Raw genomic sequence first — 72,089 nt, 5'->3', positions numbered from 1 at the left:
TGAAAAGAAGGACTCTTGGTGCTAATACTTCCTTTTTATTAAGGACTAAAAGTTATGGTTGTTTTGTAATTCATTATGGTGGAATTTGTATATGAGTATGTTTATTTTTGTTGACCTTGTATAATTTAATAATAGAAGCTGGTTTTCATGATGGGTTATGTATCTTTGATTTTTTTGTCCCACCTGGGGATTGGCAGCCGTATTTTGAACATAGCATTGGGCTAATCACGTCCGTGGGTCTTAAGAATCATTTTGCACATGTTGATTTCTCCGTATCTCCAGCTGGTGTCTCTCTATGTGATTGTCCTGGGGCACCCAACTTTTGAATGGCTGACAGAAGAACTGCACTTTGGGCCAGGAATCAGAATATGTTCCCTGAAAGGAGAAAGTTTCTTTAATATGAGAGTGTGTGAGTTGGGGGGAAGCAAGCCTTATTTAGGGAATCAGAGTTTTGAAAGTCTCTCAATATATGTATTTTTTATATTTATTAATAAGTCCCAAATAAGGAATAAATAAGGTGAGAATCACTTTCAGCGTCCTGTCTGGAGTCGGGCCCCCCTCTCCTCCCGGAAACCCTAGGCAGGGTACCGGAGGTGGGCACCCCCCACACACCGTGGAAGATATGGCCACCACCAGCTGTCCCACCAGGACTTCCAGTTCCTTGGCCCTACCCTGTGGTTCCCCTACGAGTGAGGCTCAAGCAAGCAGCCCAAAGCGAAACACCTGCACCCTGGATGGGGATTTTGACAGTGTCCTGTTCCTTTAAGGAGGCTTGGAACTGTCAGGGATTGAGTTATCCTTGACTACAGGTGGTACATTGTCATCAGGTGTTGCTTGCTAAGCTTGTATGATGCAACCCTGTGAACTACTTAGCCAGTCTGTACTATGATTGGCTAAGGCCACTAGAAATATAGTAGCCAGCTACCAGTTTGCTATGGGTTAGGAAAAGAACGATACTGGCACGATATACTGTTTGGATGAATATTGGATAGATGCCTTTGGACCATGTAATGACTATTCTCTTAGATTCTGTATATGGATCTCTGCCTGGCTATACTTGTCCTGTAAGTGTATGATTTTTGGACTGCCTACTGACTCTGTTACCTGCCTGAAACAATATAGATTGTTTAACCAGTTTGGTGAGCCAGTTTGGTGTAGTGGTTAAGTGTGCGGACTCTTATCTGGGAGAACCGGGTTTGATTCCCCACTCCTCCACTTGCACCTGCTAGCATGGCCTTGGGTCAGCCATAGCTCTGGCAGAGGTTGTCCTTGAAAGGGCAGCTGCTGTGAGAGCCCTCTCCAGCCCCACCCACCTCACAGGGTGTCTGTTGTGGGGAAGGAAGGTAAAGGAGATTGTGAGCCGCTCTGAGACTCTTCGGAGTGGAGGGCGGGATATAAATCCAATATCTTCTTCTTCTAACCTGTTGTCTGTTTGAAGTGTCTTCCTTGGGACTGCTACCTGTGACTGGTGGTCCCAGTGGTCACTACCTTTACATCTTTGACATTGGTTATGGGCCCAGAATGATCTATCTGGCCAGTCCGGTGCGTCAGTGTTCTGAGATGTACCCGTGAGCAAGACTGCAGCAACTGTGGCTGGTGGCAGTTTGTCCTTGTCTGTTTACACCATGGAGTTAAGTGTGAATGCTTCTGGTTTCCTGATAACCAAGCTCAATGGAAGCAACTATAGTACATGGGCAGAGAAGGTTGCTATGCCATTGAAATTCCAGGGCCTGCTGGGAGTAAAAGGACGATCAAAGCATACAGATGTACGTTTCTTCAATGTAAAACAATGTATATCTGATGGGCTCATTCAGTTGGAATATTGTGACTCGAATGCGAATTTAGCTGATACACTCACTAAAGTGCATGCTGTAACAAAACATAAGGAGAACTGTTTATCACTTGGGCTTAAATGAATGTTTGATCATGTACTCAAGGATTCTCAATGGGGGAGAATGACAGTGTCCTGTTCCTTTAAGGAGGCTTGGAACTGTCAGGGATTGAGTTATCCTTGACTACAGGTGGTACATTGTCGTCAGGTGTTGCTTGCTAAGCTTGTATGATGCAACCCTGTGAACTACTTAGCCAGTCTGTACTATGATTGGCTAAGGCCACTAGAAATATAGTAGCCAGCTACCAGTTCGCTATGGGTTAGGAAAAGAACGATACTGGCACGATATACTGTTTGGATGAATATTGGATAGATGCCTTTGGACCATGTAATGACTATTCTCTTAGATTCTGTATATGGATCTCTGCCTGGCTATACTTGTCTGTAAGTGTATGATTTTTGGACTGCCTACTGACTCTGTTACCTGCCTGAACCAATATAGATTGTTTAACCTGTTGTCTGTTTGAAGTGACTTCCTTGGGACTGCTACCTGTGACTGGTGGTCCCAGTGGTCACTGACGTTACATCTTTGACAGATTTAGCCACGGGTTACAGGGGCAGCCAGGGAGGACGTGCCCAGAGTTTACCACGAGGCAGCTACTCAGAGAGAGGGAGAGAAGAGAGGAGGCAGCAAAGGACAATGGGTGAAGCCAATTCCCTTTCCGCCCTCCATTCTGAGGCTGCACCAAACCTAGTGGAAGCAGTACCGGATTAAACCCTGTAGAGGCCCCTTGGCAGTTGAAATCTTGGAGGGCCCCTCGCAAATTATCTCAGAGTCTGAGCACCTGTCTCACCGCCCATAGCTCCCACTGCAGCCTGCAGGCACCTTCTTAAAAGCCCCTTTTACTAAGCTGCGGGGGAGAGGCAGAGAGAGGAAAACTTGGCGACAATATCAGCAGCAAGCACACCAGGCAAGTCAGGCAAAGCGCAGCTCAGTCACTGACTACACATGTAGGCTAGGAGGGCTGCAAGCAGGGGGAAAACTGGGGGGGGGGAGCCAGCTCAGGACCCCTAAAGGTGTGGGGGCCCATAGGCAGTTGCCTACTTGGCTTAATTGTTAATCCAGCTCTGAGTGTCGGATTCCCCGCCCTGAAACTGGCACCCCCGCCTCCAGCCAGTGCAGACTCCTGCACACTGAACAACTTGGTGACCCATACAGGGGAGCTTTCAAGCCTGACCCCACGTCACCGCCCAGCAGGTGGATGCTTCGATGCTCTGTCTTAGCACCCACTTGACTCCGGCTTCCCCGGCCTGTACAGACATCAACAACAATGATGTTGGACCCCTTCTGTCTTAGACCCGTGCCAGTCTGGCTTCCGACCGGGCCACGGGACGGAGACGGTCCTGGTCGCCTTGGTGGATGACCTCCAACGGCAACTGGACCGAGGCGGTGCGGCAATACTGATGTTATTAGATCTGTTGGCTGCATTCGATACAGTCGACCATCGGTTGCTGATTCACAGCCTCGCCGACATAGGGGTAGAGGGGCTGGCCCTACAATGGCTTTCCTCCTTCCTCATGGGTCGGGGACAGAGGGTGGCGATTGGGGGTGAGCAATCCCAGAGGCGCACATTAGACTGTGGGGTGCCCCAGGGAGCAGTTCTCTCCCCGATGTTATTTAACATCTATATACGCCCCCTCGCCCAGATTGCTCGGAGATTTGGGCTGGGTTGCCATCAATATGCAGATGACACCCAGCTCTATCTACTAATGGATGGCCGGCCCGCCTCCGCCCCGGGGAACCTGGACTGGGCTTTGCAGGCTGTTGCAACGTGGCTCAGACTGAACGGGCTGAAGTTGAATCCAGCGAAGACAGAGGTTCTCCACATGGGTCGTGGCACTCTGGGGAAGGAAATATCTCTCCCGGCCTTTGACGGGGCGCCACTGAAGACGGCGCAACGGGTAAAGAGCCTGGGTGTTTTACTGGAGCCTTCATTATCAATGGAGGCCCAGATAACAGCCACTGCCAAGTCAGCTTTCTTTCATCTGAGGTGGGCGAGGCAGTTGGCCCCTTTCCTAGAGCGGCAGGACCTAGCAATGGTGATCCATGCGACGGTCACCTCAAGACTGGACTACTGTAACGCTCTCTACATGGGGCTGCCTCTGTACCGAACCTGGGAGCTGCAGCTAGTGCAGAATGCGGCAGCCAGGCTGTTACTTGGTCTTCCAAGATGGGAGCATATACGGCCGGGGCTGCGCGGACTGCACTGGCTGCTGATTGTATACCGAATCCAGTACAAAGTGCTGGTCATAACCTTTAAAGCCCTATATGGCCAAGGACCGACCTACCTGAGGGACCGTCTCTCCCTATATGAGCCCCAGAGAGCACTGAGGTCAGTAGGCAAAAACAGACTGAATATCCCTGGGCTAAAAGAAGTAAAACTGCAAAGCACTCGCACTCGGGCCTTTTCCATTGCAGCCCCACAACTCTGGAACCAGCTACCAGAGGAGGTGCGGGCCCTGCGGAACTTAGACCAGTTCCGCAGGGCCTGCAAGACCGCCCTCTTCAGACAGGCGTTTACTAATGATTGTACTAATGTTTACAGCTAGATTAATAATACTTACCGCCACTGTTAGTTTAGGAATGTTTTAATTACTGATTGGTTTTAATGTGATTTTAATGTTTTATTATTGTATTGTTCATTTTTAATGTTGTAAGCCGCCCTGAGCCTGCTTTGGCGGGGGAGGGCGGGATATAAATAAAATTTTACATTACATTACATTACACCCCACCGCCAACACAGCCTTTCGATGTGACCCAGTTCACGCATTGGCTTGCGGAGCAGCAGGACAAGATGATGCATGATTGGATGCAGCAGCAGGAGGCCCAAGCTGGCCTCATCTGCGACATGGTGAAAGCATGAACTGACGCCCACCCTAAGGTGGAACCCAGCTTCGCCATGCGACCGCCAGCCCGCCCTTCTGGCCAAACTAACACCAGAGGATGATATTGAGGTGTACTTGGAAACATTTGAGAGGACAGCAGAATGGCCCAATGGCCCAAATAACAATAGACATGTATACTCAGTCCGTGCCTGACTGGTGGAGCCCCAGCAGCCGTAAGGGCCATTCCTCGAGCCCAGATGAAGGACTATGCATTTGTGAAAGCGGCATCCTTGACTGTTTTGAAATAACCAAGGAGACCTTTCGACAGACGTTCCAGGCTCAGAGGTGGAAGCTGGAGGACCGCCCCCCCTCCTGGCCACGGAACTGGGTGAGCTCACTGCTCAGTGGCTCAACCCTAAGAGCCCCATCATAAATGAGGCGGTGGAGAAGTTGGTGGCCGAGCAGATGGGGCTCATACTCCCAAAAGAGGTGCAAATGTGGGTCATGCGCAGTCGCCCTGCCGCATTGAAGGACCTTGTAACCCTGTTAGAGAACTACATCATGGTTGACCCTAGCGGGGGGCCCCTAGAGAGCCCCAAGGGCCCAGGAGAGGCGCCAACACCCTCCCCTACCACCCGCTGTCCAGCCACAGTGACCATTCCCAAAGAGGGGTGGGGCCAGGGTGTTTTCTTGGGTATGTCCAGCAGAAACAGTGGTGCCAGGAGGAAATAGTGTAAGGACGTGGTGGCACCCACTGCAGCTGGCCAAGGGTGCCAACGGGGAAGACCCGGGAAGGGAGTGCCGACCACTCCAGTGCCCAGTCCCCCGGTAAACATAGGCCCCTGTTCGGCGTTGGACCCAGGGGCCTTGCGTTACCCAGAACCCCCACCCCCCGGCGTACCAAAGACATGTGGTAGCTCCTGATTCCCCAACAATATTGCAGGGAGGTCCTAGTCAGGGTCCAAGTTCATCTGTGGGCCGGGCACCAAGGCCCGGCCTGCACATTGGCCTGGATCCTACAACAGTTCTACTGGCCCTCGGTGTGTGCAGACACTAAGGCCTTCTGCGTATCCTGTGACGCCTGCCAGCGGGTTGCCCAGAGGTTGCCGCCAAGGGTGCCCCTCCAACCCTTGCCCATCCAGCACTGGCCCTTCCAGCGGATAGCCTTCATTGGGCCCCTAGAGCATACCCCCAGCAGGTACTGGTTTATCCTGGTGACAACATGATACGAACAAACAAAACGAACAAGACTAAAATTAACAGTGTGACTACCGAGCATCAATTAGAGTCTTTAACTCACAAGACAACGGAGGCGACGGCTCTTAATTCTCGCAGAGAGAGGACTGGGATTACCGCCGCTGGCCGGGCCGATGCTGATGCGGAAGCGGGGCGCGGCCGCGGACTGGCGTGTGGGAAGAGTCCAAATGACGCCGGGGAGAGAAGTGCAGTGCAGTGCAACGAGAACGCGGGTGGCGATCGTGCTATGGGGTGTGGCCGGAGGCTGTGGCAGACAGAGGCCAGGGAACTTACTGGAGTGCTGTGAGTGGATGGAGTGGTGGACTGGTCCTGGGGCATACGTCTTGGTGGGCACCCTCCAACTCTTGTCTCTCGCCCCTCATCTTTTTACCCTGTGGACGCTACCCAGGCACAGCTGGGCCGGCAGCTGGGAGTTCCCCAACTGGGAAGCCCTGTATGGGGCTCGAGTGACGCAGGGAGTGTGCGGAGCTACAGAGCGATTGGCGGTAGCGACGGAGCTGTGACTGTGCAGGGACGTAGCTGAACAGTTGGGAGGACACAGGGAGGGCCTCACCCCCCCACCCTGGGTCGCCTGAGCTGTGAATGTTAGTAGCCCCTAAGAAAGCCACATCCATATGAACTGCACCCACACTTTGAGAACATTCATGAATATCTGGGCACTGACACTTTAAAAACAGCACTTTAAAAACTGCACTTTACTATCTTCCTCCCTAACTTGGGATCCTGGACTCCCATTCCACTGAAGAATAGATTTTTACTGACCACTATTTTGTTTGGAAATTATTATTAATTAATTAATTAGATATTAGTCAATTGATTGGTACTACGGATTTAATATTATATATTTATATATTTATACATATTTATATATTTATACTTTAGCAGATTAATTGGGGGGAGTGGAATCGAGGGGGACTTTCTTATTAAAATGCTAAGAATGAAATTAATTAATTTTGACTAATCAGAGGGGAATATTAGGGTGGGCTTTATATTAATTAATTATAGATTAAATAAATAGTGAGTCTGATAATTAGGAGATTGAAGTGGATGGTGGGGTGGGAACCTAAACTGTGAGTTTCAGATAATCCAGGTGGGAAGGGGGAAGTCGTCCTAATTATCAGTAAGACCATACCTGGCACAGGTGTGGATGCTTGGCCAGAAGATTCCAGTGCTCCTGGGGAGGGGAAGGTATGACGGTGGAAATAGACAAAATTATAAGGGAAGGAGGCAGAGACAAAACAGTGCTTGACCTCCTTCCAGTCTACTTCCCATCCCAACGGTGACAAGTAGTGGGGCCAAGAGGAATTGCCCATCTCCGTCATTGGTGTTATGCAATGCCAAGTCCGTAAATAACAAGACCTCGATCCTTTGGGAGTTCCTGCTCCGGCAGGATATGGACCTGGCTTGCGTGACTGAGACCTGGGTGCAAGATGGGGAGACGGTGGCTCTCACCCAGATGACCCCCCCCCCGGGCTACTCAGTCTTTCACCAATCACGGACTAGCGGGCGGGGGGGAGGGGTGGCGCTATTAATATGCTATTCCATCAATATGCAGGTGACACCCAGCTCTGTCTGCTAATGGACGGCCGGCCTGACTGCGTCGCAACCTGGCATTGCAGGCTGTGGCAGGTTGGCTTAGGCTGACTGGGTTGAAGCTGAATCCGATGAAGACAGAGGCCCTTTGCTTGGGTCGCGGCGCTCTGGGAGGAGAAATTCCTCTCCCAGTCTTTGACGGTCAGGAGCTTGGGAGTTCTACTGGAGCCTTCATTATCAATGGAGGCCCAGATAGCAGCCACTGCCAAGTTGGCGTTTTTTCATCTGAAGCGGGCAAGGCAGTTGGCCCTCTTCCTAGAGCGTTGGGACCTAGCAACAGTGATCCATGCAACAGTCACCTCAAGGTTGGATTACTGTAATGCCCTCTACATAAGGCTGCCTCTGTGCCGAACCCGGAAGCTGCAGCTGGTGTAGAACGCGGTGGCTAGGCTGTTATTAGGTCTCCCGAAATGGGAGCACATACAGCCAGGGCTACGCGGTCTGCACTGGCTGCCAGTTGTATACTGGGTTCGCTACAAAGTGCTGGTTATTACCTTTAAAGCCCTATATGTTCGAGGACCTGCCTACCTGAAGGACTGTCTCTCCCCATATGAACCCCAGAGAGCACTGAGGTCAATGGGGAAGAACCAACTGACTATCCCCAGGCCGAAGGAGGCAAAATTAAAGAATACCCATACACGGGCCTTCTCCATTGCAGCTCCACACCTATGAAACCAGCTTCCGGAAGAAGTGCGGGCCCTGCGGAGCCTTGAACAGTTCCGCAAGGCCTGCAAGACCTTCCTCTTTAGGATGGCCTTTACATGACTGAATGATTGATGGACTCGTCTTAAGTGATTCCGCCATCATACACACTTGCATCTAATAGAATAGCACCAGAAAGGTTAATTTTAAATTGGAATGTTTTAAGTTGAATGTTGATTTTAAAATTTGTTGTATAACTTATTGTACAGATTGATTATGTTGTTCGCCGCCCTGAGCCTGCTTCGGCGGGGAGGGTGGGATATAAATAAAATGTTGTTGTTGTTGTTGTTGTTGTTATTATTATTATTATTATTATTATTATTATTGACTATGCCATCCGGTAACCGAGGCCATCCCGTTATGTATGCTGCAGGCCATGGGAGTGGCTAGGGCCCTCCTTCAGCTAATATCGATTAATAACGACTTAAGACTGGGGGATCATGGCCTAAGCAATAGTCCCTGTTAAAATCATAATGGATCCACTGCTGCTAATGTTCTACCTTAGTTGCTTCCCTTCCCCCCTTTTCTTATTTTGATTTGTAACTGGTGTGGAGGAACTAGTCGGCGCCTTCTCAGGGCCTGAGGTGGGATAAAGCCTTGCATAACAATTCAAGGGCATTGGCTAGCTATTGCCTGAGAAAGTATTGACATTTTGCTAAGAATCAACTTTGAAGCTTAACCACCCTGGCCACTTTGTAGCGAAATGGCTGAAAAGATATCAGAAGGCGGTGAGCTTCCTGAGGCCGAAGAAGGGTCGTCCATTCCCTGGCATGTCCTGGATGCCCGGAGAGTAGCGGCATCTCCACAGTTCCAGCAGCTGCTCGTCACCCCGAGGCAGTGGCAGCCCCGGACCTCCACCAGCACCATGGATGAGGCCCCGGCTAGACGCGAAGGCATCCTGAGCCGACACATGAGAAGGGTGCAAATGGCAAACGCGGAAGGGCCCAATCCGGGACCCATGGAGCCGGAGGAGATGGACACTATCGTGGTGGTCCCGTTACACAAGGAGTGCCCGGAACTGTCAGGTGGGGGTTCATTGAAGCTCACAATTAAGCAGACTTGGTAGTTGAAACAAAGTTGAGTTTATTGGATACCTTAGAGTTACTCCAGCTTGGTGGACATTGGAACTGATGGAGATCAGTTCGAATCATTGGCATTTAACATTCTACTTCAAAGCGTTTTCCTCTACCCCCCAATTCCCAAAACAAAGGGTTACTTTGCATGTGAGAATTTTCTCAACATTCCCCCCTTATCTCTTCAGTTGGTGGTTATATTTTCCCGGAGGCAATGTCCTTGTGGCCTCTAGGGAGGAGGTGAGAATCTGGCACATACTTCTTACTTCAAAGAAGCCTTGGCAACCTTTCATATTCTTGGGAAGCTACTCTCTACTTTCCCCCCCCCCTCCCTCTCTACTACTGCGGCCCCTGTATTAGTAAGCATTATAGGCATTGATCCATATAGTTAGTAATCAGTATTTAGCAACAGTATTAATGAACACAGCCTGACATACTGCCCCCCCCTAAGCTCTTGCTCGGGGTTTGTCTGGGTGCAGTAGGTAAAATTGCTTAAGCAGTTGCAGAGCATTAAGATCAGAGGCTTTGACCCACTCGTCGCAGCTGGGTGGGAAGTAGCGCCAGCACAGCAAGTAGTAGAGCACCCCCCTTTAGATTTTAGAGTCCAGGATTTCCTTGACTTCGTGGTGCTTCTGCCCCTTCACCAAGATGGGCTTGAGCTCCGGACCACGAGGGTGCCACCTCGACCCACCCGGATCTCGACGCAAAAGGCTGCAATGGAAAACAGGGTGCACTTTACTGAAAAGTTTGGGCAAGTCCATTTCTACAGTCACTTGGTTGATCACCCTTTTTATTTTGAAGGGTCCCAAGAACTTGTAGGCTAGTTTTTTGGAGGTTTGTGGCAATAGCAAGTTTTTGGTTGAGAGGAACACTGTCTCCCCCACTTTGAAGTCCCAACTGGGAGTATGCTTTTTGTCAAACTGGGCTTTGTAATCTCTCTTGGCCACTTCTAGGTTCTCCTGTATTACTTTCCAAGTTTTCTCCAGGTGGCCCCACCATTGCTGACAGTCTGTGGACTTGGAATCGTCTGCCCCCCCTGGCAGCGAAGGGAACGGCTTTCCCTCATAGCCATTCACCGCCTGAAAAGGAGTCATTTTGGTGGAGCTATGGAGGCTGTTGTTACACCCGTACTCTGCGAACGGCAGTAGTTCCACCAAGTTAGACTGCTGGAAATTTATATAGCGTCTTAGGTACTGTTCTAAAAGCCCGTTCACCTGTTCACTTTGTCCGTCAGTTTGCGGGTGGTAGGCTGAGCTCAGTCCTTGTTCCATTCCCACCAACTTACAAAACTCCTGCCAGAAGTTGGCAACGAACTGTGGCCCGCGGTCGCTAATGACCTTATCAGGGAGCGAGTGGATCCGGACCACGTGCAGGAAGAATAGATAGGCTAATTCCTTGGCCGTAGGTAATTTTCGGCATGGCACAAAGTGGGCTTGCTTAGAAAAAGTGTCCACCAGGACAAGGATCACTATCCGCCCTTGTGAGGGGGGTAGTTCTACAATAAAGTCCATTGACACCACCGACCAGGGCCTCTTGGCTGTGGGGAGGGGCTGTAACTGGCCTGGAACTTTGCCCCCCCCTCCTCTTGGCCATGAGGCACGTCGGGCAGGTTTGTACAAACTCGGAAATGTCCCTTTTCTTTTGGGGCCACCAGAACTGCCAGTTCACTAGGTGGAAGGTTTTTACGTAGCCGAAGTGGCCGGAGAGTTTGCTAGTGTGGCAGTGTTGTAAAATTTCTAACCACAAGCTCTTTGGGACATACAGCCTCCCTTCGTGGTACCAGAACCACCCCCTCTTCTTTTAGCAATCCGTCTGGTCGGTCCTCTCCCTCTTTCTCGCTTTCTATTATCAGTCTATTCTCCCCCCACGGGTTCGACTCTTTGGGGGTCTTTTTTTACCAGGTTTGCACTGCTCCGGCCACCGCTTCGGGGGGTACTAGGGAGTCTATTACTTCCTCCCGCTGGCTCTCATGCTGCGAAAGCCGGGGATGTGCCGCAGAGTGAAGTCGAATTTGGCAAAGAAGCCCTCCCAGCGAATCTGCTTCCCCGTTAGCTTGTGGCGCCCCGTGAGCGCTTCCAGGTTTTTATGGTCAGTCCATATTTCGAACGGCACTTGGGCCCCCTCCAACCAAGACCGCCAGGTTTTTAAGGCAAAAGTCACTGCGAATGCTTCCTTGTCCCACACTGAGCAATTGCGTTGCTCTTGGGAAAACTTTTTGGAAATATAGGCGCATGGCCGCAGCTGCCCCCCCTCGTCTTTCTGCATTAATATGGCTCCTACGGCCACATCGGAAGCGTCACATTGGACCACGAAGGGCTTAAGCTCATCGGGGTGCACTAGCACTGGCTCGCTCGTGAACAATCTTTTGAGGGTGTCAAACGCCTTTTGGCACTCCCGGGTCCATGTTAGTTTGGTGCCCAGCCTCTTTGCATCCAGCCCCCTCCCCTTAGTCTTTAGGAGGTCGGTGAGGGGTAGGGCCACCTTGGCAAACCCCTGAATGAACAACCTATAGAAATTTGCGAACCCGAGAAATGATTGTAGCTGTCTACGTGTCCTCGGGGGTTCCCAGTCTAGCACCGCTTGTATTTTCACGAGGTCCATAGCTAAGCCTTTGCAGACACTCTAAACCCTAGATAGTCCAGTTCCTCCTTGTGGAACTCGCACTTGGACAGCTTAGCATACAGCTTGTTCTGACACAAGGTGGTTAGTACCTTCCGTACGAGGTTCACATGCGAGGGGAGGTCCTTAGAATAAATAATGATGTCATCCAGGTACACCACCACCCCCTTGTACAGGTACTCCCTCAGTACATCGTTGATAAAGTTCATAAACACCCCTGGGGCCCCTTGTAATCTAAACGGCATCACTAGGTACTCCAATTGGCCCATGGGGGTATTGAAGGCTGTCTTCCACTCGTCCCCTTCCTTAATTCTCACTTGGAAGTAAGCGTCTCGCAGGTCCAGTTTGGTAAAAATGGACCCCTCTGAGACGGTGCTTAGTAAGTCTTTAATTAAGGGGATCGGGTATGCGTTGGACATAGAGATCCCGTTTATCCTGCGAAAGTCAGTACAAAGTCTAAGGCTCCCATCCTTCTTCTTTTGGAAGAGAACCGGGGCAGCGTGAGGTGCCATGGCGGGGCGGATGAAACCCCGCTTGAGGTTTTTCTCCAGGAACTTCCTTAGTTCCGCTTTCTCTGCCCACCCCATGGAGTATAGTTTCGCCTTGGGGAGAGACTGGCCGGGAATTAGTTCGATGGCACAGTCCGTGTCCCGGTGGGGGGGCAATTCATCAGCCTCAACCTCGCTAAAGGCCCCCTGTAGGTCCCGGTACTCACGAGGGATGGTGTGGACCTCTTCGACAGACACGCACAGCCTCTCGTTCTTCGGCGGGGCTTTGGGGCCCCACTGCTCCCGCCAGAGGTGAGGTTTGCAACGCCTGTCGGTGAAGTCTATGGTTTGCTCCCCCCACTAAATATCCGGTTGGTGTCTGGCCAGCCACCCTACCCCGAGCACCAAGTCGAAGGACGAGGAGAGGGTGATCACAAAAATTTCCAAGTCCCAGTGATCGTCGATCCCTATGGGGATCCTTTGGGTCTCCTCCACACAGGGCTCGCCCTTCATTATGGTCCCATCCATTTGCTCAAACTGGATCGGGCGTGGGAGGGGTTCTCGGAGCAGCTCTAGCATTTCTACCAGTCTGGGGGTGATGATCTCCCTGGTGCACCCTGAATCTATAAGGGCTCTGGCATGCACGAATCTCTTTAGTTTCACATTCAATAAAGTCAGTGGAACAAATAAAAGGGAGCCCGATATGCTCACCCTCAGTGGTGCCCATACTTCAACGACCTGCCGCCCAGCACCCATCAGTGCAGGTCGTTCCTGTTTCCCGCCGGCTCGGTTTCCCAGGGGTCCTCCTCCAGGTTTTCCAGCATTATAGAATCCTCGCCTAGCACCATCAATAGAGCGGTGCTGCTCCGAATCGGCTCCTTAGGCCTGGTTGGTTTCTTGGCTCCGGCCGGTCCCGGCTTGGGTGTAAAACGGGGACCGCGGGGAGGCGGCTCTGGGCAGTTGGCTGCCAGGTGGTTCGGGTCTCCACACCGATAGCACCTGCGGGTCGAGGGAGGGGGTTTCGCCGTTCCCCCTCCCCCCTGAGTCTTTTTTGCTTCCACCTTCGTGCTTGGCTTAGGCTCTCGCCCGGTTTTGCCCCCTTGCTGCTGCTGGCGTTGAAGGGCCACCATCTTCATGTTGGTCTTGACCTTGCCCGCTAGTTGTATCCACCCGACCAACGTGGTGGGTCTCACCTGCCCCAGGGCCCGATCTAGCAGGCTGGTGTTCAGGCCTCGTCAATACGCCGTTATTTTCATCATCTCGCTCCAGCCCCGGATCTTGGCGCAGGGGGTCTGGAACTCAGCGGTGTATTCCCGGATGGTCATGCTGCAAGTTTTGGAGCGTAGCGATGGCCCTCGTTTCCTGCAGCAGGTCCTCGTACTGGGATAGCAGTGCTTGGAGGAAGCCCCCCACGGTGTCTAGCTCAGGCCCGCTGGTTTCGTATAGGCTCACATACCATCGCTGGGCAGCCCCCTTCATCTTCAACCCCAAGTAGGCAACACGGCTGAACTCATCTGGGAAGGTGTCTCCCCAATAGTGCATGTAACTGTTCGCTTGAATTATAAAGTACTCCACTCCTTCGGGGTTCCCGTCGAACGTGGCATCTAGTTCTCGGGACTTCGCTCGCCTCCCCGGCCTGACCAGGGCCGCCGGTGTGTCCAGAACGGCTGGGGCCGCGGGGGCAGCCGGAGCCGCCAGTGCAGCCGGAGCTGCCGGTGCTGCCAGGGCGGCCGGAGGCACTGTGGGTGGCAACTGAGCCAGTCTTCTGACTCCCCCTGTCAGGGCCCGGTCGATTTGCTTCTTGCAGCATCAGGGCCATATTCTCCTTCATCTCACATCTCAGGTCTTGGGCTAGAGCGGACACCTCTCCCCGTAGCGCCGCAACGAGCTCCGGGCCCTTTGGGGGGAGCTTGTCCCCCTCATCCTCCGACTTCGATTCCTGTGGCCGGTCGTCGGGGTTGGGGAACCGCTCCCCTTTGTACGTGCCCGGTGGCGAGTTGCCACTGCTCCCCGGATTCCCCTTCGGTCCTGGTCTGTTAAGGATGGCCTCGTGCTGGATCACCGCCTCGTCCATTAGGGTGGTCGAGGTGCGGGGGTACCACGCTCTCAGTGTAAAGAAAAGTTCTTGTATATGTGTCGTCCACCCTAGCTTGGCCGGTCTCCTCTCGGTGACGTGCCGCACCAGAGACACCGGGATGTCGATTGGTTCTGAAGGCTCTCGGTTGCTGGGTGCCTTTTCAGCCATCCGCTACAAAGTTACCCGCGCTGATAAACCTTCGTAGGGATCAGTTCCAAAATGTCAGGCGGGGGTTCATTGAAGCTCACAATTAAGCAGACTTGGTAGTTGAAACAAAGTTGCGTTTATTGGGTACCTCAGAGTTACTCCAGCTTGGCGGACATTGGAACTGATGGAGATCATTGGCATTTAACATTCTACTTCAAAGCATTTTCCTCTACCCCCCATTCCCCAAACAAAGGGTTACTTTGCATGTGAGAATTTTCTCAACGTTCCCCCCTTATCTCTTCAGTTGGTGGTTACATTTTCCCGGAGGCAATGTCCTTGTGGCCTCTAGGGAGGAGGTGAGAATCTGGCACATACTTCTTACTTCAAAGAAGCCTTGGCAACCTTTCATATTCTTGGGAAGCTACTCTCTACTTTTCCCCCCTCCCTCTCTACTACTGCGGCCCCTGTATTAGTAAGCATTTATAGGCATTGATCCATGTAGTTAGTAATCAGTATTTAGCAACAGTATTAATGAACAGAGCCTGACAGGAACCAGACGAGGGAGAACTGGGGGCAACGGCTCCAAAGGATGAGGAGGACGAAACAGCCAGGGAGTTTCGAGCCATGGTCCGCAAAGAAGTGGAGAGCGTGGTCAAGGGCCTGAAGATGGAGATGCAGGCCATGACCAACCGCATGGCGGGAGAGATCACCAGACAGATCTCTCGCTCTTTAGGGCTGCCTGGGCCCAGAAGGATTCCTCACCCCCCCCCCCCAAATCCGGCAGCCACCAGCACCAGCGATTCCCGTGCCATTGGCACCGGCCGTGGCCCCAGCTCCACCCGCAGCACCCCGGCCGGTGGGCCCCCCTCCTGCTCCTCGCGACGTAGGGAGAGGAAGGGAGCTCAACACAACCTTCGACAGGGACCTGGACGAGGTTGAATATGCATTATTGTGGGAATACCTTCCTGCATGAGTTCAGCTGAGTGGATTACCTGGGATCGAAACTGAAAGGGGCGGCCAAAAGGTGGTACGTAAGCCTGTACGAAGCCATGAGCCCAGAACTGGACTATGTAGCAACATTCCTACAGCAACATTCCTACAGGCTCTGTTGGCCCAGTACAAAGACCTCCTCCAGGAGACCCGGGCGCTGGTGGCCCTACAAAGCTCAAACCCTTTGTCGTGCAATGTGACGCCTCCGATGTAGCCTTCAGGGCCATTCTCATGCAGAAGGATGAGGAAGGGAAACTGAGGCCGTGTGCTTACATCTCAAAAAAGTTTGCGGCAGAACAAAGAAATTGGTCAGTGTGGGACAAGGAGGCGTTTGCAGTAATGTTTGCCTTAAAAACATGGCGGTCTTGGTTAGAGGGGGTGAAAGTGCTGTTCGAAATATGGACTGACCACAAAAATCTTGAGGCCCTCACAGGGAAAAGGAAACTGAGTGAAAAACAAATCAGGTGGGCCGGTTTCTTCTCTAAATTCAATTTTGTGCTAAAGCACATCCCCGGCACGAAGAACTTTCTAGCAGACGCTTTATCTCGCTTGCCCCAGCACAACAGGCAAAGAGAGGAGATAGTGGACTTGTTAGTTCTGCCCACCCAAGTGGCTGCTGTTGTAACTACACGGTCACAAAAGAAGTGGCAACTACAGGGGTGGAGAACGGAAAAAATGGCAGCAGAGACCAAAAAGGAGGGGGACGAATGGCCAGGGGAAATCCAGAAACGAGAGGATGGGCTTTGGTACAAAGGAGAAAAACTATACGTTCCTAAGACCATGAGATTAGAAGTATTACAGTTTTATCACTCCAACAAACTGGCTGGGCATTTTGGGTACATCAAGACCTTACATCTGGTCAACAGGCAGTTTTGGTGGCCTTCCATGAAAAAGCATATATCTGAATTTGTGTCTACCTGCCCTATTTGCATAATGGCTAAAAGAAGGGGAGGGAAACCCCCTGGGCTAATCAAACCGCTGGAGACCGCCTCTAGACTCTGGTCAATAGTCTCCATGGACTTTATTGTAGACCTACCACCCTCTCTTGGCAAAACAGTAATATTGGTGGTAGTAGATACCTTTTCCAAACAAGCCCACTTTATTCCCTGTGCCCAACTCCCCACCGCAAAGAAGCTGGCTTATTTATTCTTCAACCATGTAGCCAAGCTACACTCAATCCCCGACAAGGTGATTAGTGACCGCGGCCCGCAATTCGTTGCCAACTTCTGGCGGGAGTTCTGTAAACTGATGGGCATGGAGCAGGGGTTGAGTTCCGCCTACCACACACAGACGGACGGACAGACTGAGCGTGTGAACGGGCTTCTAGAGCAGTACTTAAGGTGCTATATAAACCATCAACAATCCAACTGGGTGGATCTATTGCCCTTTGCAGAGTACTGCTATAACAACAGTGTCCACAGCTCCACCAAAGCCTCCCCTTTCAGGCTGTGAGTGGATATGAGGGAAAGTTCCTCCCGCTGCTACCGGGGGGGGGGGGGGAGTAAAGAAAGAGGCGAGCCCTTTTGATCAATGGTGGGGCACACTGACTAAGAGTTGGAAGGAGATACAGGAGAACTTGGAAGTAGCCAAAGAAGCTTACAAAAAGCAATATGACAAAAGCCATGTCCCTGCCTGGGATTTCAAAGTAGGAGACTCAGTTTTTGTGTCTACAAAAAACCTTCCACTCACTCAACCATCCAAAAAGTTGGCTTACAAATACCTGGGTCCTTTTAAGATCAAGAGGGTGATAAATAAAGTTACTATAGAGCTGGATTTGCCAAAGATGTTTAGTAAAGTACACCCTGTCTTTCATTGCAGTCTTCTTCGGAAAGACCCCGGTTGTTCCCCTTGGCATCCTCGGCCGGAAGCACCCCAACCTATCCAGATGGGGAGCCAGAGTCACCATGAGATCCAGGAAATCTTGGACTCAAAGCTTAAACATGGGAAGCTGTATTATCTAATTAGATGGAAATATTTCCCTCCTAGTGAAAATGAGTGGGTAGCAGAGAAAGATCTGTCAGCCCCTGACCTTATCAAGAAATTTCTATCTAAACACCCTCAGAGGCCGAGAGGGTCAGCTTAAGGGGGGCAGTATGTCAAGATCAAATAATAACGACTTAAGACTGGGGGATCATGGCCTAAGCAATAGGCCCTGTTAAAATCATAATGGATCCACTGCTGCTAATGTTCTACCTTAGTTGCTTCCCTTCCCCCCTTTTCTTATTTTGATTTGTAACTGGTGTGGAGGAACTAGTCGGTGTCTTCTCAGGGCCTGAGGTGGGAGGAAGCCCTGCATAACAATTTAAGGGCATTGGCTAGCGATCGCCTGAGAATATATCTAGTAGTTGTGTGTTAATGTTTCCTCCTGTAACCCCCCTCCCCCCATAGGAATGTTTTTGAAGTGTATCTTAAAACCCATGTATCAATGTATTGGTTTCATTCTTAGCAAGCTAGAGGCTTGCGCCAGAGTACCGGTTATCAATAAATGAAGACTTAGTATCAACCTTGACTCATTCTTGAATCCGTCGACTTGACAGTTCACCCATTTCGGACTTCCTGAGATCCTGACAGACCAGGGCTCCTCCTTCCAATCAAGTCTGATGCGGCAACTGTGGGCCCTTCTCAGCATCTGCCAACTTTTCACATCCCTGTACCACCCACAAACAGACAGCTCAGTCGAACGCTTCACTGAAAGAAGGGCTGTGCAAGATGACGCACGACCATCCCAATAGATGGGACCTGTATCTAGACCCCCTCTTCTTTGCCCCATGAGAAGCCCAGCAGGCTTCCTTGGGCTATAGCCCTTTTGAGCTGCTGTTCGGTTGCCAGCCGCGCAGCATCCTGGCTCTCATAAAAGGACAGTGGGTGGCACAACGGCCACCCCCAGCTTGCACACACACCCCCCAGGAATACATTCAACAGCTACAGACCAGGCTGCAACATGCTCATCAGGAGGCACAGCAGAACCTAGCCAGGGCCCAGGTGGTGCAGAGCCAACAATACGACCGGTACGCGCACCACAAACAGTTTCAGGTCGAGGATCAGGTTCTTGTCCACCACCGGGCGATGCCTGGCCCAGGAAGGGACACCTGGGAAGCCCCTTTCAGAGTCATATGAGTCCAGGGTCCAGTGACCTATGAAATACAATATGGGGCTCGCCCACGTGACACGAAAATATTCCACGTGAACCACCTAAAGAAATGGCACAGTTGTGACTAAGAGGACACGCTGCTAGCCCACATCCCCAAAGAACTGCAAATCCCCAGAACTCCCATAGCAATCCGACAGCCTGGGGAATGAAGAACTCTAGATGGACTCCTCATTAAAACCAGGGCAAATTCAGGAGCTCCGCGAGCTTTTGTACACCGTGCCCAGTGTCTTCTCAAAAATGCCAGGGACCACAGTGCAGATTGAATATGTGATTGAGACCAACCCAGGCCAAGTGGCTTGGGTCTCTTGGCAGCTGTTACCATGTAAGCAATGGGAAGATGTGTGCTGTGAAACCGAAGAGATGTTGTGCCTGGCATCAACGAACCCTCCCACAGTGAGAGGAGGAGTCCCATAGTACTGGTCCCAAGACATGGTTCTGCATTGATTTTAGGGAATTAAACAAGGTGTCCTGTCACCCCATGCCCTGGGCTGATGTGCTTTTAGACTAGTTAGGGGTGGCGAAGTACTTCTTGGCTGTGGACCTTGCCAAAGGCTATTGGCAGGTGTCCCTATGGATGGCGGACTGGCCCAAAACAGCTTTTGCCAAGGCCTTTTTCAGTTCACCAAGATGCCTTTTGGGCTACATGGCACTGCCGCCACGTTCCAGTGCCTCGTCGACACAGCCTTTGCGGATTGCCGAAGCTTCACCGCAACATACATTGATGATATCATCGTTTTCAGTTTGGACTGGAACACACACCTCCCCCACCTAGGGGTGATCCTGAGTGCCCTCCAACAGGCTGGCCTGTGGGCCAATCCGGCCAAAAGTTTCATAGGCTTCCAGGACCTCAAGTACTTAGGCTTTGTCATGAGGAAAGGGCTGCTATGGCCCCAGCTCCAGAAAGTGATGCGAGTCCTGCGATACTCCAAACCAGCCACCAAACGTCAGCTCAAGCGATTCCTCGGCATGGGAGGCTATTATAGTCGGTTTATACCCCATTACGCCACCCAGGCCGCCCTACTGATGGACGCCCTGTGGAAATACAGCCCCAACCAGATTGACTGGACCCCGGCATGCCTCGAGGCATTCTGTTGCCTATGGCAAGCACTCTCGGACACCACTCAGCTACACTCGCCTAATTTTGACCTGCCCTTTTGGGTCCACACCAACGCCTCGGAGATAGGCCCTGGGGCCATACTGGCCCTGGTGGTGGATGGGCAGGAGGTTCCCATATTGTTTCTGAGTCATAAATTGCAGCCCATGGAACAGAAATACTCCATGGTGGAATGGGAAGCTTTGGCCATCACGTGGGCAGTTGGAGCATTACAATATTACTTGACTAATAACCCTTTTTATCTTGTCACAGATCATGCACCCCTGCAGTGGCTGCAGCAAATGAGGGACCATAATCAGCGGGTCCTTTGATGGTACTTTTCCCTTCTACCTTTTAGATTTACTGTCTGCTACCAACTGTCTGCCCTGGCTACACGAAGAAGAACCCCCCCCCCCCCCGAGAAAACACAAAGCGGGAGGGGGTGCCTGGTATCGGGGGACCTCCTCCTCCCAGAACCATTGGGTGGGGTACCAGAGGTGGGTGCACCCCGCCGGAACTTCCAGTTCCTCAGTCCCACCCTGTGGTTCCACCACGAGTGAGGCTCAAGCAAGCAGCCCAAAGCGAAACACCTGCACCCTGCAGGGATTGGCTGGGGGCAAGGGCAGAAGTAGTGGGGATGGGGATTTAGCCACGGGTTACAGGGGCGGCTGCGGAGGATGTGCCTGGGGCTTACCATGAGGCAGCTACCCAGAGAGAGGGAGAGAAGAAAGCAGTGGTAAGTCCCAGGAGGAGGTGGCAAAGGAGTGGTAAGTCCCGGGAGGAGGGTGAAGCCGACCCCCTTTCCGGCACCCCTGCCTCCAGCCAGCGCAGACCCCTATACACCGGACACCTCCTTTCCATCTTTGAAACAGAAACTAAAAGTACACTGAGATAAAGGGGATCAGAAACAGAAAGTAAACAGGCAGTCTAAACTGAAAGCGAACTGTTATGTCAGGACTTGTTACCTAATGTTTTGTTATAGTGGCTCCTAAATAAGCATAGCTGGAGTTGTTCTCCAGGAGCCTTAGAGGAGCTTTAAGTTCCTGAACAATAGACCACCAGGATTCTGGGATCTGCCTGCTGATCGGGCATGCAGTGGCTGGCAGCCAATAGGAAGCAGGAGGGCAGTTCAAACCCTCCAATAGTTTGGTGAGTGGGAGGAGTTATTGCGAACAACCAGGCTGAAGCCTGTGTGTGTTTGTTAACTGAAAAAACTAATAGACAGAGCTACAACATTCCCAATCTGGATATCTGACCATGCTCCCATAAGTATTGAATTGGAGTTAAAATTACCCACAACAAATAGACCCTGGAGATATAACAATTTAATAATGGCGAAAGAAGAGGACAGAAAATTTATGAAAACACAGATAAACTTATATTTTAAGGAAAATAGAGGAACGGTACCCAATAATATAATATGGGATGCTGCCAAAGCGGTAATAAGGGGTCATTGCATAAAGAAAGAAAAGTGTATAAAAAGTGAATGGTACGAAAAAAGACAAACCAAATTCCAAGAACTAGAGAAGTTACAAAGGGAACAAATGGTAAAATATTGCCCTACATTACAGAGTAAAATTAAAGAGATTGAAAAGCAGTTGGAGGCACTAGATATAGCTACAATATGGAAAAAGGAAATTATGGTAAGGAACAACTTTCAGAGGAATAGTATTAACACAGCGAAAAGATTGGCGAACTATTTGAAGATCAAAAAAGCAAAACAGAAGGTTAAAAGTATAAAAATAAATAACAACTCAACACAAAGCTCCAAGGAAATCATCAAGGCTTTTGAGAACTTTTATAAAAATCTATATAAGAAAAAGACCACAATAGAGTTTCAGGAGACAACCAGTCTAGTTTTGGAGAAAGAAGGGAAAGAAATATTAGAGGGCGATATTACAGTTCAGGAAATAAGGGAAGTAATAAAATAATTTTAAAAAGGCAAATCATCAGGGCTAGATGGTTTCACAGGCGAATTTTATAAAGAAATGATGGAGATTGTTGCACCCAAAATGCAGGTAGTCTTTAACGAAGTTTTGAAAGGGAAGAATGCCCCAGATACGTGGAGGGAAACAGAAATAATATTAATCCTAAAACCTCAGAAGGATCTGGAAGAAGTAGGTTCATATAAACCTCTTAAACCAAGATTACAAGATCTTTGCAAAAATATTGGCAAACAGACTACAGAAAGTCATTCCGACAATCATAAAAAGGGATCAATATGGGTTTATTAAAGGTAGAAATATAGCATACTCCATTAGAAATATTCTCAATTTCCTTTATCATGGTCAGCAGAAGAAAATAGGATTACTAAAATTGGATGTTTATAAAGCCTTTGACACTCTTTCTCATGAGTATTTATGGCAAATACTGAAGAAAATAGGGATAAGGAAAGGGTTCTTACAGGCAACTCAGGAGATTTATAAAGGAGGAAATGCAAAAGTAAGAGTAAATAACGAACATTGGGGATATCATCTAGAATAAGGAGTGCTAAAATGATGTGGGTACCAAAATTTACGTACCTATTTCAAACGTTGCCTCTGGGAACAATGAAAAATAAAATTGAACAATGGAACAGAGCATTAAAAGAGTGGATATTTGACAGTAAAAAATGCAGGTTCCATAAGAGAATAATATATAGTCATAAAACAGAATTTGGATGGGGAATCCTGGACCTAAACAATTATTATGAAGCTTTTCAACTAAAACCATTATTAGAAATAGGCGAGGAAAAGACACAGAAGTGGGTTAACTTTGAGAATGAAACTAATAGGTAGATTTTTTTCTAAAGTTACGAATAAAGACTTAAAACTAACAATAGGCCCTAGAAGAGCATCATTAGAAGTTTGGAAGAAATGGCAACCCTATTGGTTAGGAAAAATTTCTAGATGAGCACCCCTCGAAACTGTTAACGAGGAAGTGCAAGAAATAAATTGGTGGGAAATGTTAAATCTTAAAGGTTATCACAGAGTGGGGGATATGTTTAGAAGTGGAAATCTTAAATCCTTACAGGAAGTAACAGATGATATAGGTAAACAATATTGGTTAAAAATAGCTGGTCTATATAAGGCAGTAAAAACGATTAGCGAAAATGAAGAACTTTGGATAGATGCACCAATGGAAATAATATACAAAGAAATGGCAAAGCAGAAAAAGGGTTTGGTAGGGAAAATATATAGAAAGATGATAATAAATAAGGATAAAATAACAGAATACTTACAAAGGAGATGGAGCCATGAAGGTCAGATAACGGCGAGGATGGCGGATAAAATTGCGAAAGGAATAGAAGAAATCAAAGTAACCAAATTTAAAGAACTTGAATATAAATTCTGTAGTAATGTCACACGACTCAGGGTTGAGGATCTCACACCAGTCTGTCCATGCTGTCTGTGTCAGTGGTTGCATTGTTTTATTTTATACATTATTCTTTACATAATCATTTACTAACAACGTGCACAATGGTGAGACCTTAGCTTTTCCCAAATGTGGATTCCAGGAAGGAGGTGAAAGGTCAGCACATTCCAAGACCCTCAGCATTCTTGCATAGGGCAAAGTACAGGAAGGTTTTAAGCCTCCCTTCTAAGTCTAGAGATGAAATCCAGGCAAGGGTGGTTTGCCACGCCGTTGCCTTTTCCTTCAAAATTCCTTACAAAATGGTATAAGACACCAGCACAGCTAGCTAACATGATTCCAGGATTAAGCCCGTTATGCTGGCACTGTAAACACTCTAAAGGCTGGTATGCACACATGTGGTGGGAATGTTTGGAAGTAAAGACCTTTTGGAAGGAAATTATCGAAATCGTTAGAAAAGTATGCAATATAACACTAAATATAGATTTTAATCTAATGTTAAGTACAATAGGAGGCCCGATAATGGACAGGAGTATTCAAAATTTAGTTAAGGCTATGATACTGGCAGGAAAGGCGGTTATAGCTCTGGGTTGGAAAGATAAAAGTAAATGGACAGTAGAAATCTGGCACAACTATTTGTTTGAATTTATACAGTCATACATTGTGGCGTCAATCAACGAAGAGACAACATGGGAAGGGAAATCTAATGAAATTAAGACCAGATGGAAGACCTACCTAGACTGGATATTGAAAGAAGGAAGAAAAGACATTCAGTGGAAGATTAAGACTTTGTGCCCATGGCTGGGGTAAAAAGACTAAGAGTAAAGGAAGGAGGAAGGGAGAGATCAAAATGTATATAGCTACAAATATTTGTTGTAACAGACTAACTAGAACAATTTTAAAAAAAAAAGGGAGCCTAGAGATTTGAGGCCACAATTTCTTATCCATTACCTAAGTGATGAAAGTCTATACCAGCCTTCATGTCATGGAAATCAGAAATCATCCAATAAGCCTCTTGTGGGTACCATGAGACAGGTGTTCAAGGAAATAGAAAGTGAGCTAGAGTTACACCAGGAGCCAATTGAGGTCTTCAAACTTCTGCAAAGCTTAAAATCTCAGGACGCTGACATAAAGTATATGCTTGCTGATCATCCAATAAATCTCAAACAGGTACAAAATGTGTCATACAGGCATAAACTGAGGAAACGCATAAGCAATGATGAATTGTTCAGCACTGTGGAACTCTCTGTCCATATGGAGTCATTTCGACAGGCCTTCGATGCTTAAACTGAGAGAGAGCTGCCACCTGACATCAGCTAGAGTTCCCAGTGACCAACCGTCTGAAAAGCAGAACCGCCAACATAGTAATGGTACAGCACTGTGGAATAGTTTTTAAATTTTAATTGTATTAATGTTTTATAGATTTTATTGACTTATTGTTTTAAATCGTTTAAACGATTGTTGTAAGCCGCCCTGAGTCCGCTTGCAGAGAGGGCGGGATAAAAGTCTAATGTAAATAAATAAATAAATTGTAACAAGTTTCATGCTGGCGCCTGACCTCACTATTATATTTGGGCATCCAGAGCTCATTAAATAGGCCCGTGCTCTTCTTTACTTATCAAGCGAGGATGAGAGCTTGTCCCAGCTTGCCTCATACGATACCACCTTTAAACTCAGGGGTTTCTATTTGTCTCCCTTAGTGATGAGAAATGTCACATTGAAAGGTGATCCAGTGTTTCCTGTGGCTTTTCTGCTTCACAAGAAGAAATTTATGGCCTACCTTCAAGATTTCCTTCTCAAACCACTTATACAATTGGGTGCAGAAAAGCTATGCCAAGCTAATAAAGAGATCGCTGAAGTAAGTAGCAAAGTGAAAGCGGAAGTGATGGCACTGCCGGCTGCATTGCGCAAGGAACAAGTGAGAGTCAAGTCGCTGGAGAGGCTTATGGAGTAGAAGGTAAAGGAAAATGACGAACTCACAAAAATCTGTGATGACTTGATTTCGAGGATGGAGAAAAAGTAAAACTGTTCTAATATGTATTGTAAATAGTTCTTTTTGTTTAATTAAAATTATTGTTTTTTAGAAAAGTTTTAAAATGTTTTAATTGTTTTTAAATTGTAGTTATAGATGTTTGAACTGATTGTTAGCCGCCCTGGGTCCACTTGCGGAGAGGGCGGGATAAAAGTCTAAAGTAATAATAATAATGAAAAATGTACCATTTGTGACTGATAGAGAAAAGGGTATTGTACAGCCAAACTTCCCACACATCCCGAATGCGTACTGTAAAAATCACATTATGAGAGATGTCAGAATCTGGATTAAAAAGCATGGAGAGAATAACAGTGATCTTAAGGTTTTAAAGGACCACATTTTGAATTCAGAGTCTCAGTAAGAATATCAACTCAAGTATGAAAAATTTAGCATCCTATGGAGCCAGTCTTTCAGGCAATACTTTGATAGAGAAGGATAGCGTACCAAGACACGTGGCCAGGTTTTTTGGAATATATATTCCAAAAATGCAGTTGGTTACCTCCATGCTTGAAAGGAGACGAATGGAGTGTAACAACAGGGTCATAGTTAATCACTCTTAGCATGCCACAATTAAGGACTGTACACATCAGCCTCCCATTTTGACATACTTATTTGCTTCACTGTTTTCCCCCTTCCTAATTAAATCCAAACAAATGGTAACCATATAAGCTTCGTTTGTTAGTCTTGTTTGGTCTTTGCATCTGTTAAAACATCTTCATTATGTTGTATGCTAATGCTGTATGTTTACCCTCTGCCTACATTTATGGACTGTTAATTTCCATTTCAATGTATCTGAGGTAGTGTGCATGAACACAAAAGCTCATACTTGAACAAAACTTTGGTTTAAATGTGCCACTGAACTCAAACTTTGTTCAAGATCCTCAGAAACCTGTGATACCAAGGCTTATGATACTAGACAAGCCAGGCCACCTCTAGAGTGACCCCATAGGTCCTTTCAGGGCTTTTTGAGAAAGTGACTCTCATATCATCTGTGTGTTTGACAAAAATGATATTAAAAACAGGTGGAAGGGACTGAATTTCTTCATATGAGGACCTAGATAATCAGCCTGCACATCCCAGCACAACAGCTTTATAAACGGCGGTCAGGCCATAAACTGGCCAGCTGAGATGAACAAACTATGACTGTGGGCCCCAGGAGGACAGAAGGAGGCCCTTTCAACATAAGAGTAGGGGTGTCGGACCCATTTGTTATGAGGGCCAGACCTTGTTGGGCTGAGCCATGTCGGGTCGGGCCAGGCCAGGTGTATACCTATTTAAGATTAGGTAGCATATAAACTTTATGAATGACACAGACAAACACAATTTTTTCTTTAAAAAAGACTTAAAACATGCTTAAGACGTTAGCACTTGTTGGCCTTAAAGGTGCTTTCTTTGTATTTCTCCTGTGGGATACAAGGAACTGGGCAAAGGCAGCTCTGGCTCTTTCCTTCCTTCCCCAGGGGACCAGGAAGGGGAGGAATGCCTCAGCCAATAGAAAGAAGAGGGGCTTGGCTCAGTAGCTCTGCTGTGCGATTGATGGAGCCTGGAAAAACTAGCTGCCTTTCTCCCTCAGCTAAATGAGAAAACAGAGCTTTTGCTCTGTAGGTTCTGAGTGACTGAGCAAGCCTTGCAAAGCAAGCTGTAATGCAGAAGGAAGCAATAGACAGAGAGAAGAAAACAAATCATAGCCAGTTGCTCAGGGGCCTGATTCGGCCCTCCGGCCACATGTTTGACACCCCTGTGTTAGAGGAAGATGGCTCTAGCCTCTCAAGAAGGTTTCTTTACCAAGAAGGGTATCCCTCATGTGGACTTAATAGAAAACTGAACTTCCAACTTATTGAGAGAAAGTGATTGGGCAGCAGGCAGTGTTCCCTTTGGTTAGTGCGAGTCCACAGTTTTTTTAGCCTCTGGCTCACAATTTTTTGCCTTAGGAAAAATGGCCCAAGAGCAAGCTAATTTATGCAGTAGCTCACAGCTTTAATGCCAGTAGTTCATGAAATAGAATTTTTACTCATAAGACTCCACAGCTTAGAGGGAAAACTGGCAGCAGGTATACCTTGTAAGTCCTTTCTATAGCTCTCCCTGTCATTGAGATTTCCCAACCTATCAGTGATATTACTTTGTTCTTTAGCTAGCAAGGCTTGTATTGTAGAAGGATTGTGTTGCACACACCATCAGTGCCAAGAATTGAGTCTCCAGCCCAATTTAAGAGACTCAACAGCCAGAGGTCTAAGTGAGTTGATTTGGAGATCCTTTTATTACATATCGATATGCAGGAGGAAAACACATCTTTCTGTACCATCATCCTCCCTTTTTCCTCAGCTCTCCTTCACAAAACATAACATATTTATACAATTTTGACAACAAAGCAGGTCTAGTGGATTGATCACAAAGATCACTTTTGGTATCTCATTGGTCAGATAAACCCTGTCTCCAATTTTAGAAATGAAAGATCACCCAGGATGAAGTAATTCCTTTGAAGCCCTTTTGATCTGTACCCCGAATTCCTGCCTTCCTGGTATCTGGGCAGAACTCTGTGGTTATGGTGGTCATCTGAGAATGTGCGAATAGCCAAGGGGTTGTTCAGGTTCTTTGTTTAGATTTTTGGCTCAGTTCCAGAAAATGTGTAAAAGGCAGAACCTCTACCTTTGTGGGGGTGTGATGACTCTTTCAGGCTGGGGGGGTCTCTCTGGACGTAGGGAGAAAAGGATGTTTACAGAACATGATGACCTTCAGTGAGAGATGTTTACATTTCCAAGAGAAACAAAGCACAGTTCTAACCTGTCAGTACTGTAAAATGCTTTGCATTTTGGTCATTCAACAATGCTGATTCATATATGTTAAGGCAGGCTCTATGATTAAGAGTTAGTGCAGGCTCTATGCATGTTCTAGTGCAAATCTGAATCTACATTCTACAATTGTATTAGATTAGAATTGGCCTTCTCCATAGGATCATCCTTCAATAAAATTGACAGTACTAAAGTGGACTTAGGTTCAGAGGTGGAATTAATACTTTCCTTAACTGCTTTTTGAGGAATTAAAGTAGGACTTGCTACCGCTTTGACTGGAGAAAGGTCAATCAGTGGTTATTGTGTTGTTTAAAGTGAGCCTTTTCCCACATTGGCTGTGATGGGTGGAATGGAGCTGGAGATTTTAAAACAGGAGATTTAAAAGGAGGTTTAGATGGAACTAATGGGATCACATCAGGTGTACAGAAACACTTTTGGGGCGAAACTTCATGAAGTTGAAACCAGCATTGTCCTATTATCAGAGTAGGGACATGAGAACTAGAAAAGCTTTAATGAAAGAAGGTTCTCTCTAAGAGGACCAGGAAACCTTTCAAAAAAACTTCAAATGTCCCTTAGAAAACAATCAAGTAGATATGCCAGGTGTTCCTCAATATGCCTTTTCCCGCTTCAATCACCCTACCATGGCATAACCCAGTGCTCAGTGAAATTTGGTTGGGTTCCAAAATCAAAGAAGGTTTAGATTTAACAGACACTCCATATAAAGGATTAAGTCCCTCATGAGCATGAGAGCAAATCAGGGCTTTTTTTGTAGAAAAGGCTCAGCATGAACTCATTTGCATATTAGGCCACACCCCTGATGCCAAGCCAGCCGGAACTGTGTTCCTGTGCATTTCTACTAAAAAAAAGCCCTGCAACTAATCTCTTTTGAGTCTTTGACCGAAAACCATCAGAATTAACATTACCAGCCTGAGCAAGAGCATCCATCTTATCATAAAGGATATTTGCAATTTAAAAGGATTGAGATGCCAGGAGTTTTTAAGTATCTCTCTATAACAGCATGTCTCTTTCTTCCTAAAGTGAAGCATCCAAAATAGAACTTAAATTTAAGGCAGGAGCAGAGAAATGATCATGTAGCTCATTCTGTTCTGGGATGGGGTTCATCACTAAGATCAAAGGGGCAATTTTTGGTTTTAGCACCAAATTCTAAAAATGTATCCCACTTAGACTGCTTATTTGCAGGTAGTTTAGGACTGAAAGAATAATGTATTCTCCTACTCATTTGGTTATTACTGTTATATTGATATTTGTTTCCACTACAGAATAAGTTAAAATGAAATGTGTTCCCACTTTGGAATAAAATAAAATTTAAATCAACTAAAAGGCTGAAGGAATGCCATTATTTGCCTTCCCCTGCAGATGGACTCAGAGTCCACAAGCTGAGTCAAATGAACCAAGTTTCTTAAAATTCAGAAATACTAAAACAATTATCCCTGCCAAAAAAGGATAGAGATAAAATGAACTAATGAACAGAGAAAACAGAGAAAAGAAAAGGATGAAATGGTGTCTCAGTCCCAAGATTTCTCTAACCAACTAACAAGCAGCAGCAGCTTTGCCTAAGGGGATGTGGGCATGGGTGTTGTGGAGGGGGAGAAACCTCCCAGCTTCTTCTATAGTTCCCGTCTCTCAGCTAAGCTCAGCATCTCAGCTTCACGGCTCATGCCTATCAAGGTCAACCTCTTCCAGATAAAACTAGAAGCTAAAAGTTGAAAGCTAGAAGACCTCAGCCCATTAAGGCACAGAAAGAAAAAGATAAAAATAATAAAAAACCTGCAGCGCCTGCAACACCTCCCAATGCGCCATGAGTTCCTGCCTATTTAAAACCCTAGCTTCTCTCCCCACACACAAACTACGATAAAATGAAGAAGGGAGAGAGTTGTGAGCAAAATAAATATAAAAGTAGAAGTATCTGGGCACAGCACAACCCACAAGCATCTAATCCCTCTCAGCTAGTTCCGGTGAAGCATTTATTTGCTTGGCTCCTGGTCTCAGATTCTGTGCAGGTGTAGCTCCTCAGGTCTCTTCATTAGCTCACACCCTCCAGCTGTGAATCTGGTAGGCGAGGGGGCACTCACTCGCATCCTGGAATGTCCCATACTGTCCAGTGATTGCTTGAGGAGGCCAAGCTTATAAGTATAGTTAGAGAGAAAAATCCTTACCCCTTTTTACCTTTCCTCTCTACCCTTCCTTGGTGCCAAGAAGATATTTGTACTGTGTTCTGGAACTCTTGGCTTTAAAAACCAACTGCATTGGGTTAGGACTCCAGGAAATAAGTGTAGCTAGTCAGTTTTGCTATTTCTGTGCATTTCAATGAATCATAGAAAGGACCTTCAGGGACACCTAGTCCAACCCCCTGCACAATGATGGTTGGGCCAGAACCTATAGGTTGAAATTAAATCAAAAGTTTCCAGCTCAGCATTAGGAAGAACTTCCTGACCGTTAGAGCAGTTCCTCACTGGAACAGGCTTCCTCGGGAGGTGGTGGGCTCTCCTTCCTTGAAGGTTTTTAAACAGAGACTAGATGGCCGTCTGACAGCAACGAAGATCCTGTGAATTTAGGGGGAAGTGTTTGTGAGTTTCCTGCATTGTGCAGGGGGTTGGACTAGATGACCCTGGAGGTGACTTCCTACTCTAGGATTCTAAGAATTTCCTGACTGTTAGAGCAGTTCCTCAGTGGAATAGGCTTCCTCGGGAGGTGTTGGGCTCTCCTTCCTTGGAGGTTTTTAAACAGAGGCTAGATGGCCATCTGACAGCAATGAAGATCCTGTGAATTTAGGGGGCCGTATTTGTGAGTTTCCTGCGTTGTGCAGGGGGTTTGACTAGATGACCCTGGAGGTCCCTTTCAACTCTATGACTCTGTGCTTAGCCACTGTGCACCAGCTATATGTAGCACTGCTCACTGTACCCCATTTCACCGTCTGAAGTGTGCATGCACACAAAAGCTTACTTTGTGAATGAACCTTGTTTGGTCTTAAAAGCTGGTATTGGTCTGCAACTTTGTCCCTATTTGTGCGATCTCATTTTATTGCATTGTGCCAGCTGCACCACACAGCCTGGCTGTCACTTGAAGCTGCCTCGGGTGATTCCATTCGCCAGCCGCTTTCGCCACCCGACCCCCGCCTTCCCGGCTGAGGAGCGCCGGCGACTCGCTGCATCTCTCCGGGACTCCTCAGGCCAGAGCAGGCAGCCCCGCCCACTTGGGCCAGCGTTGCCTGCTGCTCCGGGTCTTGCTTTCCACCTCGGCCGCACTGTGGCCTTGCAAAGGAAGCCCGCCCAGGAGGCAGCGATGCCAGCGGAGGTCTGGCGCGGATGCAGCGCGCTTCCCCCCGGGGAGGGAGCCCGGCGCCCCTTGCTGGTTCCCGGGCCTTCTGCGGCCACGGGGGAGGGGCGGTCCCGCGCCTTCCCGACACGCCCCTTCTTGTGACGCCACCAGGCGCCTCCTCCTCCTCCTCCTCCGCGGTGATGCCCCCGGCCGGCTCCAGCGCCTTCTTCCGCCGCAGCCGCCCGCTCTGGATGGCCCTCGTGGCGGCAGGCATGGGCTACTACGGCGTGAGTAGCGGGACGGGGCGGGACGGGACGGGGTACCCGCTGAGCTGAGCTGGGCGGCTGCTGCTCGCACCTTTTCGCCTGAGCTCAGGAAGGATGGCCCAGAGCACGCTGGGGGTTTTGCAGTAGCTCGCATCTTTCATGCCGGAAGCTCACAATGTAGAAATGTTGCTCACAACAGACTCTGCAACTTAGAGGAAGCTTTTGTATGTTGCACCTTTAAGACCAACCCCTTTTTATTGAGAACGTCAGCTTTCGTGTGCTCTTAAGCACGCTTCATCAGACGAGGAATCCAGCACAGGGAGCAAAGCCATGCATAGCTGAGCTGGTAGGCAGCGGCTCAGAATGCCACTAAAATTCACAGGCTCCTTATCAGATAGATGCAAGCCGGCAGCCTGTTGGTCTGAAGCAGTTGAACAAAGCAGGAGTCAAGTGGCACCTTTAAGAACAACCCATTTTTATTTGGAATGTCAGCTTTCATGTGCTCTTAAGCACACTTCATCAGACGAGGAATCCAGCAAAGTGAGCAAAGCCATACATAGCTGAGCAGAGCCATACAGAGCTGGTAGGCAGTGACCCAGAATGCAACATGGTACAGAACAAATGACAGTGAAATAAAATTATCTGGTAGGCCAGTGGTTTAGAATGTAAGATGGTACGATGACAGAATAGTAAAATTAACAAATTGAGCAAACCTTTGATCTGAGTAGCATGAGGTTTACTCAATTTGTTAACCAGAGGATGTTGTTTGGAAACCAACTATTGTCAATATAGGGAGAGGCCTCAGGTGAATCGAATAGGATACTGTCCACCCTCCAAGGCAGGTCTTTTCTCTAGGATGGGGAGAGAGATCTGTTGTCTGGAGTTGTTGTAATCCCAGGAGATCGTCAGGCTCCACCTTGAGGTTGGCTGCCCTAGCCCTAGCAGCACCCTTCGAGTGACTTGATGCCACCTGACTGGCATGACTGTTCAGCAGCAGCCCCGCTATGACAGCCAGTGTTACTTAGCATTTGCCAACCCCACAATGGGAAATTCCTGGAGATTTGAAGGGTGGAGCCTGGAGAGGATGGGTTTGAGGAAGGCTGGGATGTGCCAAGCCTGCCATTTCCTCCTGGGAAACAACTGTTGCCAATCTCCTGGCGAGAGCTGGAGATCACTCAGAATTACAGCTGCTCTCCAGATGACAGACTTCAGCTCCCCAGGAGAGGAGAGGGAGTGAATGACCAAGGGGTAAAAGGATTACTGAAGGAGGATAGAAGCTGAATGATAGAAATGGCTGAGAAGCCGAATGCACTCCACTGTTGAAGATGAGAAGTCTTTGCCCACTCCAGAACTGCTAATTTTGGGAGGGGTGTTGAAAGACCTGAGTCAGATTGAGGTGACGAGAGAGGAGGTCCTACAACTGATAGACAAATTAAAAACTGAAAAGTCACCAGGCCTGGATGGCATACATCCAAGAGTTCTGAAAGAACTCAAAGTTGAACTTGTGGATCTTCTGACAAAAATATGTAATCTTTCATTGATATCTGCCTCTGTTCCTGAGGATTGGAAGGTAGCAAATGTCACCCCCATCTTTAAAAAGGTTCCAGAGGAGATCTGGGAAATTACAGGCCAGTCAGTCTGACTTCAATACCGGGAAAGTTGATGAAAACCATTATCAAAGAGAGAATTAGCAGGCACATTGATGAACAAAAGTTATTGAGGAAGACTCAGCATGGGTTCTGTAAGGGAAGATCTTGCCTCACTATCCTGTTACAGTTCTTTGAGGGGGTGGACAAAGCAGACCCAACAGATGTTTACCTTGACTTCCAGAAAGATGAAGTTCCTCATCAAAGGCTCCTTAGTAAGCTCAAGAGCCATGGGGTAAAAGGACAGGTCCTCTTGTGGATCAAAAACTGGCTAATTAATAGGAAACAGAGAGTGAGTATAAATGGGCAATTTTCTCCATGGAGGATGGTAAGCAGTGGGTGCTGCAGGGCTCAGTATTGGGTCTGATGCTTTTCAACTTGTTCATTAATGATTTGGAGTTGGGAGTAAGCAGTGAAGTGACTAAGTTTGCAGATGACACTAAATTGTTCAGGGTGGTGAGAACCAAAGAGGATTGTGAGGCACTCCAAAAGGATTTACTGCTGCTGCTGCTGAAGATGATATTGGATTTATATCCCGCCCTATACTCTGAATCTCAGAGCAGTCACAATCTCCTCTACCTCCCCCCCCCCACAACAGACACTCTGTGAGGTAGGTGGGGCTGAGAGAGCTTTTACAGCTGCTGCCCTTTCAAGGACAAGTCCTGTGAAAGCTATGGCTGACCCAAGGCCATTCCAGCAAGTGCAAGTGGAAGAGTGGGGAATCAAACCAGGTTCTCCTAGATAAGAGTCCGCGCACTTAACCACTACACCAAACTGGTTCTCCTCGCCAAGGCTGGGCGAGTGGGCATCAACATGGCAAATGAGGTTCATTGTGGCCAAGTGCAAAGTAAATGCACATTGGGGCCAAAAATTCTAACTATACATACAAGTTAATGGTGTGTGGGCAGAGACTGACTGACCAAGAGAGAGATCTTGGGGTTGTGGTAGATAACTCACTGAAAATGTCAAGGCAGTGTGCGATTGCAATAAAAAAGGCCAACGCCATGCTGAGAATTATTAGGAAGGGAATTGAAAACAAATCAGCCAGTATCATAATGCCCCTGTATAAATCGATGGTGTGGCCTCATTTGAAGTACTGTGCACAGTTCTGGTCACTGCATCTCAAAAGAGATATTGGGAAAAGTGCAGAAAAGGGCAACTAGAATGATTAAAGCAGGAGTGTCAAACATGCAGTTTATTTATTTATTTATTTATTTAGTGGACTTATATCCCGCCCTTCTCACCGAAGTGTCTCAGGGCGGCTCACAGCATAATAATTCATACAATTCGATTTAAAACATTTACAAATACAATTAAAACCATAATTAATAAAACAAGATAAGATAAAACCAGCGGTCTATAGAAGCATTTTGTTCCATCCAGAGATGTTCTCATTATCAGTTAGGTGTTATAGGCCTGCTGGAAGAGGGCTGTCTTACAGGCCCTGCGGAACTGCCCTAGGTCCCGCAGGGCCCGCACCTCCTCCGGCAGCTGGTTCCACCAATAAGGTGCCGCTATTGAGAAGGCCCGATCCCTGGTGGATTGGGCCTTCTCAATAGCGGCACCTTATTGGTGGAACCAGCTGCCGGAGGAGGTTTGGGGACCGAATCAGGCCCCCAGAGGGCTCCTCCATTTGCACCTGCTGACATGGCCTTGGGTCAGCCATAGCTCTGGCAGAGGTTATCCTTGAAAGGGCAGCTGCTGTGAGAGTCCTCTCAGCCCCACCCACCTCACAGGGTGTCTGTTGTGGGAGAGGGAGATAAAGGAGATTGTGAGCCGCTCTGAGTGGAGGGTGGGATATAAATCCAATATCATCATCATCTTCTATCAGGCCCCTGAGGAACTGGCTGTCATCTGCTTCCTTCTTCCTCTCTCTTGCTTCCTTCTGCATCACATTTTGCTTTGCAAGGCTTGCTCAATCACACAGAAGCTACACAGAGCAAAACCTCTATTTTTTCCATTGGCTGAGGCTTCTCCTTTGGGGAGGAAGGAGAGGAATAGCTTGCTTTGCCAGGCTCTCTCAATTGCACAACAGAGCTACTGAGCCAAGCGTTTCTTCCTTCTATTGGCTGTGGCTCCCCCTCCCCAGTCCCCTGGGAAGGAAGAAAAGAGCCAGAGCTTCCTTTGCCCAGTTCCCTGGATCCCATGGGAGAAATACAAAGAAAGCATCTTTAAGACCAATGAGTGCTAACGTTTTAAACATGTTTTAAGTTTTTTAAAAAGTATATATAAACACAAATATACTTTATAAAATTTATATCTCTGCTACCTAATCTTAAATAGGTACACACATGGTCTGGCCCCTGCATGGCTCGGCCCAACTCATTATGGTCTGGCTCATTTATTTAACAAGGTCTGTGAATTTAGGGGGAGGTGTTTTTGAGTTTCCTGCATTGTGCAGGGGTTGGACTAGGTGACCCTGGAGATCCCTTCCAACTCTATTATTCTATGTCAGATCCAGCCCTCATAACAAATGAATTTGACACCCTTGGATTAAAGGGTTTCCCTATGAAGAAAGGTTAAAACGCTTGGGGCTTTTTAGCTTGGAGAAACGTCAACTGAGGGGTGACATGATAGAGCCTTACAAGATTATACATGGGATAGAGAAGGTGGAGAAAATATTTTTCTCCCTTTCTCACAATACGAGAACTCGTGGACGTTCAATGAAATTGCTGAGCTGTTGGGTTAGAACTGATAAAAGGAAGTACTTCTTCACCCAAAGGGTAGTTAACACATGGAATTCACTGCCATAGGAGATGGTGGAAGCTACAAGCATAGACAGCTTCAAGAGGGGATTGGATAATATGGAGCAGAGGTTCATCAGTGGCTATTAGCCACAGCTTATCGTTGGACCTCTCTGTCTGGGGCAGTGATGCTCTGTATTCTTGGTGCTTGGGAGAGCTTCTAGTGTCCTGGCTTCACTGGTGGACCTCCTGATGGCACTTGTGGGTTTTTTGCCACTGTGTGACACAGAGCGTTGGACTTGATGGGCCATTGGCCTGATCCAACATGGCTTCTCTTATGTTTTTATGAATGCCTTCACTTGGGTGGGAACACAGCACCAGTGGGAGCGCTTGCCCAGATCCTCTTTCTAGAGCCCATTGTATTTTTCCTTCACAACAGGCCATATTCCTAGTTAATATTTGTCCTTAATAATACTATACTGATAATGTTACTGTTTGTCTGAGGAAGTGTGCCTGCACACGAAAGCTCACACTCTGAATATAACTTTGTGGTCTTAAAGGTGCCATTGGACTTTAACATTATTCTAATGTTAAATGCTAACATTATTCTAATGTTATTCTAATGTTAAATGCTTAAATGTTAATGTTAAATTGATTGATATATTAATAAGTGCGTTTTTATTCTGCTCTTTGTCCGAAGAGATTAGTGTGGCCTAGCTCCTTCTTCACAACAACCCTGCAAGGTAGGTGAGACCCAAGAGAGGGGCCCATGGGCACCCAGTGAGTAGGGATTTGCTCCAGGATCCCTCAGGTCCTAGTCCTGCCCTTGGACGCTGTGCTGGCTCCCAAAGTTTGAAAGTATCATTCATTTGCACCCTGGGTAGTTTCCCCTCTTGTTTTTTTCTTTTCTTTTTTTCTTTTTTGGCCTTTGCTGCCATAAGAAGGGGTTGGAGAAATTCTGGGTTGTGACCCTGGAGAACATAAATGGCAAGACCTGGCTGTTTACAACCATGCCAATCTCTCCTCCCTCCCCAGTTTCCTAGAAGTTAATTCTTTAAATGGGGCAGGATGGAGGTATGGAGCTGCACCCTGGTTTAAAAGCGATGCTGGTAGAGCACGAGAATATACCCACGTGTAAGTCCAGTACATGCATGTGCTCCTGCTACATGTGTGTCATGTTAGTTCACACATAGAATATATCAAACACAAAGAACCCAACACTAGGCAATAATAAATAATGAATTCAAGTCCCACGGAGAATATCTTCTAGCCCAAGTAGTCCAAACGAAGACCCCGGGTTCTTTATTTTCTCTGTTTCAATTTCAAAACAATATTCTACAGTGGTGTAGGCTAGAATAAAATATAACATGTAATAATATTCATAATAATAATATTATTCATAACTTATATAATTTTATTTATATTCTAGTGTCAGCTAATCTTCAAAACTGGATTTGGATGCCAAGGAACTAATTATGTCTGTAGTAATTATTCTACCTTCCCTCCTCTGTAAAACTACAAATAAATATAATTAATCATTACATCTCCAATTGTCATTATTTCATTCAAAATCATAATACTGTTTTAATTGTAATTTAATTTCAGGCTGACCTTCAAAAGTAGATTTGGATACCAAGGAACCAAATATGTCAGAAATAATTTATCTCCTCTAAAAGTACAAATAAACATTAATTATAACTCTAATTATTATTATTTCATTAAAATAATATTCAGTTTCATACTCACTCCAAACGTTCTTGAAAGGACAAGAGGAGGAAGAGGAAGTGGTATCTCAGCAATTGGAAGAGAACCCAACACAGGAGGAGGGTTCATGGAAAAATATAACCTGAAGAAGCAAGAAAATCAGGAGATGTTCTGAGTTTCTGTTGCTCAGCAGTAGGTTCCAGGATCTCCCCACAGTAACTGATACTGAACCATTGGAACAAGGGCTACTTCCCCAGCCTCTGTGAAGCTTGAAGGCAGTTTCTCAGGATCCTGTGGATAAGAAGCCTGGAGCTTCTGATCCCCAATATAGGAAGAGGAGGGTGGTGGTAATTGGAGACTCTGCTCAGAGGGGTGAAGCCCAAAGTGTGCCAACCAGACTTGTCCTCCCGAGAGTTCTGCTGTCTGCCAGGTGCACACATCCAGGATGTGACAGAAAGGATTGGAAGACCTATCAAGCCCATGGGTTATTATCCTTTCTTGCTGATCCACGTGGGAACGAATGATACTGCCCATCATAGCCCTGAATGTATTAGAAAAGACTGTGGTTGTGGATCAGAAGGTGAAGGAGCTGGACGCACAACTGGGTTCTCATCAGTTCTTCCTGTTGAAGGCCATTGCTTAGGACGAGAAAGGGACACAGTGATCAAGGGAGATTTCAGTTACCCAGACATCTGTTGGAAGACCAAGTCTGCTAAAAATGAAAGGTCAAATAGATTCCTGACTTGTCTTGCTGACAACTTCCTTTTCCAGAAAGTGAAGGAAACAAGGGGATCTGCTATCATGGACTTGATTTTTACCAACAAGGAAGAATTGATTGAAGAAGTGGAAACAGTAGTGACAATGTGATTTTGGAATTTACAGTGTTAGGGAATGGGAAAGCTATAAGTGGTCAGACTTATAGGCTGGACTTCAGAAAGGCAAACTTCGATGAACTTAGAACGATGCTGGGTAAAGTCCCATGGTCAGAAATACTTAGGAAGAAGGGGGTTCAAGAGGGGTGGGAATTTCTTAAAAGCAAAATTCTGAAAGCGCAATCACAGATGATTCCTATGAGAAGAAAAAATGGAAGAAGCCTAAAGAAGCCAAGTTGGCTCCATAAACAGCGCTCTAAAGACTTGAGAAATAAAAAAAGACTCGTTTAGGAATTGAAAGGAGGGCCTTATAACCAAGGACAAATATAAACAAATCACCAGTGTTTGTAGAGAAAAAGAAAAGCTAAAGCCCAGTATGAGCTTAGGCTGGCCAAAGATGTTAAAAACAACAAAAAAGGGTTCTTTTCTTATGCTGAGAGTAAGAAAAAGAGCAAGGACATGGTAGGCCCATTGCGAGGGCAGGAAAGTGAAATTGTAACATGTTATGAAGAGAGGGCAGAACTGCTCAATTCCTACTTTTCCTCAGTCTTCTCTTCTGAGGGAAACGGTGTTCAACATGGCAAAAACAGAACATATAATGAAGGTATGAAGTTCCAACCTAGGATCAGCATAATAGTACATAAACACCTAGTTTCCTTAAATGAAACTAAGTCCTCAGGGCCAGATGAATTACATCCAAGGGTTCTAAAAGAGCTTGTGGATGTAATTTCTGAGCCTCTGGCTATTATTTTTGAGAATTCTTGGAGAATAGGAGAGGTGCCGGAACTTTGGAGGCGAGCGAATGTTGTCCCCATCTTCAAGAAGGGGGAAAAGGAGGATCCGGGTAACTACTGACCTGTCAGCTTGATGTCTATGCCTGGAAAGGTTTTAGAACAAATCATCAGTCAGTCCGTCCTGGACCATTTAGAAAGGATGGTTGTGATTACTAAGAACCAGCATGGGTTTCTCAAGAACAAGTAATGTCAGACTAACCTGATCTTTTTTTTTTGAGAAAGTGACTACCTTGCTGGATCAGGGGAATGCTGTAGACATCATTGATTTCAGTAAGGCTTTTGATAAGGTTCCACATACTATCCTTGTTGACAAGTTGGTAAAATGTGTTTTGGATCCTGTTACCATTAGGTGGATCTGTAACTGGATGACAGATCGCACCCAAAGAGTGCTTGTGAATGGTTCCTTATCCTCTTGGAGAGGAGTGACAAGTGGAGTGCCTCAAGGATCTGTCCTGGGACCTGTTTTGTTCAACATCTTTATAATGATTTGGATGAAGGAATAGAGGAAATGCTTATTAAATTTGCAGATGATACTAAATTTGGAGGGGTTGCAAATACAGTAGAAGACAGAAACAGGATGATCATCACCATCTTCAAGTACTTGAAAGGCTGTCATATAGAGGATGGTGTGGAATTGTTTTCTGTGGCCCCAGAAGGTAGGACCAGAACCAATGGGTTGAAATTAAATCAAAAGAGTTTCCGACTTAACATTAGGAAGAACTTCCTGACCGTTAGAGCAGTTCCTCAGTGGAATAGGCTTCCTGAGGAGGTGGTGGGCTCTCCTTCCTTGGAGGTTTTTAAACAGAGGCTAGATGGCCATATCACAGCAATAAAGATCTTGTGAATTTATGGGGAGGTATTTGTGAGTTTTCTGCATTGTGCAAGGGGTTGGACTAGATGACCCTGGAAGTCCCACTATAATTCTACGATTCTACCTCCCAAATACACACCCGAAAATCATGCATTCAGTATTCCATTTACAGTTTAAATAAACAGTACCATATTATATCATAAGAACCAATTAACATAATTGCCTAACCAGTGGACAACTATCCTTCTGATAGTCAGCTTCCAATGTAGAATTGCAATCTTAGGGATTGTAACTTGAAGGATACTCTTGTAAGAGTGGACATTTTGAAGAAGGAAATGGGAGTTACCTCCATAGTAGGGCAGATAAGGAGTAGCCGTTGCTCTGTGTGCTTCCAAGTATGGATCACAGAGAGGATCACATTACCTAAAGTTCACTTTGATCTAGACATTAAAGAACTTATAACCTGTTCAACCAAACTTGTGTATCTTTTGATATGTAAATGTGACCTAATGTAATGTCTGCTAGATCTGTGAGAACACGTATAGTGGAACACAAGTCTAAAATTAGAAGGAGCGTGGCAGAAACTCCTCTGATCCGTCATTTTAACGTAATGCGTCATACAATGGAGGACTTCAGATTTGTTGTGCTAGAAACGATTAAAGGACATAAACATAATAGAACTGATTTTCAGAGAGCATTGTTATGAAGAACATATTTTATACATTGTTTGCAGACCCTAATATCTAATGGCTTGAATCACAATGTGGACTTTATGTGTTTTCTGTAATACTTACGTTAGTTGGTTCTTATGATAAAATATGGTACTGTTTATTTAAATTGTAAATGGAGTACTGAATGCGTGATTTTTGGGTGTGTGTTTAGGAGGTAGTAAGATGATGCACAGTAAGACGCCTTCTGGCGGAGTGACCTCATTTCATATAGATGCTCAGAGTGTTTGGAGTTAATATGAAACTGAATATTATTTTAATGAAATAATAATAATGAGAGTTGTAATTAATTAATGTTTATTTGTACTTTTAGAGGAGATAAAATAATTATTTCTGACATAATTGGTTTCTTAGCATCCAAATCCACTTTTGAAGGTCAGCCTGAAATTAAACTGTAATTAAAATAGTATTCTGATTTTGAGTGAAATAAGGACAATGAGAGATGTAATGATTCATTATATTTTTAATTTTAATTTTACAGAGGAGGGAAGGTAGACTAATCACTACAGATGTAATTGGTTCGTTGGTGTCTGAATCCAGTTTAGGTCAGCCTGACATTAGAATATAAATTTTAAAAAATTAGATATAGGTTATTAATAGTAATACTTATAATTATTATTATGAATATCATACGTTATATTTTATTCTAGCCTATACCACTGTAGAAGATTGTTTTGAAATTGAAACAGAGAAAATAAAAAACTCGAGGTCTTTGTTTGGACTACTTGGGCTGGAAGATATTCTCCATGGGACTTGAATTCATGTTGGGTTCTTTGTGTTTGATATATTGTATGCACCGTCACTCCATACATACTGTTAGTTTACACATCGAGTCAGACCTTTAGTCTGTCAAGGTCACATTGCCTACTCTCTCCTGGGCCTTTCCTATCTCCAACTTTTAACTGGGATATGCTGGGGATTGCATTTGAGGCCTTCTGCATGACAAGCAGAGGCTCTGCCCCTGAGCCACGGCCCCATATCTGTCGGCACAGCCTTCACCTGGGCTGGAGATCCGTGGTGTGGTGCATGTGGCCAGCATTGGATGCTCAGAAACTTGATAGCACAGTTTAAATGAGTTGCTGGACAAATGTCTTCTGTCTTGCTAGCATCACTTTTCAGTTTGGGTCTCTTCTTTCGGAGCACTCACTGCACAAGGTAAGACTTGTTTTGATCAGGTTACTTGAAAAGAAAAGAAATCCCTCCTCTTTGTTTTCAAATTAGAAATGGCAAATGTTGTTGACTATGGAATACTCTTCTTGTTGTTTCTCTTTGGATTGTAAAGAAATGAGAGGCAGGCTGTTGTGGAGAGCTAGTGGGGTGCAGTGGTTAGAGTCCCAGGTGTGAATCCCCTCTGCTGTGGAGGTTTGCTGCTGCCCTTGGCCCAGGCACACATTCTCAGCCTGATAGACCTCATCTGGTTGTTGTGAGCATTGAATGGAAGAGAGGAGGCCCCCAGTGGGGAGAGAGACAGCGTACAAAAGGAAGGAAGGAAGTAAATAGTCCAGTGGTCCAACCCAGGGTTTGGGACCCTGTGGTGGGGAGCAGAGCCCCTCTTGCTGGGTAGCTGGGCCCCTGTAGGGCTTGTGCTTTCGTTTTCAGCAGCCTTCTGGATGTACTTGGCTGGGTGCCATGATTCCTGTGTCCCTTTGCAGGCTTGCTCTGAAGAGCAGCAGAACAGTGAGGTGAGATCTCTCAGTGGCGGTGAATATTCCTACCTTACAGAGTTGTTGTGAGGATACAGCTGGAGGCAGAGAGAACAGTGTAAGGTGCTTTGGGTCTCTACTGGGGAGAAAAGCAGAGAATGAATAAACAGATATGAATGATCGTAGTCCCCTCCTGTTGGGATAGCCATCCTCGAGATTCCCTTGAGTTCCTGTGTTTGGTATTAAGTTTTGTGCTGCTCATTATTTTACCTGGGGGCTGGGATAATTATGTTGGGGTTCCTAAGCAGCTGTTATTTTCTATGCTGGCAGGGCCTTTTTTGTAGCAGGAACTCCTTTGCTCATTAGGCCACACACCCCTAATTTAGCCAATCCTCCAAGAGCTTAGAGGGAGTACGGGGCCTACTGTAAGCTCCAGGAGGATTGGCTACATCAGGGGTGGCCTAATATGCAAAGGAGTTCCTGCCACAAAAAAAGCCCTGCTGGGCCCCCATTCTGCATGTTGTGTTTCTAGAACCAGGCTAAAAAGGAAGCTGATTGGCAAAGTGAGGACGGCCTTGGAAACCTTTTCCCTCTTCTGTTGTGCAAGACAGCCATGACCTTTGAGGCTCCTTGACATTCATTTATTGCAGACAAACCCGGGCGTGGCAGGTGATGTGTAAATGCTCAGGAATGTGCCTGTCTCCTTCTCTCTTAGTGGGCTGTCTTTTCACCAAAAACAATCCCTTATGACTCCCTTGGACCACTAGGCACCTTCACAAGCTACTTGGTGGAGAATCACAAAGTCTGGCTGAATGTTGGGTAAGCTGAATTTGGAAAGAAGCCCTGATTTCTGTGCTCAGGGACTTGGCCCTCCTGGTTATCCAAGAGTGGGGATGGGAGCTTAAAGGTCAGGGTCAGCTGTAGTTTGGTAAAACGGCAAGGTCTTGATTAGGCATGCTAGAGATTGTAGTTTGGGATCCAACCCTGGGTATATTTTAAGTCTTGGAGAACTGTAGATGCAACCCACCACCCCTTAAAAGTCCTGGGTTGACATAAACAGGAGCTGCATAAAGAATACAGCTTATTGCCTCCACATTTTAATGATATTGTGGTGGGAGATGCATCCATCAGCCTGGGGCACTGCAATGTCTCCAAACAGATATGAAGAAACATAGTCCAAAAATAGTGATTTTTTTTTTCCCCTCTTCATTTTCAGGTATGGCATTTCTTGGTTAATTCATGTCGTTGAAACAGTTTATGCTCTCAAGTTGTGTCGGTAAGCTGTCTCTCTTTCTTTCCATCTGGAGAAGAGGAGGTGGAGGGGACTTTATTGTTTATTATTATTAGTTTATTTATATTCCTCCCATTCCCCCGTAGGGGCTCAGAGCAGAGTACATCAATATAGGTAGTAATAAAATCGCAATAAAAATCAGTTATAACATTTAATTGATATCACAGCAGGATGGTACAGCAACATGATTGTTCTTTCTGTGTTTGAATAGTTCTCACTTAGAGAAGGCCAGGAAGCTGTTTCTGGTGGCAACAGTGGATAGGACTCATAATAATGGATTTAAATTATGGGCGGAAAGATGCTGGTGGATATTAGGGGGGGAAATGTTTACGGTAAGAGTTGGTGAGCTCCCCTCAGTGGCAGTCTTTTATCAGCAGCTGGATGAACCCTTGTGAGGGATGCAGTCTAGGCTGATCCTGCATTGAGCAGGAGGTTGTGTTAACACCTCAACCAACTTTTTATTGGGGAATATTAATATTTCTTAGCTCAAAAAGGTGAGGTGAGCAAGGATCTCTGTCAATGTTTACGGAGATAGACCACTGAAAATCCTTTGGTTAAATAATGGATTTTATTATAGGAAATGATTTCCCAATAGTTACATCCCAATCAAATAATTTTCAAGCGTACAAGAGGAAACATAGAATTTAGTTGAATAGGTAGGGAGGTGTTATACAATTGTTGAATAGGTAGGGAGGAAACATGAGGCCTCTGGAGAGAGATTTCTCTTGAGAAAGGAGAGGGGGGTGAAGCCAGGAAGGGAGGGAGGGAAGGAAGGATGCCAGGGAGAATGGGAGGATGGGAAAATTCCTTGATGGAGGGGAGGGGTGGAAAAATCTAAAACTTGACAGGTACGATTGCCTGTTTTCTAGGGTCAGTTACGTCACATCAAGTGATTCAATTACCCAATGAGGAAGCAGAGTGTCACATCAATGGAAAATCGGGGTGTCATATGTTGAGTATCCAATCAGAGATCAGGTTGTCATAGGCCCATACCCCAAAAGAGGAATTTTAATTACACTGGCCAGAAGACTTTGTGGCTCTGTTGTGGCCAACACTGGTTCCTTTGAAGCTCACCAAAAGTGATAGATTTCTCCCTAAATGTCAAAATCCATCAAGTGTTCAGGAGATTGGTTAACTCTGATAGCCTTTAGCAGTAATTAAAGAAAAATAGAAGTTCTATAGAGCTCAGATTCTCTGGCAGAAATATGAGACCAGATTACAGATATAGCACACATTCATACAAGATGGCCACTTAACCTTTAGCCTTTGTGTTTCTGCTGTCTTTTTCTGAGGAATAACGGAACATATATACAGACTATTTGTTTGTGTAGCAGAGGCTCTTGTATCCCTTATATTGTTTTTATGCTTTGAGAACAGCACTTGAAAGTGAAGGAATTTTTACAGCTTTGCCCACTATTTCCTCTCTGGGCCTGGAATTCTTCATTTCCAGAATCAGAGAATGGACGTTCTTTCTAGCCTTTCAGCACAGCCACGTCTGCCAAGCCTGTGAACCAGACCTGACAACATGCCAGCCTGCCTAAGGCCTAGATTGAACCAGATTTGCCTCTCTTATGCGCAAAAGTGACAGTGCCCATTCAAATGAGCATTGCTGTGTGATATCCATATTCTAATGTTACATTGCAATATCACATTCCAGGGGTGCGTTATGTGGGTATCAAGCCAGGGGTCTCTTTCAGGGTTGCACTGGATTACAGCTGGACTAGATGGCCTTTATGGCCCCTTCCAATTCTAAGTCTCTTTTCATTAGTAACACAATCCTTTGGTTGGGAGGGAAGAGAATTTCTCTGTGCACAGAGAAATTCAGTCCAGTAGTGTCTGTCCCCCAAAGCATGTGAGAAAACGGGGAATCTCCAAGGAATGTGTCTTTTAGCCAAGGGCCCTGTTGGGCTTGGAAGCACATACAAGTAAAGTTTCTTGCAACCTTAACATCATCATGATATTGCCCACCTTGTCATTGTGTTACATTGAAGGTGCCTACAATCTGAATGCACACGCGTATATTTGTTTGTAAGAAAGAGCCAGCACGCATTCCCTTTACTAATGAAACCAGGAACCTGTAACTGGATCAGTGAGTGGCTTAAATGCGTACTTGTACTGAATGTGACATGAGAATTGCTCAACATGCATACAAAGGAAAATCAAATGTGAGTTGTACACAGATTGCATGGGTGTTCCTCATAACTTGTGAACACAGCGTGTGCCTTTGAAATACTCATCTTTGACTAGTTTTGTATGGTTGGAAAGGAGAAGGAAGGAGGAGATTGGATTTACACCCCACCCTTCACTCAGAATCTCAGAGTGGCTTACAGTTTCCTTCAGTTCCTCTTCCTGCAACAAACACCCTGTGAGGTAGGTGGGGCTGAGAGAACTCTGAGAGAATTGTGACTGGCCCAAGGTCATCCTGCGGGCTTCATTTTGAGAAGGAGTGGGGAATCCAACCCAGTTATCCAGATTACAGTCTGCTACTCTTAACCACTACAGCACACTGGCAAGGGATTATTGTCTCCAGGGGAGGGAAGTTTTTGAGACTCTCATCTACCTTGCCCCCTATCCTCATCTTAGGCTTCTGAATGGCCAAGTTAGAATTGTTGTGAGGGAGGCCACGGGGAATCTTAAGCCAGCTTCCTCGTTTGCAGGGTGCAATTCTGCACTTACTTGGAATTATGCCCCATTCAAAATGTCACCATTTCCTTGCAAGTAAAACACCACAAAAAGGGGGAAAACCAGCTACCCACTACCAATCAAATATGTATAAAAAGTCTAGTTACGAAACAGTTACATAGGAGAAACAGACACACAAGGATACAAGTAAATCCAATAGCTACTTAAGAGAAAACAGGAGTGCGAAAAATATAAAAGAACTGAATGATACCACTGAAAGTCAGCCACAATTAAAAAAACCGCCCTTGAAATCAGATGAGTAACAGCTGCTAGCAGGAGGTTTCAAATGATCTTTTTCAGATAAATAAATTGCGCTCTTTTTCTTCAAAGATGAAATGCGCTTCTTTTCTTCCTTGAGTGAAGGGGTCAGCTGTGACATTGAGTTGTGTGAGCCTCTTAGATAGAAGCTGCTGTATTCAGTTCTTTGTTTTACTTGTGGCCTTGTACGAGAAAGAAAAGAGCCATTCCCAGATCAAGGCAGAAACCACATGAGCACACGATGTTCTGGGCTCCTCCCTCTCAGAAGTCATAGAATCATAGAGTTGGAAGGGACCTCCAGGGTCATCTAGTCCAACCCCCTGCACAATGCAGGAAACTCACAAACACCTTCCCCCAAATTCACAGGATCTTCATTGCTGTCAGATGGCCATCTAGCCTTTGTTTAAAAACCCCCAAGGAAGGAGAGCCCACCACCTCCCGAGGAAGCCTGTTCCACTGAGGAACCGCTTGGTAGTGTCCTTGGGTATTGCTGAGTCGCTGCTTCAGATTCATCTGCTGATCCTCCTGAGCCAGGTCCACAATAGGGATTCATGCTTTCTCCATGAATAAACAATTTTATTAAGGGATTCATGCTTTCTCAATAAGATTTGAGTCCCTTAGCACATTAGGGACTGACAAGATTTTCAGGGTAGAAGCTTCCTAGAGCCATTTCCTTCTCAAGATGAGGAGATCTGACAAATCTCCATATGGGCACAGTTGCATAAAACAGTCCCTAACGATGGTGATGCAGAAGAATGAACAAGACTAATCAGGAGGAGGTCCATTTAAAGCCTGCTGTTTGATTTCTTCACTTGCTATTCCTCATGCTTCTCCAAGCAGATTAGGTGCCTCAGGGTTATGCTGCCTCGAATCGCAGTGGCGCTTGCTGACACCTTTTCTGGTTCCCTCCAAATGTGTGGAGTGGGGCTGGGTGGAGCTTTTGCTCAGCAAGGCTTCTGGCTTGCTGTGCAGGTTTTTAAAAATGTTGCTTTGGCAGCAGCTGCTACTGCCACACAAAGATCTTTGTAGCTCAAAGTGAGCTGTAGCAACCATTTTGTGACTGTGCCCACCACGCTCTGTAAGAACTTGAAAGGTACCCACAGGCTCAGAAATGTTGGAGACTCCTGGATTACAGTCATGTCACACAGTGTATTCAGCATCTCTTCATTGGCTTCAACTTTTCTGCATTACACCCCTTTCCCTGTAGTGAAATATATTTGTTGTGTTATCCAATAAAATCCCCATATGCACCTGTTGCTCTGTTTTTTTTCAAACTGGTTAGAACATGGTGGGATGATATGCTAGTTCTGAGTAGCCCTATTGTCCAGGCTTTGTAGGGTGTTTCCTATCACCATTTAGAGCTGAGCAATGGGGATAGAGATTGAAAGTTGGTTGGTTTGTGTCTTCTCTACAGGGACAAGGGCATCACAGATGGGTCAACCCAGCTCCGGTGGGCCATTCAAACTTTCTTGTTTGGAATAGCATCCCTTTCCCACTTGCTGAATTATGACCCACTGAAGGAAACAAAACACCAGTGAAGGACTCAACTGAAAGAAAAACTGAAAAATACAGTCAAGGAGACTCTGGGTATTGTTTTCTGTCTGAGATTAGAGGTATTGCTAAATACTTACATGCTTGGGAAAGTTTCCATCTTCTAAAGCTGTCTCTTGGTACTGCGACTGTAGAGGAAGTGAAGAAAAGAGCTTATGAAATTATTCTTGATAAAGACCATTATAATTTGGCCAAAGAAATAAATCCAAATCTCCTTCACTAGTGGCTTTATACAAGCAGGAGAACTTACCACCAGACATTGATTTCTGAGACACGTGAGGATTGACTAATGGCTAATAATGCCGCCCCCCGCCCCGGCCCAACTTGCTACACAGTTTATTTAGTGCACTAAATACACATTACAGAGGGGTCTCTTTTTGTGATGTGGCAGCTCATCTGTGGAATGTGAGGACCAAACTCAAGCCAGGAAGCAAGATCAACACCATTGTAGTTGCTTTGTGGGAGATCCCTCCAGGTGGCTGCCCCCTTTTTGCAGTCAGGGAGCCTTCTCCAGACTGCACTGAAGCGTACTTTGGATGGAGGCTAAGTTTGCAGAGGGAACTTTCTTCAAGCCTTTGAAATTCCCAGCCATAATTCTTGGAAGCTGCCGCTGAGTCCAGAAGCTGTCCCCTTCCTGGCTTCTGGGCTGCCTCTTTCCTAATTAATCCTACACGCATCCCATCCGCCCCCTTGATCTGAGCTTCCTGCAGGTGAGAGGTAATCTTTGTGTTTGGGACACAGTGGCAACAAGTTTATTTCCTTTTATTACATTTGTATCCCACCCTTCCCTGACAGGCTCAGTTCTTGGAAGGCAGTCACCCACGCCCTTTTTGGAGACACTATGGCATAGGACACTTGCAGGTCAACAACATCTTAGTTTATGAGTAATTTGAAAAAAAGAGTGTAGGAGCAGCACTGGGAAAAATTTCATCTGACCCCGCATCTCTTGAGAGATGTTCTGCTACCAGCAGGAAGGAAACTGTGTGAAGCTGTATGGAGAGGTGCATACTCCAGAGGAGAGTTTTGAGTATTCTTCATCTTCCGTTTCCAGCTCCTTGACCTGCAATAGGTGTTTTTCATGGCTTAGGATGTTACCTGGCATAGCATTTCTGGCTCTTTGGGTTCAGGACCAGTAACAGATTCAGTGGAGTAATTGTGGACCTTGGATAGGTCCCTGAGGCTGGGCCAAAGTGTGGGTGCTATGAGGAAATGTTCACGTGGTGCCAGTGTACTGTGCTGCTAGCCTTAGATAGGCAGTTATCCTCTAATCAGTACTGTAGGTATGTATTAAACACTGTGATGCTTTCTGCACTGTACCTTCGGATTTGGGGCAGTTCCTAAGAACACTGAGTGCTCTTCCATTATTTGCAAAAGCCCTTTGCCTTCTGAAATCATGGGCTCTGCTGTTATATCTCCTTAAGATAACTGTCCCTATTTTCTGTCTTGTAAGTATCGAACAGCAACTCCAGGTAGGTTTCGGAGTCTGTGTCTTATTGATTCAGGAGAATGATGAATTGATTTATTCTTGTCATGTTGTGATTCGGGATGGGTGCTTTCTCTGTGGGACGTGTGTTGCTGTCAACCTTGAATCAAATAACCTTTACAAAAAATAAAGAGTTTGATGTTACAAAGTATTTATTATTATTATTATTATTATGCCTGCATTTAATGCAAGAGTGTTGAGCTCAGGGGGCCTAGGAGTCTTGTCAGGCCCTTCTAGAATGCCTGATTTTTTCTAATACTCTCTTCTTGGTAGGGATAGGATGACCAAAGGCTCCTCATGCCTTCCATCACATAAGAACATAAGAAGAGCCCTGCTGGACCAGCCCAGAGGTCCATTGAGTCCAGCTTCCAGTCTCACACAGTGACCAACCACTTCCTCTGGAGGGCCAACTACAGGCCATAGAGGAGGAGATCTTCCACTAATGTTGGCTCCTGGCTCTGGGATTCAGTGCCTCTGAATGTGGAGGTTCCTCTTAGACACTATGGCTAGGAGCCATTGGTAGACCTATCTTCCATGAAACTATCTAACCCCTTTTTGAAGCTCTCTGTACCTGTGGCCATCACTACGTCCTCTGGCAGTGAATTCACCCTCTTCCTTCCTCTTCTCCCAGTGAACCACATGGGCTGTTTGGTAGGCCTATCTCATTGGAACATCCCTTCAAGAGTCACTTCATTTTGTTTCATTCCATTTTGTTCCTCTTGCCATATATATCCAATTTATACAATGCTATGCTTGTGCTTTGCTATGCTGCCTTTGAAGCATCCCATTGCTTGCAGCTTATCTGGAGGGAGGGTGGCATGTCTGGGAACTAGCTAGTTACTACACAACCAAGGTTGAGGAGCTGGAGATGTAACTCAAGAACTGATAACACCACCTGGGGTGATGAGAACTTAATAGAGAACCCGTGCAAATCCCCGCTTTAGCTTGGCATGCTTGGCAATTTATAACGGTCAGGGCAAAGGTTTATAAGCACTAGGAACTGGCGGGGAAGCCAGTTCTGACAATGCGTGTGTATGCCCATGATGCTGGAATAAAGATCTTGAACTCTGCTTGTCTTATCCTTGCCTCTGGGTCTGACACATCCTATGAGATATGTCTTTTATGGAGTCAGAACGTTGCTTTAGCATGCTCCACATGGTCTACTCTGACTGTGGCTCTGCAGGGTCTCAGGGTGGAAAGAGTCTTCACTGGTTATTGTTACTTATTTTTACAATATTTATAGCCCACTTTTCTGCCCTCATAAGGGCCACCAAGATTACTAATAAATTAAAATGTGCATAATAAAATCACACCTTCAAAACCATTAAAAACACTATTAAAATAATTAAATATATATAAACACACACAAGCACTAATGTATTCATGCTTAAAATGCTGTAAGTGCCAATGACTTACTAAACTTGCTGGAGGAGGAGGAGGAGAAGACAATGATATTGGATTTATAAAAAGGTAAAGGTAGTCCCCTGTGCAAGCACCAGTCGTTTCTGACTCTGGGGTGACGTTGCTTTCACAACATTTTCACGGCAGACTTTTTATGGGGTGGTTTGCCATTGCCTTCCCCAGTCATCTACACTTTCCCCCGAGCAAGCTGGATACTCATTTTATCGACCTCGGAAGGATGGAAGGCGGAGTCAACCTGAGCCGGCTACCTGAACCAGCTTTACCACTCTGCGCCACAGCGCTTTTTATTGGATTTATATCCCACCCTATACTCTGAATCTCGGAGCAGTCATAATCTCCTTTACCTCCCCCCCCCCCCGACAACAGACACCCTGTGAGGTAAATGGGGCTGAGAGAGCTCTTACAGCAGCTGCCCTTTCAAGGACAATTTCTGCGAAAGCTGTGACTGACCCAAGGCCATTCCAGCAGGTGCAAGTGGAGGAGTGGGGAATCAAACCCAGTTCTCCCAGATAAGAGTGTGCACTGAACCACTACACCAAACTGGCTCTCCATTAGTTATTAATAGTTCCAATTTTAGTGGCTTAATTGTTGTGATGTTAGTTTTCTGTATGAATTCTGATGAAGTAGAGGGAAGGTGAATAAACCCCCTTTGTATCTGCTGAGTTGGACATCCAGCCCATTCTCCTTTGATACCCCATGTCTTACAGAGTAACTTCAAGTAGCTGCCATGCCCTTGAGGCTGTAGGCACTACTTTTTGCCTGTCACTGACTGACATATAAAAATGAAACATTTAGAGCATATTTGCATGATGTCCCATTGAATAAATCAGGTAATTTTATAAATCCATTGCAAGAGCAATAAAACTGATTCAAAACAAAATGAGCCACCTAGGGATATATCTCAGACCATAAACCGATAGGCAACTATATTATACTAATATATATATATATATATATATATATACACACACACACACACACACACAAATGTCATATTCTGTTCACAAATTGTATTGCGAAGGAGCTCCAGAAAATAAACAAGAACTCTTATGGTGGTGAGAGGTAAGTCTCATTCCAGGTCAATGTCTCTGTATATCAAAGGATAAATCTCATTCCATGTGGATTTCTCGAATATCAATAAGTCCCAAATACAAATTTATAGTAATGCTTTTTTCTCCATAGAGACAGTCTTGCGACGATTGTAACCAATGATGGAATGTCTCCCTATTTAGAATTTATCCCAGTGCGTTGCTGGCTATTTTCTTAGCGTGTTTCGGGGCTGTCAGAAACAGCCAGGCTTTATCAAGAGCCTAAATAATTGTAACATTCCATGTCATGATAAAATCAATTTTTTTTATACAATTTACACAAAGTGCTTACTTACAAATCCTTGAACTCAGTATTCACTCTTCCTCACACCCGAACAATCTTGAAATTGGGAACAGCTCAGTCTTCCGGTATCAACTTACATTATTTCACAGGTGTATTTAATTGGGGGGAGTGGGCTCCCTCCTGGGTGTCCTGCCCCCCCAGGGTAAGTGTATGCGCAATACATCGCCTCTCCTTTCCCGGTGGGCACGCTGTGTGGTCACTGTCTGGCTATGCCTGGCAGGTGGTCACTGCAATGGCCTCTCCTGCATTACTGCATCCGTGGCAACACCTCGCTGGTCCCCCCCATTTTCACAGAGTTTGCCACGTCATGGTGCAACCAAATGTCCGGCGGTATAACCGGATGGGCAGGCTGGGCTCACCAACCTCGCCAGCCAAGAGAAGGAAAACTCTAACATCAAGCCCGGGCAGACAGAGCTCGTTAACATCTACCACCTGGAGTACTCGCCGGCATCCCGGCTTACTGGGCCATGGCAGATGACCCCATGGTGAAAGGGTGGAGCCAGTACTGCGCACACTGCGCTTCACCTAAAAATTCCTCTGCGCAGGCCTGAAGGGCATATCCACAACCCACAACATACCAAGTCCTGCAGCGATGGGCAAGGGGCGAAACGGCAGGTGGAAGATGCCACTGGAAGCCGCAGTCCCGATCCTACATTTAGGCGGTTCAGGGTATTGGTCGCCTGATGCTGACCCGGAGATGAAAGCATTTTTCGGCAGCACCCTGAACGACCAAGCAGCCTTATTTAGGGACAGCACTGCTTGCTCCGTATGGAGAGGGGCCTAGAAAAGGTGGCCTAAACAAAGCTCGTCTCCTCTCCCCCCCAGTCAACGGGCATCCTTACTTGCGGCCGAAAAATAACAACAAAGAAAAGGCATGCACCTGCCTCACAAAGTGTGCAAAGACTAAAGCTTGCGTGTTGGAACATCAGAACCATGCTTGACACAGTAGACAGTGGTCGCCCTGAACGACGCTCTGCTCTAGTTGCCCACGAACTTCTCAGTTCGACATAGCAGCTCTCAGTGACATCCGTTTCCCTGAGGAAGGTAGTCTTCAAGAACACGGTGCTGGCTATACCCTTTACTGGTTGGGTAAGTCAAAGGCTGAGAGCCGCCTTTCTGGCGTTGGCTTCATGGTCAGGAACTCCATTGCCTCTAAATTCAAAAACCTGCCAACAGGTCACTCAGATCGCATCATGTCTATGCGCCTCCCTCTTCAAAACAAGCAGCATGCAACACTCTTCAGTGTGTATGCCCCAACCCTTCAAGCAGATCCTGCAGAAAAGAACAAGTTCTATGCTGATCTACGTAACCTCGTATGGAAGACCCCTAAAGAGGACAAGGTGATCATCCTTGGCGACTTCAATGCCAGAGTAGGTAAAGACTCGGAAGCCTGGAAAGGAGTACTTGGCAAACACGGCATTGGAAACTGCAATGATAATGGGCGCCTCCTGCTAGAATTCTGCACAGAGCATCAGCTCACCATTACCAACACTATCTTCCAGCAGAAGAACAGTCTAAAGACAACCTGGATGCACCCACGGTCCAAGCCTTGGCACCTTATTGACTACATTCTGGTGCGCCAGAGAGACCTTTGAGATGTCTTACACACCTGAGTAATGCCCAGTGCAGAATGTCATATGGATCATCGTCTTGTACGCTGCAATCTCCGTCTTCACTTTAAATCTACACCCAGGAGAGGCGGTATCCCCCGGAGGACGTTTCAGGTTGGCAGCCTTCAGTCAGCCGAAGTTAAAGCTGCCTTCCAGGCAAAACTCCAGACAAGAATTGAGGACCCCAGTTGCCTCACAGATCCTTCTCCAGAAGCACTCTGGGAACACCTAAAAACTACCATCCTGTTGACCTCTGAAGAAGTTCTCGGGTTCTCCACAAGGAAGAACAAGGACTGGTTTGACGAGAACAATCAAGAGATCCAAGAATTACTAGCGAAAAAGAGATCTGCCTACCAAGCACATCTTGCTCAGCCCTCCTGTCCCGGGAAAAAAGCAACCTAGCGTGCTGTATGTAGCAACCTCCAGCGCAAGCTTCGAGACATTCAGAATGAGTGGTGGACCAAGCTTGCAGAGAGAACCCAGCTATGTGCAGACACTGGTGATTTAAGAGGGTTCTACGAAGCCCTGAAGGCAGTATATGGTCCATCATATCAGGCTCAGAGTCCCTTGCGTAGTGCAGACGGCCAAGTGCTCCTCACAAACAAGGCATCCATACTGAACCGGTGGTCGGAGTATTTTCAGGTTCTCTTCAGTGCCAATCACGTAGTTCAAGATTCAGCAATCCACCTCACCCCACTTCAACCAGTGAAAACAGAGTTAGATGAGATCCCCACCCTAGAAGAGACTGTTAAAGCCATCAAGCAACTGAAAAGTGGCAAGGCAGCGGGAGTTGATGGAATCCCACCAGAGATCTGGAAGCATGGGGGCATAGTACTACATAGCACAAAGTACTTGTCACCTGCTGGGAACAAGGCAAACTACCACAGGACTTTCGCGATGCAATCATCATTACTCTACATAAGAACAAAGGGGAAAAGTCAGACTGCTCCAACTACCAGGGGATAACCCTGCTCTCCATCGCAGGCAAAATCCTTGCTAGAATACTCCTGAACAGACTGGTGCCCACCATTGCAGAAGAACTCCTCCCAGAGAGCCAGTGCGGCGTCAGAGCTAACAGGAGCACCACCGACATGGTATTTGTTCTCAGGCAACTCCAAGAGAAATGCAGGGAACAGAACAAGGGTCTATATGTGACTTTTGTCGACCTTACCAAAGCTTTTGCCGTTAGCAGGAACGGCCTGTGGCAAATCTTGGAACGTTTAGGATGTCCCCCAAGGTTCCTCAATATGGTCATCCAGCTACATGAAGACCAGCGAGGCCAAGTCAGACACTGCAACGATCTCTCGGAGCCCTTCCCAATAGGCACAGGTGTAAAGCAAGGCTGTGTTCTCGCACCAACTCTCTTTACGATCTTCTTTAACATGATGCTTCAAAGTAGATTAGATGATGACGATGGTGTCTACATCCGGTATCGCACCGATGGCAGCCTGTTCAACCTGAGGCGACTAAAGGCCCACTCCAAGACAATGGAAAAACTTATCCGAGAGCTACTGTTTGCTGATGATGCTGCACTCGTCTCCCACTCGGTATCAGCTCTGCAGCATATGACATCCTGCTTTGCAGAGGCTGCCAAGCTATTCGGCCTAGAAGTTAGTCTGAAGAAGACAGAAGTCCACCAGCCTGCACCCCAGGAAGATTATCACCCTCCCTGCATCACTGTGGGTGAATCAGTTCTGAAGACAGTCCAGCAGTTCAGCTACCTGGGGTGCATCATCTCCTCAGATGCCAAGATCGACAAGGAGATTGACAACAGGCTGGCAAAGGCAAACAGTGCATTTGGCCGACTGCACAAAAGAGTGTGGAGCAACAAGCATCTGAAAAAAGGCACAAAGATCAATGTTTACAAAGCGGTTGTGATGACAACCCTCATCTACGGCTCCGAATCGTGGGTTTTACACCGTCATCACCTGCGACTCCTTGAGCGCTTTCATCAGCGCTGCCTTCGCACCATCCTCAACATCCACTGGAGTGACTTTGTGACCAACACTGAAGTCCTCAAGCGGGCGGAGGTTACAAGCATCGAGGCATTGTTGTTGAAGATGCAGCTGCGCTGGGCTGGGCATATCTCCAGGATGGAAAACCACCACCTTCCCAAGATTGCCCTGTATGGCGAACTTTCCACCGGCCATCGAAATAGAGGGGCACCAAAGAAGAGGTACAAGGACTCCTTGAAGAAATCCCTTGGTTCCTGTTGCATTAACCATCACCAGTGGTCTGACCTAGCCTCAGATCGGAAAGCATGGAGGCACACCATCCACCAGGCTGTCTCTTCCTTTGAGAACGCACGCATAGCTGGTCTTGAGGACAAAAGGAGATTGAGGAAGAATCGTACTGCTACAGCACCAACCCCAAATCAGACTTTTCCCTGCAGCCACTGTGGCCGGACCTGCCTGTCCCGCATTGGTCTTGTCAGCCACCAGCGAGCCTGCAGCAGACGTGGACTACTGCACCTTTCTTAAATCTTTGTTCATGAAGTCAAGCCGAGAGAGAGAGAGAGAGACCAACTGCCAGGGGGTGGGGGGATGTCCTGTCCCTTAAAGAGAGGCTGAACAGGTGATTATGTTGTTTACCTGAATACCAGGAAAAGCTTCACCTGCCCACTTACACACACAAGACCTCTTATAAAGGGATAGGATCTATTTCTCAAGGCCTGCTGGCACATAAATTATAAAGTCAAACTCATTGTCCTAGGGAGGTAACTGGGAACAAAACATAGTCATGACTCCCTTACCAAAAGATATTTAGTGATATTTTAGTATTTTTAAGTACATGGCATCTTCATGTAATTAAATGAACTATGTAGTATAGTGAAAAAGGTAAAGGTAGTCCCCTGTGCAAGCACCAGTCGTTTTCGACTCTGGGGTGACGCTTTCATGTTTTCACGGCAGACTTTTTACAGGGTGGTTTGCCATTGCTTCCCCAGTCATCTACACCTATAGTGAAATCCATTGATAATTGTAAGGCACCTTGGGTGACTCTGTGACACTGCCTTGAAGGTCAAAAACTGAAGTTCAGTCAGCTTGTGGGATTCTGAGGCAATTTGTCCCCATTTACCCTCTCCATCTCTGAATCCGCAGTGCCTTCTCTTGTGTCCATGATACCTTCCTTCTCCTGTAACTAAATTGTAGGTGGTGCCCCAAATTGGGAATGGTTGGATGAAGTCCCTCTCAATCAATTTTTAATGCTATTTAAATTGAAACCTGGTTGGAAGAGGTTTAATTCTATACAAATAATTTTTCAGCCCTGTTTTTAGCAAAACCAGTGCCAATCACTAACTCCCAATTTCAAGATCTCTTGGTCACTAGGCAATGATATCCTGAACAGCCACACCCTTTAAAATCCATTCAAGCCAGTGGTTTAGCAAGAGTGTAACTTTGATTGGGACTTCATTGCAAATGCCTGAATTTTTGGATTGAGGGGCTTAGCTCATAGGCTGCACATCTGTTTGGATGCAAAGAAATACACTGCTGATTCAGTCTTGATTCTTCTGAGGATCAGGTTTCCTGGCAGCTCATCCTAGCTTTGGAGCATTGTGTAATGTTTGCATTTCTCCCCAAAGGTTTACTCTGTTTGCTATTTGTGTACATGCTTTTGCTAACAAATGAATAGGGCGGGGCGGGGGAGAAATGACAGCAGTTTTGTAGCCCTAAGTTAAATCGAATGTTGACTTCCTGTAACCAACAAAATACAAACGTCATTCTTCTGGTTAAATAATTTGTTTCCAAAACTTCACTAAGAAATCTATCCCATTTTTGCCCATCCCTTTCCTACAAGAACCTTTGGGCACCATACATGGTTCTCCCTTCCCCATATTTTTGTTACAACAATCCTGTGATGTAAGTTAGGATGAGAAAGTGACATAAAGTCACCCTGTAGGTTGTACTGGCAGAGTGGACATATGAGCCCCAATTGTAATTTGCCACTCTAACTATTATACCAGGAGTCCCCACCATTTTGTATCTGTGGGCACCACTGGAATTCTGACACTGGGTGGTGGGCACAACCACAAAATGGCTGCCACCAAAGGCAGAACCAACAACAAAATGGCTGCCCGCAAGAGCCAACCACAAAATCTCAAGGTCATGCATACAAAGAATTTATCTTTAGCCCTGTTTTTAGCAAAACCAGTGCCAATCACTAGCATAACTTCAGCATTTCAGGCAGAAGCTCTATTTAGCAGAATTCCTCTTAAAATGAACATAATGTTTTAAAAACATTTTCTTGCATACACACAGGTGATCTTCAGTTAGGGTTACCATGTTTTGAAAAGCAAACAGGAAGACATATTTCCCAACTGACTACTGCAGACCAGTGATCACTCTGACAAATCTCTTGCTTATCTATGGAGTGAAGGATGAGGCCATCTAGTGGCGCCTCCTCTCTGAATAGAATCTTTTACTGCTGCACAGCAACAAGCATTAGCAGGTGAAGCTGCTTCATGTAATGTCAGAGAAATTTGTAGCAGGCACCCCGTTGATGCCCACATTATCCACACAGGGCCAGGTCTAGGGTGCATAGCGCCCCAGGCAGCCCCCCCCCCCGCTGCACCTCTTCCTCCTCTCTTCCTTCTTCACAATTGTAATGCCCTGGAACGGGCGGTGAAGCCCCACTCTCCCAGGCTCTTTAAAGGTCGACCCCCCTGCCAATCAGCTAATCAACAGGAAAAACTGCACGGAGACTGGCGGCTTCTATGCCCCTCCGGTATGCTCATGATCAGCACTGGGTGGGGGGAGTGTCGCTCATAAATGGCAGATGCGCTTTAATCGGGCTCCTGATCTTTCCCCACTAAATCGCTAATTTCTGAAAATATCAGGCTCTGGAATAAGTTTTACCTTCAATGGGACAGCCACTTAAAAACAGAAAGAAAATTGTGCCAAAAGAAAAAACATCACTTGCTGCTTTCTTTAAATCCGATGGCTCGGTAAAGGTCAGTGGCCCCGCTACCTAGTCGGTTACAAATATGGCTGCTGAAAATGACTCCCTCCCTTGCCCTAGTGTAGAAGATGAGGCATTAAAATTGTGAAGGGGGGAGGAGAAGGCTGGGGAGGCAAACAGGGATTTGCCTAGGGGGCAGAGTGGGAGGAGGCCGAATTTGGTGTCCTTACCCTGCTGGCACCCTAGGCAAATGTCTATCCAGCGATTATCCAGCAAACCCAGGAACATGATGAGGAGCAAGTACATGCACATCAGTGGGACTACATAAATCAGATAATGCATATCGATATATTTAAGCTGTGGAAGGCAACATGAATGAATTGAATGCAAATTCAGGAATGCTGAGTGTCACGCTTGCCAAAAAAGGGGTCACATTAAAAGAGTTTGTCAGTCTAGGGCTAATCCCAGGAAACAGAGTGGGGAAAAGGTACCCAGCTTCAAACTGCCTTTAATTTTGGAGGATAAAGTTCAAACATTGTACCCAGTCATGCTGTCAAGGGGCAATGCCCGGAAATTATTGTCATGGTAGGGATTAATAATGAAATGGAAGTTGACTCTGGAGCTAGATCCACCATCATAAATGTTTTCACAACTGTTTCCAGGACCATTCTCTCAAATTACATCAATCAAAATGTTGCCTTTGGGACTACAATGGACAGATTGTTCAGATCCTTGGAAGCTCTGATGTAGATGTTGACTATGGACCTGTCAGACAGACATTACCCTTGCTAAGTACAAAAGAGATTTTAAAAAGCCTCCTGGGAAGAAACTGGTTCACACCCTTGGTAATCTGGGTTCAAGGAGTACATACATAGTGTTTGTCCAGCAATACTGGAAGAACTGGCATCTGAGTTCCCATATGTATGCACTAAAGGTATTAGGAGCATACAGAATTTCCCCAGTGACTTCTTAAAAAGATCCTATCATAACACCTATTTGTTTGAAAGACCAGAATGTTCCTTTCGCCCTTGGTCAGCTCATTGCATGAGTTACAGAGCCAACAACTCATGCAGTCTAGGCCACCCCTATTGCTCCTGTCTTGAAACCAAATGGCAATGTATATCTTTGTAGGAATTACGAATGATAAATAAGGCACTCAAGCAAGTTCCATATCCAGTGCCTGCCTGCCTGCCATAAACCAGCTGTTGTCTGTCCTAGTAAGAGAAAAAGTTTTTTTTTCTAAACAGAACCTTGTTCAAGCCTGTCAGCGACTGATAATGGATGATAAGGCTGCAGATACCTAAACCATTATTACACACAGAGGGTCTTTGCATGTGAAATGCCTTCAATTTGAAGTCGCACCAGGAATCTTCCAGCACTTAATGTAAATTTTATTAGCAGGTATTCCTAGGGCTGTGCTTTACTTTGATGGTGTGTTAATTATAGCCTCCTCTAGAGGAGTAACTCGTAAATTAATCTTTACGGCATCACAGTTACGAAAAAGAAATGCCAGCTGGGAGTTTCCAAGATCACATTCCTGGGATACCAGATAGATGCAGTTGGTATCCACCTTACACAGGATAAGCTAAAGTGCCTCTAGACCAAAATGCTTCAGGCATTTCTAAAACTCCTGATTTTTAAAAAAATCAAATTTTCTTAAAGAACAAAGCCACTGTAGCAGAACTCCTTCCATTGCCTGTTAAATGCCTCTGTACCGCTGCCTCTGTACCGAACCCGGAAGCTGCAGCTGGTGCAGAACGCAGCGGCTAGACTGTTGCTGGGACTCCCTAAACGGGAGCACATACAGCCTGGGCTGTGCGAACTGCACTGGCTGCCAGTTACATACCGGGTTCATTACAAAGTGCTGGTCATTACCTTTAAAGCCCTATATGGTCGAGGACCTGTCTACCTTAGGGACCGTCTCTCCCCATATGAACCCCAGAGAGCACTGAGGTCAGCCGGGAAAAACTTGCTGACTATCCCCGGACCGAGAGAGGTGAAGTTGCAAAGCACCCGTAACCGGGCCTTCTCCTCTATAGCCCCGAGCCTATGGAACCAACTTCCAGAGGAAATGCGGGCCCTGCGGGACCTAGAACAGTTCCACAGGGCCTGCAAGACCTTCCTCTTCAGACTGGCTTTCGCTGATGAAAATGGAAATTGCGAAGGAAACCGCCATCAGAAAAAGTAAACATAGCATTAGCACTTTTAAAAATTAATTAATTTAATTTTAAAACTTAACCAGATTTTAATTAAACCCTTATAATGTTTAATGTAATTTTATCCATTTGTATAATTCAACCCTGAACTATGTTGTTAGCCGCCCTGAGCCTGCTCCGGCGGGGAGGGCGGGATACAAATAAAATTTGTTGTTGTTGTTGTTAAATAAAAGTGTTCAATGGAAGTAAACTTACAACTCTGAAAAAGCTTTTCTGGCCATAAAGAAGTTGTTGACCTCTGATTCTGTATGCTCACTATAATAATTGGAGAACTCTGTCCATTACATGTGACACCTCACCATTTAAAGTTGGGTCTGTGCTCAGTCATGTATGGTATAGATAGAAACACCAATTGCTTTTTTATTCTAGGACAATAACCTCAACTAAAAGGAAGTATGCTCAAATTAATTAAAAAATCAGCTATTGTGGCAGAAATTTTAAAAATTCATAATTATGTTTATAAGAAAAATGGCACAGAGTGGTAAAGCTGCAGTACTACAGTTGGAGCCTTCTGCTCATGACCTGAGTTTGATCCCAGCGGAAGCTGGTTCAGGTAGCTGGCTCCAGGTTGACTCAGCCTTCCATCCTACCGAGGTCGGTAAAATGAGTACCCAGCCTTGCTGGGGGGAAAGTGTAGATGACTGGGGAAGGCAATGGCAAACCACCCCGTAAAATAGTCTGCCATGAAAACATTGTGAAAGCAACATCACCCCAGAGTAAAAAACGACTGGTGCTTGCACAGGGGACTACCTTTACCTTTAATTATGTATATGGTTGTTCTTTTGTAATTCAAACAGACCAGAAGCCACTTCTTAAAATTTTCACCCCAAACCAACCAATGCCTCCCATTTTATCTCTCTGTCATTAAAATATTGTGCTAAATGCTTATAATCTTATTTATAGGCCAAAAAAAAATGCCTGTACAAATATCTAACTGTGCCATTCCTCCATCAATGGAAGTCCTTATGCTAGAATTCATCCCAGAATCCCCTCTTCAAGCTGCACAAGTTGCTAGAATAACAACAAACATTTCCCCCCCCATTTTATTATGTGCTCTCAATTGGATATGGAGGGGCTAGCCCCAGAAAACTGGCTGAAGCTCTCAGGCCATTTTCATTCCATCAGTATGAACTGTCAGCTCATAAGGGTTGTCTGTTATGGGGAAACAAGATCATTCCAAAAACAGGACTCTGAATCATACCAAGAACTCTACATCTATCACACCCAGTTGTGGTGCGAATGAAGGCACTGGCCAGATGTTACGTGTGATGACCTGGACTAGACGCTGATATTGAAAGGGTAAATGTAACATATGTCAAACTTGTCAAGATCGACTAATAACGACTTAAGACTGGGAGATCATGGCCTAAGCAATAGGCCCTGTTAAAATCATAATGGATCCACTGCTGCTAATGTTCTACCTTAGTTGCTCCCCTTCCCCCCTTTTCTTATTTTGATTTGTAACTGGTGTAAAGGAACTAGCCGCCCCTTCTCAAGGCCTGAGGTGGCAAGAGGCATAACAATTCAAGAGCATTTGCTAGCCATCGTCTGAGAAAGTATCTAGTAGTTGTATGTGAATGTTTCCTCCTGTAACCCCACCCCCCCGTAGGAATGTTGTTGTAGTGTACCTTAAAACCCATGTATCAATGTATTGGTTTCATTCTTAGCAAGCTAGAGGCTTGCGCCAGAGTACCGGTTATCAATAAATGGGAACTTAGTATCAACTTTGACTCATTCTTGAATCCGTCGACTTGACAAAACTACCCACCATAATCCACCAAAAGCTCAAATTTTCCCTTACGAAGTGACAAAGAAGTCTTGGTCTCATCTCCACATAGATGTTGCTGGTCCAGGGCAAAACCTTCTTAATTATTGCGGGCATCAGGATCAGCCAGATATGAGTCAAAAAAACTTCTCTGATAAAAGCATAGATAAAAGTTTATTAATACTGAAAGGCCAATGCTAATCTGTACATGACCAGCATTGCCAGGAATGAGCAGTAACGGTTACAATGGGGTAGATATAGGGCAGTTACAGGGGTAAATTCTGGCACCTGTTCCTTCCACCTTCAAGACATTCAAGTATATTCCCACTGCTTTCATCAGTTCAAGGTTGCTATAGTTAGGAAGGTATCCTTGGAAGAGCCAGACGCCATAGCCACGGGGCGGGGGGGGGGGGGGGTTGGCTGCTCTATTGAAACCCCTCTTCCCTCCGTGGGGCCCCTCCATTGGGAGGGAAAGAGAGTAGGGTTGCCAAGTCCTATTCATGAAATATCTGGGGACTTTGGGGGTGGAGCCAGGACCAAGTAGTGACAAGCATAATTAAACTCCAAAGGGAGTTCCGGCTATCACATTTAAAGGGATAGCACACGTTTTAAAATGCCTTCCTTCCATAGGAAATAATGAAGGATAGGGGCACCTTCTTTGGGGGCTCATGGAATTGGACCCTCTGGTCCAATCCTTTTGAAACTTGGAAAGTATTTTGGGGAGAGGCACTGAATGTTATGCTGAAAATTTGGTGCCTCTACCTAAAAAAAACCAGCCCCCCCCCAGAGCCCCAGATACCCACAGATCAATTCTTTCCTATGGGAATAAGTCTCCATAGGAAATAACAGAGTTCCCAGCAGACATTTCCCTCCCCTCCCCCCGCTTTCTGATGTCCCTGAAGCAGGGGAAGGCCTCCAAACCGGGGGATCCCCTGCCCCCACCTGGAGATTGGCAACCCTAAAAGAGAGCGAGAGAGAGCGCATGCAGGGAAGAATAGAGCGGCCTTGCCTTTGAAACCCAACAGCCCAATCCAGCCAGAAACAAGATGGGAGGAGGCTCGCTGTGGTTTTACCAGCACAACAATGGTATTTCGGAGGAGCTCCTGCTGCTGAGGCTACTACTACTGCTTCCCTCTGAGAGGAGTAACAAAAGTTTCCTGCCAGCCTTCTCTGCTTCCGCTCCAACGCAGGATGCAGGATGCAGGATGCAGGCGCCCTGCCTCTCTTGCACAGTGAGTTGCCCCCCTCCCCTGCGGGAGAGGCCTGGGACGGGACCTGGCTGCGGGTGGGTGGGGGGGCTTCAGTTCACGCCCCCTCCTAGCAGCTCCGGATCTCATCCACCTACGGGGAGAGAGAAAGAGTGAGCGACAGCAAGGGGGAGAGAGAGAGTGGGGGGAGACCGAGTGAGCGATGGGGAGAAAGCAAGGGAGTGACAGCGAGGGAGAGCAGGGGAAGAGTGAGAAATGAGGGTGAGAGAGACGGAGAGAGAGAGAGCTGGGGCTGGGTGGGCTGGCTGCTGGAGGGAAGAAGCAGCCAAGCCCTGCGCCCCCCCCAACTTTACCTTCCAGGCCCCTCCACCCAAAATTTTCTGACTGTGGGCCTGGAGATAGCATAGCAAGCATGGGATACACTAGAATTAACAGGCAAAGTGAAAGTGCAGAAGTTCCTGATTCCCCCTCTCAACAGATATTGATTTAACAAATAATATAGATCCCTCTCATGGATTGCTGCCTTGATGTGGCAAGAGGGCTTGTGTGGTTCAGTGAGGCAGTTGGCTATGCCATGCAGGGCCCCCCAAGATGGACAGGCCACAGCTGAGAACCCAGACAAAATGTGATCCACTGGAGAAGGAAATGGCAAACCACTCCAGTATCCTTGCCAAGAAAACCCCATGGACAGTAACAAAAGGCTAAAAGATATGGCGCTGGAGGACGAGCCCCTCAGGTCAGAAGGTGGCCAATATGCTACTGGGGAAGAGCGGAGGGCAAGTCCAAGTAACCACAGAAAGAGTGAAGGTGCTGGGCCAAAGCCGAAAGAACGCTCAGCTGTGGATGTGTCTGTTGGTGAAAGAACAGTTCGATGCTGCAAAGAACAATACTGCATTGGAATGTGGAATGTAAGATCTATGAATCAAGATAAGCTGGATGTAGTCAAACAAGAGATGGCAAGACTGAACATTGACAACATTGTTAGTTTAAACAAAAACTTACAAAGCCAGAATGTTACCTAGATTTATGGCACTTCGCACCTACAACAGCAGTCTCCTTTTTATCACCCTCCAGTGTTTTTTCAGCCCTGCCTTGTCCTAACACTAACAAACATAGATCCCTATTTGTGATTCTTTTAATCTGCTAAAAACATTCCCATGATTCTACACTGCCCAATTATATTAAGAATTGCTTCTTCCATTCCCATTTTGTCTCAGGAAGTCTGCTTAAGAGCATAAGAAAACTTACATTCTGAATAAAACTTAGTTGGTCTTAAAGGTGAACTTGTCTACTGCTTTGTTCTATTGCTTCAGACCAACACGACTGCCTACTGGGATCATTCAGTATCAAAGTAATCCATGCCTCAACCACTGATGCAGAAGAGGCTGAAGTGGACCAGTTCTATGAAGATCTACAACACCTTCTAGAATTAACACCAACAAAAGATGTCCTCCTCATCATAGGGGACTGGAATGCCAAAGTAGGAAGTCAAAGGTAACCGGAACAACTGACAAGTTTGGCCTTGGAGAACAAAATGAAGCTGGGCAAAGGTTAATAGAGTTTTGTCAAGAGAACAAGCTGGTCATAGCGAACACCCTCTTCCAACAACCTAAAAGGCGACTCTACACATGGACATCACCTAATGGGCAACACAGAAATCAGATTGATTATATACTCTGCAGTCAAAGATGGAGAAGCTCCTTACAGTCAGCAAAAACAAGACCTGGAGCTGACTGCGGCTCAGATCATGAGCTACTAATTGCAAAATTCAAGCTTAAACTGAAGAAAAGGCCATTCAGGTTTGACCTTGATCACATCGCTTATGAATATACACTGGAGGTGAAGAATAGGTTTAAGGAACTAAAGTTGATGGAGTGCCTGAAGAACTATGGACGGAGGTTCGTGACACTGTACAGAAGGCAGCAATCAACACCATCCCAAAGAAAAAGAAATGCAAGAAAGCAAAGTGGCTGTCTGATGAGGCTTTACAAATAGCTGAGGAAAGAAGGAAAGCAAAACACAATGGTGAAAAGGAAAAATTCACCCAAATGAATGCAGATTTTCAGAGAACAGCAAGGAGAGATAAGGAGGCCTTCCTGAAGGAACAATGCAAAGCAATAGAGGAAAATAATAGAATGGGAAGGACAAAAGATCTCTTCAAGAAAATTGGAGAAATCAAGGGAACATTTCATGCAAAGATGGCCATGATAAAGGACAAAACCGGTTGGGACCTAACAGAAGCAGAAGAGATCAGGAAGAGGTGGCAAGATTGCGCAGAAGAATTATACAAGAAGGATCTCAATGTCCTTGGCAACCACCATGACAGTGAAATCGCTGACCTTGAGCCAGACATCCTGGAGTGTTAAGTCAAATGGGCTTTAGAAAGCATTACAAACAACAAAGCGAGCAGAGATTATGGTATCCCAGTTGAGCTATTCAAGGTCCTAAAAGATGATGCTGTTAAAGTGATGCACATATTATGTCAACAAATTTGGAAAACACAACAGTGGCCACAGGACTGGAAAAAAATCAGTTTATATTCCAATCCCAAGGAAGGGTAATGCCAAGGAATGTTCAAACTATTGCACCATTGCACTCATTTCACATGCCAGCAAGGTCATGTTAAAGATCCTACAAGCTAGGCTTCAGCAGTATGTAGATCAGGAACTACCAGAAGTTCAAGCTGGGTTTTGGAGAGGTAGAGGAACTAGAGATCATATTGCCAACATTCGCTGGATTATGGAGAAAGCACGGGAGTATCAGAAAAATGTCTATTTCTGTTTCATTGACTACGCTAAAGCCTTTGATTGTGTGGCAAGTCCTTAAAGAGATGGGAGTACCAGACCACCTCACGTGTCTCCTGAGAAACCTGTATAAGGGTCAAGGAACGGGTTATGGAACAACTGATTGGTTTAGAATAGGAAAAGGAGTTCGACAAGGATGTATATTGTCACCCTGCTTATTTAATTTATGTGCAAAGTACATCATGTGGAATGCTGGCCTGGATGAAGCAGAAGCCAGAATTAAGATTGTCAGGAAAAACATCAACAACCTCAGATATGCAGATGACGCCACTCTAATGGTAGAAAGTGAGGAGGACCTAAAGAACCTCTTGTTGGGGGTGAAAGAGGAGAGCACAAAAGTAGGCTTGAAACTCAACATAAAAAAAATTAAGATTATGGCATCCGGCCCCATTACCTTTTGGCAAATAGAAGGGGAAGACATGGAAGTAGTGACAGATTTCACATTTCTAGGATTCAAGATCACTGCAGATGGTGACTGTAGCCATGAAATTAAAAGATGTTTGCACCTTGGGAGGACAGCTATGGCGAACCTGGGCAGTATAATAAAAAGTAGAGATATCACCCTGCCAACAAAAGTCCGTATAGTCAAAGCGATGATATTCCCAGTAGTATTGTATGGCTGTGAGAGTTGGACCATAAGGAAGGCCGAGCGCAGAAGAATAGATGTTTTTGAGATGTGGTTCTGGGGAAGAATCTTGAGAGTCCCTTGGACTGCAAGAAGATCAAATCAGTCAGTCCTAAGGGAAATCAACCCAGACTATTCCCTGGAAGGTCAGATGCTAAAGCTGAAGTTGAAATACTTTGGCCAACAAATGAGAAGAGAGCACTCAATGGAGAAGATCCTGATGCTGGGAAAGACAAAAGGCAAAAGAAGAAGGGGACGGTAAAAGATGAGATGGCTGGGCAGAGTTACTGATGTAACAAACACAAATTTGAGCAGACTTCAGAGGATGATGGAAGACAGGAGGGCCTGGCATGACTTTGTACATGGGGTCGCAAAGAGTTGGACTCGACTGTGCAACTGAACAACAAATAGATCACGGCAGTATGGAACAAACAGCATTGATCATGGCAGGTACACCTGACAGTGTGTTCATTTTCAAAATGGCTTGAAGTAGCCATTATCCCAGCTGTAACCTCAAATGGTGCCATTATGGTTCTGTCAACTTTTTGCAACTCACAGAGTGCTAGACACAGTCGTTAAAGACAGTTGTGCTACTTTCACCTCTGCAATTTTCCAAGACTTTGCTAATCTCATTAGGGTGCTCAAAATGGCACCATGTAGTCCCCAGGCAAATGGGCAAGCAGAGCAAATGCTACAGACTGAAAAAATATGCACTAAAAAGAATAATTTCTGGGGACTGGGCAATCAGATGGGCATGATTCCTGTTGGCACAACATGTTCTACTTTGTATTTAACTGGGTCCAGCCCAGCTAAGTTGTGGGACATCATCTCAGGACATGCCTAGATTATGTCTACCCTAATAGCACAAGCATCTTGTAGTCTAAAAAAAGAACAAGAACTGTATTCTGCTTTGACATCTAAGAATTTGCATATTTTCTCTCCTCTGGAACCAGTGTGGGTTCAAAACTATGGAAACTGTTCATAGTGGGTGGGTTCTATGTAACAATGGAAATTACAGGGTCTGTCTTATGTAGAGGGCACACCACAGATGCTGTTATGGAGACGTCATGTGGACAAACTGCATGATCACACAGACGCTCCTAATTCTTCAGTGGATTCAGATTCTAAGAAAATCAACCCACCAACATCAGGTTCAGAATTAATTGGAGGCGATCATCCTGATACTGCCGATAAGGATCACCCTCCTTCATCACAAGGAAGTGGTGATCTTATTACTGAGTTACCTGTGGAAGTGGTTTCCTCTGCTGAAACTACAGTTGAATCAAACCAAAGAGGAATACAACAGTGGCAATGAAAATGTCTGTCCTGGATGGGTGAATATTCTATGGAACTGGGAGTTTGCTATTTGCTCCATTACATTAAAAAGCACAGAAAGAACACAGCAGGCTTTTCTTTGAGCTCTTGGGCAGAATATTGCCTGTACATTTTTTTTCTAGGAAAAACTAGACTAAAAATAAACTCAGATTAAGGGAAGGAGGAGTTTAAGATATCCCTGGAGAAGCTGCTTCCAATTTATTCCCATCATTTAACTGGAGTTCCCCCCCCCGCACTTCTCTCTCCCTCTCCCTGCAGGGCTTTAAAAAAAACCCAGGAGAAACTCATTTGCATATTAGGCCATGCCCCATGACATCACTATTGTTTCTCACAAGGCTTTTTTGGTAGAAAAAAGCCCAGCAGGAGCTCATTTGCATGTTAGACCATATCTCTGACAGCAAGTCAGCCAAATAAACTATTCAATAGCTAAATGAGTTTAGAATCATAAAATCATAGAGTTGGAAGGGACCCCCTGCACAATGTCCCACCCCCTGCACAATGCAAGAAATTCACAAACACTTCCCCCTAAATTCTCAGGATCCACATTGCTGTCAGATGGCCATCTAGCCTCTGTTTAAAAATCTCCATGGAAAGAGAGCCTATCACCTCCCAAGGAAGCCTGTTCCACTGAGGAACTGCTTTGTCTGGAAGTTCTTCCTAATGTTGAGCTGGAAACTCTTCTGATTTTATTTCAACCCACTGGTTCTAGTCCTGCCTTCTGGGGCCACAGAAAACAATTCCACATCATCCTCTATATATGACAACCCTTCAAGTACTTGAAGATGGGTGATCATATCACCTCTCAGCTGCCTTCTCTCCAGACCTCTCACCATCTTCATCACCCTCCTCTGGACCAGTTCCAGCTTATCTAAGTTTGGTGTAGTGGTTAAGTGTGCGGACTCTTATCTGGGAGAACCAGGTTTGATTCCCCACTCCTCCACTTGCAGCTGCTGGAATGGCCTTGGGTCAGCCATAGCTCTTGTAGGAGCTGTTCTTGAAAGGGCAGCTGCTGTGAGAGTCCTCTCAGCCCCACCCACCTCACAGGGTGTCTGTTGTGGGGAAGGAAGATAAAGGAGATTGTGAGCTGCTCTGAGATTCAGAGTGGAGGGCGGGATATAAATCCAAAATCATCATCATCTTCTTCTTAAAATGTGGTGCCCAAAACTGAACACAAATACTCCAGGTGAGGTCTCACCAGAGCAAAGTGATACCATCACTTCATGCGATCTGGACAATATACTTCTGTTAATAATTAGGAAGTAATGTGACACTGCTTGGCACCAAATTATATTCCTGGGTATTTGGACTGGGCCAGAGCCACAGGAATTTCCTGGATGATTTAGACAAAGGAATGGAAGCTATGTTGTTGGGGTTTCAAAAGTGGAATGACTTGATTCTGGAGTATGTGAGACAGAGCCACATTTCCTCTCCCTCATGTGCTGATTCAGGAAACCTGCAGAGTGATAAAAGCCTTTGAAAATTTCACAGCGAGTGATGTGTGTTTGAAAATGTGAATGCTATGGGATGAATGAGCAACATGTTTTAGCAATATCCAGCTGAGGAGTTCTTCCTCGTCACACCTTCAGTAGGCCAATTAGCTATTTGAATCATGTGTCATTTTATCACTGTCATCATGATTAATATAGATCAATATGGGTAGCCACGTTAGCCTGTCTAGCATCAGAAGAGTCCAGTAGCACCTGAAAGACTAACAAAATTCTGTTAGAGTGAGCGTTTTTCTGAGTCACTGCTCATTTATTTAGATAACAAAATGGGACTTTTCTGAAAAGTAGCAAAAAGGCAATATTATTGCAAAAAAGCGATATTATGCTTGACAATATGAACCCATTTGAAGGTGCATTATACTGAATCAGATCATGGGAACATCACAGTCAGTATCATCCGCTCAGGGTGTGTTCACACTACAATAAATAATGCGTTTTGCAACTGGATTTTTACTGTGTAAGAATAACAAAAACCCAGTTGCAAAACATTATTTAATGTAGCATGAATGCACCCTTAGCCTGGCAGCTGCTCTCCAAGGTCTCAAGCGGAGATCTCTTACATCACCTGCACTGCAGAGGTTGGAGACTGAACCTGGGACCTTCTATATACCAAGCAAAGGTGCTGCTGAAGCGAGGCACCTCCCCTTCAGCCCCGTAGCTGGCTCCGTTCTGCTCAGAGAGCCCAAGTGGGACTGTGTGGAGCTGTCATGCCAGGCTTATACATAAATAACAATAAATAATAAATACAAGTGGTTTATTATATAAACATGTTTCAGGGTTTTTATTATTGTTACAAATAAAAGTGGTTTATTGCACAATAATATTTCAGATTTTTTATAATTTATTACAGTAGTAGTCAACTCAAAGTAAGGTCTGGACCACCATATATCATAGGGGTGGCCAAACTGTGGCTTGGGAGCCACACATGGCTCTTTCACACATATTGTGTGGCTCTCAAAGCCCACACTGCCCCGTTGGCCAACTTGGAGAAGGCATTTCTCTCTTTAAAACACCTCCCCAAGCCAAACAAACTGGCAGCTTAGAGAATGCATTTAAAGTTGCTTTCTTTCCACCTCTCCCTCTCCCCAATCTATTTGCCTTCCTTCCTCCTTTCTCTCCCTCCCTCCCTGCGGCTCTCAAATATCTGACATTCATATCTTGTGGCTCTCAAACATATGACGTTTATCGCATGTGGCTCTTATGTTGGCCATCCCTGATATATGTCCCCACATTCAAGGGAGTCTCTCCTTCCAGGGAACATGTGCTGGGTCCTTGTTCAAACAGCAGTTTTTGGGCCTGCTGCTCAAAAACCAAGTGTCCCCAGGACAATCACACAGGCAGAAACAGAACATCACTATGCTCTGGCACCTTTAAGACCAACAAAGCATTATTCAAGGTAGAAACTTCAGTGTGCAAACACACTTCCTCAGATACAAACAAACAATATCCTCATGTCCTGCTTATAAGGAAAAGAGAGGCTGGGGGCAGCTATTACAAAGGGCCATGCAGAGCCAAGATGCATTGAGCTGAAATAGGCCTA

General features: G+C 46.0%; 1 protein-coding gene across 1 annotated transcript; it reads left to right on the top strand.

Moving 5' to 3' along the window:
• Nucleotides 1-31,430: 31,430 nt before the first annotated feature.
• On the top strand, nucleotides 31,431-49,919 carry LOC132573262 (transmembrane protein 254-like). Its single transcript, XM_060240765.1, has 4 exons — nucleotides 31,431-31,645; nucleotides 43,222-43,325; nucleotides 43,723-43,782; nucleotides 48,152-49,919. The coding sequence occupies exons 1-4, from the start codon at nucleotides 31,559-31,561 to the stop codon at nucleotides 48,273-48,275; spliced, it is 375 nt and encodes a 124-aa protein (XP_060096748.1). The 5' UTR covers nucleotides 31,431-31,558; the 3' UTR covers nucleotides 48,276-49,919.
• Nucleotides 49,920-72,089: the final 22,170 nt, after the last annotated feature.

This window comes from Heteronotia binoei, chromosome 6 (assembly GCF_032191835.1).
Source record: "Heteronotia binoei isolate CCM8104 ecotype False Entrance Well chromosome 6, APGP_CSIRO_Hbin_v1, whole genome shotgun sequence".
Lineage (NCBI taxonomy): Eukaryota > Metazoa > Chordata > Lepidosauria > Squamata > Gekkonidae > Heteronotia > Heteronotia binoei.
The sequence above is the reverse complement of the archived record's forward strand: the minus strand, read 5'-3'. Positions and strand labels throughout refer to the sequence as shown.

Bases quoted from the DNA above. Each gene is read 5' to 3' on its own strand.
- LOC132573262 (XM_060240765.1), top strand. From the start codon at position 31,559: ATGCCCCCGGCCGGCTCCAGCGCCTTCTTCCGCCGCAGCCGCCCGCTC. The intron at 43,326-43,722 runs GTAAGCTGAATT...CTTCATTTTCAG, and splicing joins AAAGTCTGGCTGAATGTTGG to GTATGGCATTTCTTGGTTAA. The intron at 43,783-48,151 runs GTAAGCTGTCTC...TCTTCTCTACAG, and splicing joins TATGCTCTCAAGTTGTGTCG to GGACAAGGGCATCACAGATG.